This window comes from Lupinus angustifolius, chromosome LG12 (assembly GCF_001865875.1).
Source record: "Lupinus angustifolius cultivar Tanjil chromosome LG12, LupAngTanjil_v1.0, whole genome shotgun sequence".
Lineage (NCBI taxonomy): Eukaryota > Viridiplantae > Streptophyta > Magnoliopsida > Fabales > Fabaceae > Lupinus > Lupinus angustifolius.
The window spans coordinates 16,343,826-16,415,914 of NC_032020.1; the positions used below are offsets into that span (position 1 = coordinate 16,343,826).

Sequence of the window (72,089 nt, forward strand, 5' to 3'; positions counted from 1 at the left end):
GATCCTTCTCAGATGGAAACATTCTTCAGGAAAGTTCTACCCCTATGTCAGCCCCAAATGCCAGGCATGATAATTTTCCTAACTCAGGTTTGCCCGACCGATCAGAAGAAGGAAGCAAGGTTTTTAGCGAGTCGTCTCCTGAAATATCTACTACTGAGAGTGATGTATCATTTTCAAGGTTCGCATTCTATTAATGCTGGGTTAAATATTGCTGTTTTGAAGACTACTGGATAGATTGTCAAAATTGCCATTTTATACATTTTCTAGATTTTTTACTGTATTTAATGTGTTAGTCTTAATCGCCTTATTCTAGAAGATTTTTATGCCTAAGCATAGCAGACCATTCTGTGTGAGAACTTTTGTAAAAGAACTAAATGGTTAATATTCTTATTTTCTGGAAGATTGGAAAAGTGATTCTATTTGAGAGTCTTCTCTTTTCTTCATACTCTTACTGTGTTTGTATATTAAAATGCCCAATTACAAATAATCATAATTTCTAATTTGCAATAAAATTTGTGTCAATGGGCTCATACTGTGCTGGTGCAAGTTAGAAACTTATTACATGATGACATGCTCTGCCATTTGCTGCTTCATTTTGTCCATCTAGTCCATAAGGGAATGATGTGCAATTCTTTGTTTATGTAGGTACACTCCCTCAATGCCTCGGAGACAGCTTTTCGGAGACATGCGAAGAGTTGAAAGTGATCATATTTACTATTCTGAGCATGGTGATTCGTTCAGCTGCTCCAATTTTGTTGACCTCGATTGGCTATCATCTTCAGGGAATTCATGTGAAGAAGAAGCATACGAGAGGTAATTAATTCTTTGTAATGAAGAAAATGTACAAATGCTTAGCATGAATATTTTGTTGGACCATTTTTTCCAGAAAGATGCATAGGCAACAAGACAGGGTAGAGATGAGAAAGTGGGGGACATTTCCTTGCTTCTTTCTCGTGATGTATTTTTTACCAAAGAAAAATGTGTTTATTTTAGTGGTCTGTTTATACTAATGCAGGTCAACAATTACCAACTCTCCAATTCCTGGGCTTTCTTCAGAAAATATTACCAGTGGAGTAACAGTAGGAGAAACAACCGCCTCCTCTAGTGATTTGGGTGGCTCAAGCCGAAAGGTACCACCCTTCTTACATAGCATACATTTGCAACTGCCTAATTCTTAGAGTCGTTGTTCCTACGATGTAATACATCGAATCATATGATGATCTGTACTTGTCTATATTCACTAGATGCAATACATGTACATTTGTTGCATGAAGTTGAAGTTATTTGTTCAAGTAGAACAATAGCTAACAGTTTAGGCTGTGTGCTTGGTCTAGTAAGATTAGGTTTTACTGTGAGATGATTAAGGATGGAGTATTTTGTGCATGTCACAGCAACAATCTGTTACCATCCATTTGAACTGCATTAGTTTCATATCTGTTCAAAATTTCAGTCCTTCCATAATTTAAACGTCCTTGACTTTCTAAATTATTTGGAGCACATTTGGGTAAACAAATTATTAAGCTCTTATTCAATAAGATTTTTTTTAATAACCTAAAAATAGCTTATATGAACGATCTGTAAGCCAAATAAATCTCTATATGCTCTTCTAAATGCTCCCTTGGTCTCATGTTATTATGTCATACTAATTCCATGCAACATTCTCAGGGAAGGGAGCGAACTGAACCAGACTTATCCTACGGTGATACACGGTCGTCCGATGTTCCAGAGGAATTTCCAGATACTTTTGTAGAATGGGTGAATTATGGGCAGACACTTTGCCATTGATCATTTCCTTTGCACTAATATATGATCCACCTTTTGTATAATTTGACTTGGCTTTGGTCTAAACTCTAAAGATGCTGATTAGAACAGACTAGAGAGAGCTTATGATAAAGAAGCCGGCAGAGGAAAGAAACATGCATTGGGTAGGAGCAACCATGCAGTATCAATTCTGTGGTGAAAAACTCAATAAATTAGAGAAGGGTATATAACAAACGGTTGTATAATTGTTCTGTTTTCTATCATTGTTTCTTTTCTTTTCTTCAAATCTGGAGCTCACTGTTTTCATTCTTTTTCCCCCACTAGTTCATGATAGTAGGTGCACTTGTAAATATTGTTACCTTTGCTTGTGGGAGCTCCACTTTTAGAATTGCAGATAATTGATTCTTTTAAGTAACTTTGCTTATTTTAATGTACAACTTTTCACATTTTTGTGGTAATGAAGTGCACCATTATATGATCATGCTGAGAATTTCTTTAACTATTGATATATGTAATTGATTGTTTCTATTTAAAATCCAACAATCCATAGTTGTTAGTATAGAATGTATTGGATTTAATATGTATACACTGAATTTTAAGAATGTATTGGATTTATTATGTATACACTGACAGTGTAAGTGTTTTTTACACTGTCAGAAATCTCCACCGTTCATATGTTAGTTAGTATTGACTTTTAAACAAAATTATTACAAATGGTAGATGATGTGCTGACAATGTAATTTTTTTTACACTAACAGTGCATAGATTTTAAACTCTAGTTATTTTAGGTACTGCGCAATTAAAGGTTTTGGAATATGCCAAATTTTTATTATAAGGTGCTCTTGCTTTGGGTATGAAAAGTTGTCTTGATGAAAGAAGTATAATATAAGCAAGTGTATTCAGCTACTTGATGCTTGAATTTGATTCATTGGCTTATTTAAGATGTGATGAATTTTTCATCTATCTAATTTCTATCTGAATTGTTTTTGGTTTCGTGAACTAAATATTTATCATTTTCATATTATGATAAAATAAAAAAATATAAATGGACTATGATTTTGTGTAAAGAATTTACAGCCTCCCAATAATCCAATTTTTTTTGTATTAGTATTGAACCATCCACATCCACACAAGTGAAAGTTTCTCTAATGGCAAGTACATTTCTTCTTTCCTCCTTCCACTTTAACCTACGCATATTAAATAAATTTCAACACAACACTCCAACTAAATATGTTCTTGTAAGAGTTCATACAACTATTCACCTCAATTATATGCACAATAAAGATGAGCAACCATTTATTCAACAAATTAGTAACCCGAGAGTAAAGGGAGTACATCTGTTGTCCACAATATGTGTCACTCCATGCGCCAATGATTATGACTGGTTGAAAAAACGTATTTAAATTAAATTTTTAATAATTAATCATTTTTCTGACCAATAGAAGCAGCGACACATAGAGTGGTACATTGTTTTGGGTAGCAGATGTCTACCTAGAGTACAGCAAAATGATTCTCAAACATGAATGCAAAACATGAGTACATTACAAAATCAGACCACTAATTCTCAAATTGAAGCATCTAAAGGGAAGGAGAACTGCAATATGTTGATGCAGCCAATGTCAAATTCATTTATATCTCATCTTCTGGAAACAAAAAACATTCCTCCAAATGTAAAATCAGCTAAGAATAGGGAAGATGCGAGTAATGTGCTCCAATGGTACACTATCTGCAATGTTTTTCTTTGAATTTGGGTCATTAAATTCATTTCTAGGAAGGGCAATAAGTTGACCCCTTCCTTGGCTGCCCTTTTCAATCGCCCAGCCAGAAGTGGCTACTTGGTGTTCGAGGAATTTGTCCAAGGATAAACCTTCTCTGTTTATAGCCTGTGAGTTTCATGCAGAATAAATGGTCTCATTGGAAAGTAATAGAAGAAAGCAAATAAACTTACCATCTGAGAATCATACAAGTGGATGAAAAACATAAAGACAAACAATTTCCATATAACCCCTCCACGAAGCTGCCTCAATAACCACTTAACCTCTAAAGAATGAACGGATGATTATAGCCATGAACATGGAAGTGTTGTATTATTAAATGTTTGTGTTACACTGTCACGTGAAACATGAATTCAACTAGCATATTAGAAAAATGATGTGCTGGACATTGTGCTAGTGGTAGAAGCTACTAGCTGCAGATGAAAGTATTTCCAGTAATAAATGAACCAATGATTCAAATGGGCAAAAATAAAAGTGTACCTCAGCAAGCACAGTTCTAGGAACCTTTTGATAAGTCAAGGAAAGGACATGAATTGCATAGCTTTGAATTGCCTGCTCAAATCCTGCAATTGATTTCTAATTAAGTTAGTATATAAGCATTCATTAACGAAGTTCAATCAGTGACAACAATAAGAATAAACAGCTACATTAAGATAAGTGAAAATCTCCCCTTGTTTCCAGGTAAAGCATTCTGCAAAATTTATCCTGCACATGGAAACGGGGCCTCCAATTGGCACAACCCAGTTTACCACGTACAACATGGTTATAAGGAGCAACAAAGTGTTCAAATTTAAAATTTATGATTCTATTTGATACATTCTTCAAAGCTCACCGGTGTGTAACAACAGTGAATAATCTTTCCATCAATTGTAATGAAAAAATTACCAGGCACAGCTTCAACAATGTGACGATTTTTTGCTGCTTCATCCCAGAACTGGTGAAACCTTCCAGTCTGAAGAAGAGACATGGATTAATTTATAATTTCAAACAAGCACTTCATCCATGTACAACTGAAGCTTGATGCATACCTCCAAATAGTGAGACAGAACAATCAGTGTCTTGAATTGCTCCTCCATTTGCTAAGATACGTGACAAACCGAAATTAATACCAAACAACACTAAAATGTAACAGATTTTAATAATAAGCGAATGAGCCCATCACTGATACCAGCTAGGCAAATTCAAATACGAGTTTCCTAAAAATAGGATGAAAACTGGAATTCCATGAATAATTAAGTTGGCGAAGTTCGTGAAATTTAAGAATGAAGATAACCTTCTACAACTGTTTATCCAAATCCAAACACATTTGACATGAGTGACTCAATTATTCGAGCATCTAGTTATGTGCGTGCGAGATCAAGAAGAATTGCTACAAATAAAAGAACAATAGTTTTACTTGAGGGAATCATACCACACGTTCTGGAATCAAAAAGAGACACAGGCTGAAGTCTGGAGCAGGCATTGCCATGAGAGCCTGTTCAGACAGAAAACTACATATTTTGAGCATGCACTGACATTCACTATACCGCGACATAATAAGTTCAGCCGGAAAAAACTACTTCACCATACCTTAATCAATATGCGGGCAACAATCTGAGAACTCATTTTCTCAGGTTCAAACTGCATTAATAACAAATAACCAAAACTATTAACTCCTAACCTATCAATCACTTATGAGTTGCATTGAGCCATTAATCATAAACAAAAGTACCTGGTAGAGGCGAAGGAGACAGAGATTTGCATCCAAACTGTATATTTGTGATGAAACCTGGTAAACAAATGGAGAATAATAATAATAATAATAATGATAATTATAATAATAGAAGGTTTGAGATATAAAGATAGGAAATGAATGAAAAAGAGACCTGGTCGTTAACATGATTTTCGAGATCAGGAAGAATATCAGGATTATAACGATTAAGGCCTACAAGCTGTTCCACTGTGTAACCTACTTGCTCCTCTTCTATTTCTCTTCCCATCTTTCTTTCTCTATCTGTTACTGCAACCAATGATTTTCACTCAAAACCCTATAGCTACGCTTAAATTAGGGAAAACGTAATTAAAAAATAAATTCAAATTAAAGGAGCTTAATTTTCATTCATTATTACTACACTTTTTGTTTATCCATATACAGCATTAGGACAGCTTAAACGTGAAAATTGGGCTAATATATTTAATAAGTCATAGTATAAAAAACTTAGAGTTATTAGTGAATTTTTATCCTTCAAAGTCTCATCACTCAATTCTTTAAAGAAATTTATGATTGTATTAGTCCCTTATGTCATTTTAAGAGTATTTTGTCACTAGTTCTTTAAATAAATATGTCATCATACTGTACCCTAAAAAATTAAAACTAACTTGATGGCAAATTTAATATCTAACAAACTAATTTGGTAACAAAATTTTCAGCAACAATAAGTGAATGACACCATGATCTTTGGAGGCCTTGAGTTGATGATACTGAATATAATGACAAGTTAGATACGTGCATGTCTTGATTAAAGTTTAATAATCCTTATTTGACCTTAAGCTTAAGAGTCGTCATTTTTTTAAGTTACTAGTCAATTTACATAAATCATTTTTAGTATATAACCTATAACAATATGGTGAAGTTCATGAGTAAGTATTTTTATATCTCATTTGTACTCTTCTTCACACATAACTTACACTCTACCTTTTTAGAAGAAAAAAGGAGGAATAACATAAGAAATTGAATCATTGTTTTGATAATCATGAATTTATTTCTTCAATGATAATTGTATCATTGATATAAGAACAATGTTGTTGTGTAGTTTATACCTAAATACTTAAATATAATTCCAAATTTTCAGTTACTGACTGCATTGCATTCTAACTTTCTTATTATTTTTTCCCAAAAAGAAGCTTCACTAAAAACAAAATTAAAAAAGGTTGATTTGTATTGAAAAAAATCTCTTCATTGAACAGTGTTTCTGTTTCGTTCTTAACCGTAGACAATACCACTTTCTTAAAAAGGCATGCAAAGAACTGACAGAATTATGCGGTTTTCTTTATCTATGAAATAGCTACTTTTTGTCCATAACAATGCAACATGCATACGAGGTACAACTAAAATATGCATTTGATAAACTATAAATTCTAGTAATGACCATAAATGAGGTACAACTAAATTATCAGTTCACAAATTCAAAAGATTGGATATAAAGTTCCAGCCACCCCATGTTTTCTTGTTAGAAGGGCTTGCAAAGTTTAACTCAAACATGTCCTTGCTATTTTCATCAGATCCACAGAAATCAATTAGCTTTGCTACTATATCTGCGCTTTCTTGTACATGTTGCATGTTATAAGGGTCAGTCCACAATTTATTCACAAGCTGCAGCCTCCTTTGTTTTCCCACCGGAGGAACTTCCCATTTTGCATATAGCAGTTCCCTCTCCTCTGCCGAAAGTTTATAACTCACCCTCTTACCTAGGTGCTCTCTTTCTTGCTTCAGAGCTTTGATACTGTATTTGACAATCAACAAATTAAAAACAAAGGTTAATATCATTCTCTGTTCATAGTACAAAAGTTGCAATTCCTATGTTATTTTCTAGCAAGATAAGCCATTCATTCCACTTTAAAGTAATATCAAAAGACCATACCTTGCTGAAACAGAGCTTGCAGGCTCATCACCTAGAAGTGCTGGACTAGCATTTCCAAGCTCTGCTAGGTGCTGTTCCAACCATGTCAATCTTCTAAGTTCAACTTCCATATACATCTGATCAGAAGGGTCTCCCCTTAGCAAAAGATAAAATTGTGTACGATGCACCAGAGAAATGTGACATAAATGCCATAACATGATAATTTGCTTTCTCTGCTGTTCAAACATTATGTGCCAAGATAAGGGAGAACGATCAACAATATCTGTTTCTTCATTTACAGACTTATTTGCTTCAAGCTCCAAAACCTAAACTTGTACAGGGGTAAGTATCAACATTAATTTCTCATTAATAAAAAAATTAGATGGTGTACTATGACATCAGAAATAACTAGAGATATCACTAAGAACTGATTCCATATTTGTTATAACTTATAAGCTGCACCATAATAAACATAACTCAACAACTCAAGAGGGTTGCATCCTATAAATGGAAAGGAACCTACAAAGAATGCATGATAACACATAGGTTTAGGGCAACACATACCTTTATAGGATGACGAAAAAGAAATGGCACTATAAGATATATAAATAGAGAAAATCAATGAAATGTTACCTGACAAACCAGAAGCTGCTTCTGGTAATGCAGTTTGGCCACTAGTTCTTTTAACTCGGTAATATAAACTCTGAAGCTCCGAATGTTCTCCTCGGCAGCATTTTTGAACATTTTCTGGATCTTCTTCACATTCACTGACTTTGATCTCCCTGTTGATGGGCTTCCTCCCCGTGTTAAAATAGAATTACAACTTTGTTCATCATTTCTCGAAGTATCTTTATGTAAGCTTTCAGATGCATCACTGCCAGAGAAGGCATTATTGTTTTTAGGAGGTACCCTGTTCTCAATTTCATGCTCCATTGCTTTACAAGAAGAGGAAAGCGGGGAGCATGGTGCACGTATTATATGTTGCATGTTGGGGCTGTTGCTTAAGGTGAAAGGAAGAATCTTTTTCCTTTTCAGATGGGCCTTGCTCTCTGGAGCCTCCTCGGTACTAAAAGCAGAGACTAGCTTGTCTATCGATTTTTGAACGTTCTCCAGCTTTCTTTCCAAAGATGCAATTGTGTTACCTTGACAGTCCAATTGAGTAATTTTTTCCATCAGGTTTACCTTATCTGCAGTCACAATTTCTTCTGCAGTAGAGGTAGCCAGTACCAAGTCTTTTATTTCAGATAGTAGTTTCGACATAGTCTCGGCAGTTTCTTGATTACCAAATTTGTGGGTTGCAAAATCTTTGTGCAAAACTTCTAGTGCTTGATTTGCATTCTCACAGAGCTGGAGCTGCCGGTGCTCAAGCTTCTGAATTTCACTGGCCAATATAGATGGATCAGGAGAAATCAATAAATTCTTCAGCATTACTTGTCTACCAACTGCCGCTCTTCGCACTGGGGTGAGTTTACCAATACTAGTTGATTCATTTTCTTCTGGAAAAGAAAGACATCTGACAACTTGGGCAGAGGGCCCATAATCATTAGATCCCTGCAAAAATTATATAATTTGAGTAAGAAGAAAAATTTAGACGATAATCATTATTTGTTCTCCTTTCATTAGACGATAATCATGATTAGAGGGCCCATAATCATTAGACGATAATCCCAAATACCTTCTGAACTTTATTTGTTCTCCTTTCAAGCTTGAGTTGAGATTGTGCAAGGTCTCTCTGTCGCCTCAGGTCTTCTATATCCCTTTCCATCTGCATATCTGTGTTTATCAGAATTCTATTGACTTGTATGAAACTCAGAAAACAGTTAGCTTTTTCACATGGTTTATAACAGTTTCTTTCACAGATCTCCTTCTCTGCTTGACTAGAAGAGGAAATAGACTGAATTCACTTCTCAGGATTTGTAATCCATTATGGAATGGTAAAGTCAAATAATTTATTTCATAGATAATAATACCTTGTATTTCACAAGCTTTACTTAAATGTTTAAAGTTTTGCAATGAAGAAATCATCTACACATCTTGAGACAAGAGTATGTAAGGACACCAAAGAACATCATTTTAATACCCATCTAGTAGAATAGTACAGCACACTTCACTCATTCTACAGGGAAGTTAAGAGCAGGAAAAGAATTTTGTACCAGCTTAATTTGCAACTCTCTTTCAGCTAGCAATGACTTTAGACATGAAGATGAAGAACGATCAGGGCTTTGTAACTCCCCTTCAAGCCTGGCAACTTCCTTTTGCAATTGTCTAACTAGTGTCTTATCCGGAACAACCTGTTGAAAAACCACCGCAAGCTTATTAAACATCCTCTCTGAATATGATAATTCTATTTTTTTTTGTAAAATATGAAAACAGCTAATAAATGAATTGGCTTTTTGAAACAAAAGAAATTTCACTAATAAGTGATTGTATAAAATAACAGTTCCATCTTAGAATTGCCATTAGAGTGACAGACTATCCTGCAATTAGCCCTTCAATTTTCTTATATGAAAAGACAGGATGTTTTTGATGAAATTTTGCATGCAACACTTTCTTCAATAATTCAAAAACTTCTATTAAACAAATACCATTTGTCACTAGTCAATTAGAGGAATAACCGAATCCAAGAGAACTACAATCTAAAACTTCAATTTAGTATCATAGTTTTCAATAACGTAAGCTACCAAACTTCCACAAGCTTCAATCTAAAAGTGTTTTTTCGTGATAAATAACTATCTGGTAATATAAAAAGGTGGAAGTAGAAAAGTTTTGTACAAATCCATTCTCCAATCAAACAGGTCATATATTTAAGCATTTAGTCATACCATATTCACTCGGGCATTATTAATCACTTCCTTTGCACTTGTAGCAAATGTTAGTGTATTTCTTGTTTGCTCCACATGGCTTAAGGCCGGACTTATAGTACAGATAATTGCTGTTCGAGCATTTCCCCCAAGTGAAGACTGCAATATTCTTGTAAGTTTCGAATCTCTATATGGTATGTGACCACTGCGTTTTCCACCACTGCAAACCAAAGAAACTCCAAAAGTAGAATTAGACTCCTGTGTATTGACAAAAGTACATGGCACTAAAGGTCTTTACTGTTCAATAAAAATCAATGCCAATTTCTATAGTAAACAATTTCTAGTCCTCAAATATTGTCAACTGAATTGAGTTCGATTGTAATGTTACTAGTCATTCAATAGCTTTAGTTCCGAACATAAGAAGCAAGTCTAAAACTTGCACAGAAATAGTTACTTGTGATGTGGACTCTTTGGCACTAGAAATGGTAGCCATACAAAATTGGATATCTTTTTAAATCTAAAATTGTTGGACCTTAGCTTTCTGATGACAGTCGTAAGTGTCAATAAACTTCGGTTTATGTGGTTTCCTTCCTTCAATCTTGCTCCACAAGTATGTGTTTGAGAGATGCGTTCACTTCCCGCAAGATCAACAAAATTCTATGAAGTTATTATACAACAGTCATCAATACAACTAGCTAGTTTTAATTAGTCGTCAAGGATTTTAGCTCAAAATATACAGATGAAAACATACCAAACTGGCTACATAAGATTTTAGATGGCCTGAACTGTCAATAGGGCTGCTCTCTACAGTCTGAAATATTTACATAAAAATAAATAAATACAAATTGAAGAGCAGTAAACATGATCTCTTACTAGAAACCTCCGACTTAACTGGCTAAAGAAGAATTATAGAGACTAGTGAGTTAACAAAGATGAAAAACTGTAATATGTAAGCATTATTTTCTTAAAATAGGAAAATTCAATACTTATTATTAGCTGTAGTTGAGCTTACCAGCCTGATTATTTGATGTGATCTTGAACTTTTATCATTTAAAGCAGTTTCCCCTATTTGCCGTTGAGCTGCAGATACACTATTTATATGAAGGGCAGTAATTTGCAGATGGACTAAATAATCATAGCTTTCCTATTGAGATCAAAGAAAAACAGATGCAGTATTTTTCTACTCTGACATGATTCATAATCAAAGGGAAATATAATTCAGGCATCAGCAATAACGATAGATAGCAATATTATCTGGAAAAAAACATGATGAAACCAAATGTAAAATAGAAAACTTCACCTTATGATTCACAAGAGAAGTTAAATCAGATTTGTAAATTACCTTCACAGATACCAATCAAATGCCTTAGATGTTGACCATCCTTAGCTACTTTTTCATTCAGCTTTTCTACAACAGTCCCTTTCTATATCCAAAGTCAAAATAAACATGAATCAAAGAAATGAATAGAGTCCTTTGATAACTTTCAATAGAAGTTTTACATGTGAACTATACCTCAGGATCATCCAAAAGCCGAAGAGCACCAGATTCACGATTTAGAAGGTCTATGACAGTCTCATTATAGATTTCCAAAGCAGAGATTCTCAAAATAAAAGCCCTTTCTGGTGTCTGTGAGATTGAATTAAACACGGAAGGTTCATAACGCAATCATTTTATAAAGAAACCCTGCGTAACTAAGTTTGGTATGTAGGACTCAAGGTTCAGACTTCAAGGCAACATAAATAGCTATATGTTCATCCACTTTCTCATTCTACAAAGATAACTGATATAAAGTTTGGTATCAACTATCAAGAGTAACTCACATTTTGGATGTACTCGTAGATGTCCCTGATAGCATTTTCAGTGATGCCTCTCATGGTGAATGTCTTACCACTGCTAGTCTGCCCATATGCAAAAATTGTTGCTGCGAGAAAAATAAAAATATTGAATGATTTCAAAAGAAAAGCAAAAAATAGTCCTAAAAGTAAGATTTAGCTTATAATATGTTACCATTAATTCCAGAAAGTGCCGACAAAGCAACATCCTTAGCCCCTTCATCATAGACCTTATGAGCTGAGCATGTAGGAGCAAACACTTTATCTGTGACACAATAAATAATTAAAAATATCATATAAAAGGAAATAGAACTTTAACAATAATTTGTTGGCAATGGATAAGTAACAAAAAAGGCAATTTTTTATTGGAAAACTAAATTAAGTACAGCACTTGAAACCATTACCTAATAAAAACTTACCTTTTTTTATTCCTTATTTGGATGACAAATCTAATTTTATAATTACAAATCCATATCAACAAACATAAAAAACAATAAATGCAAGAACGTATACTACTAACTACGGCATGTCAACTAGGTTATATCTCATTAATTACCATGTGTTACATTTTCAATTTTAAATTCAAATTCATAAATTCGCTTTCATGGAAATTTCAGTTTCCAAAAAAAAAATGAAACAGAAAGCAATACCGAAGGTGTACGGTGTTGGAGGCCTTTCTTGATTTGGATTCTTGAATACAATGGTGTTTCCATCCAAACATTCCCAAGCAATTAGATCATACATGGCTTGTTCTTTAGGGTTCAGTGGCCTCATCCTAACCGTAACTCCAATCTTCTCCTCCCTAACCTTGGAACTACCGCCAGGTGTACACGGCGGATTCCGGTGCATCTTTGACGACGGTGTTGTTGATGAGGCTGCCACCATTGTACTACGCTGTAAATTTTATGAAGATCGGGGACCAATCAGCAATGTCATTTTCCGAAATAAGAAAGAACTCAAAGAAGTGTATAGTAATTAATAAGAAAACTAGTTTCTCCGTTTAAACTGATGCATGGATTTTGGTTTTTGAAGCTCACTACTAAAAGAGATTCAAAAATGAAAATGCGAATAGCGTAATGGAAAAAGAAGGAAATGAATATAATGAGAACCTAGCATGAAGTGAAGATTCTAAAAATGTTGATGATGGAATCGTGTAAAACGACGTAGTTTGGAGGGAAAAGGTAAGATTGAAATTGTTGATGCAATGTGGAGAATATGAGTGATGAGAGAGTGTGGCAGGGTTTAGTAACGGTTACTATGTGAGCGCATCCACACGGGAAATAAACTAATAAAGTGACGATTTAAATTACTGGGTCCCACATACACACACGTCATCAGCATTTTATGGGCTTCGTAACTTATATTGGCCCTATCTATCTATTAACTAAGAGGGGTACTAATAATTATAATCCTCAAAAGAAAAAATTATACTTGATAATTAGAACATCTCCAATTGTTCATTCTTACCATGTTCTTATTAAAGTATGAATATTATTTCCTCATTTTTTTTATGTCACATTCTTATTTATTAAAAATACTTCTTCACAAGAATATTTTTGAAGTTATTTTTATCAAAAAGAAATATGAACAAAAAAAAAAAGAATAGAGAATTTGTATAAGATATGTTGTGGGGTTGGTTGTTAAATCCAAATAATAATTAGAATATTGTTTATCATAAGAAAAATTATATGTTATTCTTAATTTATAAAAATATGTAATAAATTGAAGTAATGTGTTACGCGTAAATAAGAATGAAATTAATATTCTTCATAAAGATGGTTAACTTAAAAAATATAATTTAATCATATTCATTATTCATTATCTTTAAAATATTACACATCTCCTATCATTCCTAATTTCATATCATATGTGGATATATATATATACTTTCACTACATATTCATTGTTAGTTATTTGTAAGATACATTATGGGATTCCTTTTGAAATATTTAGGGTTATGTTAGGACAAAAATAGCTCATAGCTCATATTTGTGAGCTTTTAGGTGATAGTTGTGACTTTATAGTTCATAGTTTTTTCTGTTTCATACGGGTATTTTTTCACCGAAGGCAATCATGTTTATAGTTCATAGTTAAAAGTATGTAATTGTATAAGTAATTTATTACACTAGAGTTATTCAATAAATCTAGTTTTATAATTAATTAAAATTTAAAAATAACTAAAAAGTACTTATATTATTTATTTAGTTATTTATTAATAATTATTAATTGGAGTAATTAAATTCGTAGATAAATTAAAATCAAAATTTTTATTTATTTTATTTATAATTGGATATGCAATATTTTTTTGTTATTTGGTGCTAAGGCAAGAAAAAAACATCAGGTTTTTAGTTGAGAATTACTGATATTTTTTTTTAATTTTAAAGTAGTTTTCTGAAATATAACTTTTCAAACTGTACAAAATTCTTTTTTAAAGGTTACAAGTTCCCTCCTTCTTCTTTTTTTTGTTTATACAAGATTATAATAAATTATCTACTTTAGTTAAAAAGTTAAAAGATACTTAAAAAAAACTACAAAGAGTTGCCAAACAATGCCTTACTATTGGATAAGAACCGGCTATCAACTATTATGGAGGATTGGGAGAAGCTTGGGAAATAATTTATTATTCTTGTGCTGTCAGGAAATTTCCAAACAAGCAAAAGGCTATAAAAGAAACAAAGTTCATTTGTAAAAGAATAATTTTCTCTACTATGTTTTTTTTTATAAAATCTGAACTTAATTGTGTTTGTATAGAAACTGAAGAATAATAGTTTTACTAAATCACAATGAATATTAAATATAATTTACTTTTATTATTAAACTAACAAGCTACCCATGCGAATACACGGAACGGTACTTTTCATTGTATGATTAAAAACATATATATTATATCTATATTGTTTCTTTAAGGCAAGAAACAACTTCAAATTTGTTATTTTGAAATTGATATATCTTTCAAAATTCAATGTCACTCATTGTTCAACCTCACAAATATTAAATATACACAATATCATATTATGGAAAAACTTGATTATATGATTAGAAAGACCAAAAATTACAAATGTATTTAAAAATTGATGAGTTAATAAGTTGAATTTTGGCCCTCATTAGTATCACACATATTAATAGAATCAGAACTATTGTATTCAATTTTATCACATAATATTATGAAATTTACAAATATTTGCTTCAACTTAAGTACTGATTGAATTGAATTATAAATTTTTTTTATTTGGAATTAAACTAAAAAATTCATTTATTTGTTCAATAATTTCAATAGTTGATGCAAGCATTATCCTTGGTTATAAAAATTCTTCATTTTTAGCGATCTTGCAGATCTGGATAAGTACTTTGAAATTTGAACTATGACATCTATTGCATTATCAAAATTAACAAATGTATATGTCATTAGGCAGGGAATGATGTAAATATGAGAATTATAAAGAAAAAATAAATAATATAATTTAACTAATACATCCTAATGATTATATTTTTTGTGTTAGCGATTATGTACAATTACAATATTTATTATAATATTTTCAAACTGTATCATTGTCTTGATTATATGTCTTCATCCATACAATTTTTGTACAATAATATTTTAATGAGAGGGAATGATAGATGACACCATTAATTAAATAGTGGAGTTGTGTTATTAAATTCGGACTAGTCAATGACTCGGTTAGAGTACTGAGTAAATGAATCACTGAATAGACCAATGGATCAATGTTAAACTGGTTGACTCAGTTTACATAAAAAGTTCTAAAAATCATAATATTAGTTAACATTATTTAATAAATCTATATTCAAATTTTAAAAACATTATCATACCTAATTAAATAACCAACAAATAATGTTTCACAATCATAAAATGTCATAAGCAAGTTGAAAAATGTCTTCAAACAACATGTGTATTATGCTTTAATTGCAACAAAAGTGTATATAAGTGTAAAATTTAATTAAACAATGAAATGTTTGTTATAATATAAATTAACAAATGACAAATATAATTATAGATAAATTAAAAATATTTAATTTTTTCTCATATCAAAATAATATCATTTTAGATGTTTTTTAAAATATAATTTTTGATTGACTCGGCTGGTCCAATCGATCCGATCACCCGAGTTACTGATTTTAAGCTTAAACTGTTTGTTGCAAACTGATTAGATAAAAAATTTGAGCCAAAATTTATATATACCACTGGTATGAGCATGGATGTAGAATTACATTACAAACCACAAAAAGAAAAGTTTGGGAGCATATAAACTCAAATTTCAAGAATGGTTTTCAAAATCCAGGGTATGAAACAGTGTGCTCAGAGCCTCAGACACTGTTTGCTAAAAGCATTCATTTTGCACCTTTTTTGTAGTTACTTATTCAGTTCCAATTCACTAATTAATAAAAAAAAATTAAAAAAACGTAGCGTAAGAGACAATCATCTCATCATGAGCTAATAGAACCCGACAAATCATCCTTTGATCTCAGGAGGACCATCTCTGAATTTTATTACTTCACATCTTAATGTTATTTTCATGATTCATTCTTAAATTGCAAAATTGTTTTTTTACAACATGTCATAATTTTTATTTGTTATTAGATTTGTAGATAGATTTTTGAAAATTTATATAGAGGTAGAAAATTGCAAATACGTAATAGATAAGAATAGTTAGATTTATCATAATAGAAGTTTTAGGGGAAATATTGAAGAATAGATTTTCTATAATATTATTTTTTTAAATATGGCGCAAGAAGCTCATTCATCTCACACACGCAATTTATTGATCATATTCATATTCTCGTCATCCTTTTTCCATGTGTGTGGATTGAATTCCATTTATAAACAATGTCTTTTTTCTTGAAGTAGAACATGATATTCTTTTATACAATAACCTTAACAGTAAATTTTACTAGTGATAATAATATTTTGTGCAAGTAAAAATAACATTCTAATGTAGATTGAAAACCTTGATAGTTGATACTAAACCCATAACATCCCAATTTAGACACTTGTGCTAGGAATATCAAGCTGAATGTAAATGTAGTTAATTATCAGTAAACTAAACTGTATCCTTATGCATTCCAACTTTATTCTCTTCTATATATATATATATATAATTAATTGAGGAAGATCATTCAGTTCCCATTCTCTCTTCTTCTCTCAATTCATTTCCTTTTCTTTAAGTTTCTTTCATATTCTCTTCTCTGTTTTTCTACATATTTTTACGGTTTTAATCTACTTGATCAACATTGATTTCCACTTCAACATATTTGAAAAATTAATAAATTGTGCTAGGCATAACATATCTTGAATGAAGCATGAATAAGAATATAAAATTGATTCATTTTCAAGTAAATTAGGAGTTAGTTAAGTTGAGCCATCCAACAATATTCCTAACAAAAGGGAAACTATAATGTAATATTATTTACCGTAATGAGTGATGCTTTGAGTCTAAGAAAAATCAATTTGCACAACCATCAAAGAAATAGCGAAATATATGAGATCTGTGTCCCCATAAAACCATCTAACCCACCCACTGATTTTCTTACTATGGTATTCAACTATTGGGTCTCATTGCAACTTGTTGGTCACATGTTTTACATGATCCAATGAATCATCAAAGAATCTATTTCAGATTTTAAAACAAGCACAAACATGTCTTCTACTTTACTTGAGTGAGTTTAATTATGTATATAAGTATTGCTAACATAAGCTTATGTTCTACTATCAGAGAGATTATGTTTTATTGAAAAAGCTTACAGGGTTGTTTGAATAACTACCAATGAAAGGTGATAGTGCTTAAATAACTTTTTTAAAAGAAAATGTTAAATATATCGTAAAACTAGCTTATGCCTCTAAACTTGTATCTTGTAGCTGCAAAATTATAGTTAATAAATGTAAGCTTGTAGTTTGTATTTGTGAAGGTAGATGGAAGGTTTTACCTGTATAGATATAAAAATATCATTGTTGATTTTAAAAAACTAGTTTGAGAAGTTTTTATTTTTAAGATGACAGTTGTAAATAACATAGTTAAGTAACTTAAATTTTCACTTATAATCTCATACGTTCATTTTGTTAACCTATAGTTAGGAAGAATAATCACAAATACCAAAAAAAGATTAATTCCTTACCCAAAAAAGGTGATAAATACGTTTAGTAATACAAAAAAACAAAGCCCATTGACTTATAGGTAGAGTAGTTGATAATTTTTTTTTTTAAGATAAGATTATTGTAACTTTTAAAAGATATATTCAAAACTGTACCTGGAATAACTTTTCAAAAATCATAAAGCCGTCCATTCTTTAATTTAGTTTTTAACAAATCACCTATTTCAATCCAATAATATGATATTATATCATTTTTAAGTGATTTAATAATAAATAAGAAATTGGTAGTTTCATTTAATAAAATAAAAAGGAGTGAGTCGTCCACCTGAAGCTGCATGTATGGAAGCTGCTACTTCTCAATGACTTCTTTTATTTTCCTCATCCTGTACGTACCGTACGTAATCGATGGTTGAATTTAAAATACACTCATAAATTGTATAATTGGGATGAAATTATGCAAATAAACTTATCATGAAACGAAATATTCGTCAAATGCATTCTTATTTTTATAATAATAATTACACAAAGTAATAAATATTATAATCTGATTAATGATTTTTCTTTAGTATGATGAAATAGAGAAAAAAATCATATTTATATAGTGTTATTATTGAATATTGAAGTCGTGAGAACACGCTTAAGAGATAAATATCATTACAAAATATTTTTTGTTTCGTAAGTAAAGAAAAAAATATTGTGGTTACAAAATTAAGAAGAAAATACAATTAAGAAAATAATATGAGACATATAATGGAAATATGGACATTAGATTATATGGTCTTTCTATAGAAAATAGGTAAGGACAAAATAGAGAATTATAAATTACACCATGGTGGTGGTTACATCATGTTTTGGCTTTATAATAAGTAAAGAAGATATATATATATTAAAAGGTTAAAAACAATTAATTATTTTGATTTAATAAAAATGGACAAATAATTATAATTATGTTTTAGGATGCGGTATATATATAAAATCATTTCAATTAATAGTGATATTAAAAAAAGTAAATGTAGTTAAATAAATACTTTAATTTTTATTAAATTAAAATAAAACTCATTATTCGTTAAATGAATAATGAAAGTTGGTAACAACTCTCTCCCTCAAGTTATTGTCAAAGAGAGGGTTAATATCTTTAGATTCCAAAAGAACATCAACATGTTTTTTTAAACAAACACTTTGTAATACATAATTATTTAACTAAATAATAGCAAAGGAGGAAAATTTTAACTTACTAAAAGACATAAAAAACCTTTTAATTTATTTAAAAAGTTAAATTATACTTGCGATCCAATAGACTTTTATATATGTCAGTATAGGTTACTTTTTATTTTAGGGTTTAGAAATTCTGTTAAAAATTAATTGATTGTTTTTAGTTAGCAAAAATATAAATAATTATAATTATTATTCAAGATGTCATATACGTATTAATCTTCAAAATATATAAAAATAATTAAATTTATTTACATTTGATACAAAAATTGTTAATATTTTCTTTTCTTTTTTTGCTTATAATTGAGACTACAGGAAGTAAAACGTTAAAATTAAATTGCATTTATTATAAAAGTTATCTTAAAACTTGTTATATTAAGATTATTACTAATATTTCTATAAAAAAGACTTAATTAGAACAATTTAAATTATAAGAACTTATAGATCAGGTAAGTATAAGCGAGACCATTAATTTAGCCTTATGTACAAAAATATAGAGCGCCGATTACGATATAAACAAGATAATCTAAACCTTTTCAAAAACCAGAAAAGATAACTTTAAGGGAAAAGTGAAATAATTTAGAAAAAGTATTGATAGTGAAAAAACAAAAGGAATTGGATATATGAATAAGTAAGAAATGGACATAAGGCAGAAGTTCTCATACCTGTGAGGCTGTGATGCTTACCAGTTACCAGGGGAAATACATTTCAGATGATGCATGCGATCCACAAAGTGCTACGTGTCACGTGGTGTCCATGCAAATCACCAAATGTACTACATTATTATTCTAAAAAAACTTGTATAGTTACAATTGAAGATAATATATTTTATAGTTTTTGATGTTATAATTTAAGATTAAATTTAATTAAAATTAAAATATTAATATGTTGTTAAGATCTTATTAGTTGTCTTTACATGATTTCGTCTATACGAAAGGTTTTGTCTTGTTATTCCCTATTTAAACATCTCACTGAACTCACTCTCATATACTACTCTTCCCCTTCGTTAATATCCAATCTTGTTTCTACCTCCATTTTCAATATTATTCTCCTTAATTTATAACGTTGATTGTCCAACATATACATGACATGTCATCATAAAGAATATCCGTAAATTACTAAATTCAATTATTTATAAGATTTCGCTTTTCCGACAAATCTATCATCACCACCGCTCCCATCTTCTTACTCCTCCCGTGATTGGCGACTTACCTTGATCTCTAACAAGTAAGTTATTCCTGCATTCACATTTATCATAACAAATTTGTAGAATTGTTTTTAGGTCCATACAGTTTTTAATAAATTTTGTTGATGGTGGTAACTCTAAATTTTTTAGTAATATCAAGTATCAAGAGTATATATCTTCACATTTTCAGGAGAGACAATTCCTTTCGGGTTTCGTGGTTGTTCCTTCTAACAATTATTATTATAAAAAATTTAATCATCAATATTTTTAGGATCTATCTCATACTACTAGACCAACACTTGTTCTTAGTGCAACTCTCTCTGAATGGTTTGAAATTTTATTTTTTTAATAATTTTCATAACACTTACCTCTATTTTATTTATAAAAAAAAACAAAACCATCGTGAGTTTTGAGGGTCAGTCAACGGTATTGGGTCAAAGAGTGTATGTAGGACACTAGGGCCACAGAAAAACCAAGGCTGCTTAGACAACTGCATTGTTTAATACGATGATGAAATTAATTACAGTAGAAATGGACAGATGAGTTATTAAAAAGAAAATAATTGAGGACTGGACTTAAAATACAAAATTGGAAGAGGTAAGAGGATAAGGAAACAAGTTAAAAACTGTATTGATGAGTCGGAGAGAGAAGGGAAGGGGTTTTATGATGGAGAAATGGGGTTTTATACTGTTAAATGTCTAATATATCTCTAGTAAATATAGTTTATATTTTGAGTGAAATGATAATTAAATTAGATAGATAAATGAATGAAAGATAAATTTGTGGAATGTTTGCATGATTTTTGATAAATTTGAGAACAATAATAGCTTATAACTATTTTTCTTAATTTGTGTAAATAATGTAAAAGTGAATTATAGTTATAAAGATGAAGTGTTTTATTATTTTTTAAATTAATCATTTTTTTAATATTTATAAACTTAATACTCAATTATCTATTATTTTCAACTATGGTTTTATTTATTATAATTCTCTTTTTCACCTTAAAATTATGATAATTTGAAATAATTTATGGTAGGAATAAGTGATGTGATTAATTATGACAAATAATACTAAAATATTTTAGTCATAATATTCTAAATTTTTATATCATTTTTATAATCTTGAATGTAATCTCTATGTAATTAAGAGAGTATATATTTAACCAATTATAAAAATAATGTATATGGTTTTTCTATATTATCCTTAATCATTTCTCTAAAACCCTGGCTAGCAAAACCAAATGTCAAATTCAGCACCAAGTATACTACTACCAAAAATAATACACGAACTTGAATTGGATCTAGGAGGAAGATGTCATAAATCTTTTTTAGTCCTATATGCATCATGATTCACGATTAAAAGGGCTTCCAAATAAATCTTTACGATCATAATAAGTTTTGTTTGCCTTTACTCTTTGTGTATCTTCCCTCCCTCTCATTTGCTCTGTTTCCTCTCTTTGTATACTAATAGAAATCCATGTATAATTAACAATGCAACCTCCAATCTTGGTATTTTCGATATTTGCATGCATGGGGAAACTGTCACCATAGGCATCATCACTGCCACTCTTGACTTATATTAAATTTAGAGCATATTCTTTTTAATGTCTCCCTTATGGCTCTGCAATTCAATCTAATTATTGAGACATCTTGTTTTTTAGTGCTATTTAATTATAATGATATCCACACAATTGTGGTACTATATAGGCACTACTATGTCACTGTACATATAAATAACTTAAAGTACCTAACAAGGGGCATGCCCGGATGTCACTGTACATATAAATAACTTAAAGTACCTAACAAGTGCATGCCCGGATGGATCACTTGTTTCCAACGGTATCTCATTCTCTGTCTCAATTTAATCATATATTAATGCGCAAATAAAATAAAAATTATAAAAGCAAAAAATAATAAAACGGAGCACTTTGATTAGCTTGGAATATAGAGTGAGACAACTTTTAGAACATGTAATCTCCATCGGGCCCATAATTTTTTTTTAATACAAACCAATAACCAAGCGAGGGGTTTAGTAGTAGGTAAAATAACACTAAAAAAGTAGTTGCTTGTGACAAACACCTCAATTCACCCACCATTAACGTAATGCCATCAAAGACAAATGTTTTTCGTAATGTTCACTGGAAAAAAGTATAAATTATATATATTCATTATCCATGATTAATCTTAAGTGAGAAGTACAAACCTAAAATTTATACATGATTAATTAATTCAATAAAATATGATATTATTTTAATTCATTATATATATATATATATAGGTGAGTCAACTTGCATAACAATTACGAATGTTGTTCCGAACTTTATAGTACTCCATCGACTACTTATATTTTATTGGGCAGAAAAATATAAAACATGAATTAAATATATATGATCTAAATATTCTCTAACCAATAAGAATAAACTGATATATGAGTAATATACGAAGCGATACATAAATTGAGGATTTAAGATTCTTTTGAGTACCAGAGAGACAACTACATGACAAAGAATATGAAAAAACATAAGGATATGACACTTTTATCTTTTAAAAATAATTATATAACACCTTTATCCTTCAATGTAAGTGTAAAACAAGAACTTGTTTCTCAAATATTATAGAGAATCCTAATTATAAACTCAAATACAAGATGTGCTTTAAGCTCTCCTTATATGAAGATAACATCTTCTATCCTAATATGTGTATTACTCAATATACTTATTTATTGTTATTATAAAAAATGTAAAGTTAATATATATAATTTTTTTACTTTTTTAACCAATAAAAAGTACGAAGTACATGGAGCGATATAAATATTACAATATCATATATGACTCCCTTACACTCGCATACCTTTCTGCACACCATTTCATAAAAAAAAAACCATATATAGTTGGAAAGTTGATCTAAAAAGATTATTTTTAGTACTATAAATAATATAATATACCAAAAGAAATACGGATATGACATTATTGACATGTCATGTATCATGCATGTATTTGCTAAAAAGAAATACACCATGCATTTACAAAACAACCCTCGGTGGGGGCAAGAAAGAAAAAAGAACAAGAGTTTTTTGACCTTTGGGGACTCTAGTAGATTAATCATATTTTTCTATTGATAATGATAATTAAATACTAATATTAATTACTATGAGAAAAAGAAGTATACAGTGTAAGAGTTTTTACATTATCACTACATCATCTATCATTTATTTTTAATTATTATTATTAAATTTTAAAAAACATCTAAATAAAAAATGAATGATATATTAATCGTATATAATATTTACATTGTCAAATCCAGATATATTAACATCAATTAGTATACAGTGTGTCTGAAATTCCGATTCTGCTTGGGTTTCAAGTCTATAAATTGAGTGATATAGCACCTCATTTATTCATCCACTCTTCTTTTCTCTTTACCCCATTTACTATTTTGCGTTTATTCTGTTTCCAGAGGTATCCTTTTTTCTCTTTCTTTCTTATGTTGAGTTGTCTCTCTTGTCTTTTTTTCTCAAGTTCTGATATCTTTTTTCTCTTTTGTTTCTAACGTTTCATGTTTCCTTGTTCTGTTCACCACCTTTTCTGCATGTCCATTGTTTTGTGACCATTAGATTCATCTCACTCTATGGCTTGATCATAAGGGTCTCTGCTACTTTTTTCTCACATGATACTTGCATGTTAGAAAAACAAAAGATGATAACTTCTTAGTTCTAAAAACTTCCCTTGAACTGAGAACTTGTTTGTTAGTTTGTCATTATTAAATTCTTATTTTTGAACCAAAACTATGCTCAGTATCTAACTAGTTGTTTTATGATGGTTAAGCTTGGAATGGAATAATTGATTTGTTTTTTTATTTCTGAGGGAAAGAGATAAAGCATTTTGTTTCTGCTTGCTCTTGCAGTTATAGTCAATACAATAATTAAAAGAAAGTTGGAATAAAGAAAAAGCATCTTCATATTATTCTCCTGCACTATTCAAGGTTGAAATCTTAGTTGAGCAAAGGTTGAATATAAAATATGCAATTAATATTTCTATAGGACATGTGGTTGGTGATAGTGGTGGAGTAGGCCTTGACTATTGGTTGAAAATTGAAATCCTATCAAGTTTTATTAAATTCGTTGAAGTTTTCTATATATTTTCACTTGTTTTGGTTAATGATTTTGTAATGAACTATGATCATAATGATTATTGATTAACATTCTATTCTGTATAATCTTGATCTGATTATTGAACTGATCTGTTGTTGCAGTTTAAGGTTTTTCTGAGTGACAATGGCTACTGATCGTTTGACTCGAGTTCACAGTCTCCGCGAAAGGATTGATGAAACCCTCACTACTAGCAGGAATGAAATTCTGGCCCTTCTCTCAAGGTACCTTATCAAAATCAATTTTTTTTATAACCCTTTTGATCAAAGTCTGTAGTTTTGTTGAAGCATGTATTCTAACACTGATGATGTTATGGTTTAAAAAGAATTGAAGGCAAGGGTAAGGGACTCCTGCAACACCATGAAATCATTGCTGAGTTTGAAGAAATCGCTGAGGAGAACAGACAGAAGCTAAGTGATGGTCCCTTTGGTGAAGTTCTGAGATCAACACAGGTACCTTTCTCTCTGAGTTTATAAGCATGGAAAATGTTATCTCACAACTTTTTTTTTATCACATCAGTGGTGTGAGCAAAACTAGTGTGAAAATATTATTACTTGTTGCGTGATTTTGTTGATTTATTTGTGTGTTTTTGATACACTATAGGAAGCTATAGTTTTATCACCATGGGTTGCTTTGGCTGTTCGTCCTAGGCCTGGTGTTTGGGAGTACCTGAAAGTAAATGTGCATGCTCTTGTTGTTGAGGAGTTGCAAGCTGCCGAGTACCTGAAATTCAAGGAGGAACTTGTTGAAGGAAGGTAATTAATTAAGGCTTTTGAGCTTTTGAGCCTTTGAGTTTAATGGTACATGTTTTCGTTACTACGGATTAAAATAATTTCTCTCACTCTTAATGCAGTTCCAATGGTAACTTTGTGCTTGAATTGGACTTTGAACCGTTTAATGCATCTTTTCCTCGGCCAACTCTGAACAAATCAATTGGAAATGGTGTGCAATTCCTCAACCGCCACCTTTCTGCCAAACTCTTCCATGACAAGGAGAGCTTGCACCCTCTTCTGGAATTCCTCAGATCCCACAGTTACAACGGAAAGGTACATACATATTTTCTCCCGTTAATTTGAATATTTGAGCAAGACCGTAACAAGACTGATGTTATCAGGCATAAATTCAACCCGCCTTTGGTACCCTTATTTAGTGGCAACAATTAACAATAATTGCTTGTGAAGGCATTTTGTTCAACAGTTTAATGACTTTGATTGTCCACATTCATGTTTGTACTTCATAACATGTCTAATAATCAGATCTATAATACAAATCTAATGCTATGTGTATTTAAGGGTGGATGCATTTTTAATAGCAGGAATGGTAGTTATTCCTTTACATATAGTTTTAGTACTGATTTTATGTGTATTTTTTATTTTCTGACAAAGATTTGTTACATGTGCAGACATTGATGTTGAATGACAGAATTCAGACTCCAGATTCTCTTCAAAATGTGCTCCGGAAAGCTGAAGAGTATCTTGGCACACTTGCTCCTGAAACACCCTACTCAGAATTTGAATTCAAATTCCAGGAGATTGGTTTGGAGAGAGGGTGGGGAGACACAGTCGAGCGTGTCCTTGAGATGATCCAACTTCTATTGGATCTTCTCGAGGCACCTGACCCTTGCACACTTGAGACATTCCTTGGAAGAATCCCTATGGTATTCAATGTTGTTATCCTTTCTCCCCATGGTTACTTTGCCCAAGATAATGTCTTAGGATACCCGGACACTGGTGGCCAGGTTAGTTGAGATTAAATGCTCCTTGTGTATTATTCTCATTCTATTGTATGATTGTATCTATCAAGGAGTTAGTAATTTAGATGCTTTCCTTGTTTCTGAAATCCAGGTTGTTTACATCTTGGATCAAGTTCGTGCTTTGGAGAATGAGATGCTGAAACGCATTAAGCAACAAGGCTTGGATATCGTCCCTCGCATTCTCATTGTAAGTCCTTGTGTATTTTTATGAAGAGTAAGCCTATTTCTGTGTATAGTGTTTGGATATTTCTCTAATTGTTGTTGATTGTGGATGCTGTTAAATGCAGATCACCCGTCTTCTCCCTGAGGCAGTAGGAACTACTTGTGGCCAACGTCTTGAGAAGGTATATGATACTGAACATTGCCACATTCTTCGAGTTCCCTTTAGAACTGAGAAGGGAATTGTACGCAAATGGATCTCCAGATTTGAAGTCTGGCCCTACCTAGAAACTTACACTGAGGTAAAATTTTGACTCATAATTGGTACATGCTTCGACCATTTTCTTGTTTTCTCATGAATTTAACATCTAAGCTAACTATTTCTTGTCATTAGGATGTTGCCCATGAACTTGCCAAGGAGTTGCAAGGCAAGCCGGATCTGATTGTTGGGAACTATAGTGATGGAAACATTGTTGCCTCTTTGTTGGCACATAAATTAGGTGTCACTCAGGTTTGTCTACATAGACGCTTGCTATCTAGTTGAAGTTGTAACCTCTTATTGACTATATGTTGGATCTCAGAGGCCTAAGTTTCTTTTTCCTCTATGATTGTAGTGTACCATTGCTCATGCACTTGAGAAGACCAAATATCCTGAATCTGACATTTACTGGAAGAAATTTGACGAGAAATATCACTTCTCCTCCCAATTCACAGCTGATCTTTTTGCAATGAACCACACAGACTTCATTATCACTAGTACCTTCCAAGAGATTGCTGGAAAGTTAGTTATCCCTTCATTTTTAACTATTTTTGTTTGTTCTTTTGCACAATTTCATTCATTGGTTATAGATAACTAAAATTATTCTATCTCCTAACTTCTACAGCAAGGATACCGTTGGACAGTATGAGAGTCACACTGCCTTCACCCTTCCTGGACTCTACCGTGTTGTACATGGTATCGATGTTTTTGATCCAAAGTTCAATATTGTATCTCCTGGAGCTGACCAGACCATTTACTTCCCATACACTGAAACTAGCCGTCGGTTGACATCCTTCCACCCCGAGATTGAAGAGCTTCTTTACAGCTCAGTCGAGAATGAAGAGCACATGTTAGTTTCTCTCCTCATTTCTGCAAAACTGTTATCCCTTACGTTGGCATAGAAACATTTATCTAATCTAGTGTCATTGTATCAGATGTGTATTGAAGGACCGCAACAAGCCTATTATCTTCACCATGGCAAGGTTGGACCGTGTGAAGAACATTACAGGACTTGTGGAGTGGTATGGTAAGAATGCTCGCCTGCGTGAGTTGGTGAACCTTGTTGTCGTGGCCGGAGACAGGAGGAAGGAGTCCAAGGACCTGGAAGAGAAAGCTGAGATGAAGAAGATGTATGGCCTCATTGAGACATACAAGTTGAATGGACAATTCAGATGGATTTCATCTCAGATGAATAGAGTAAGGAATGGAGAGCTTTACCGTGTGATCTGTGACACAAAGGGTGCTTTTGTGCAGCCTGCTGTGTATGAAGCTTTTGGTCTGACTGTTGTTGAAGCCATGACTTGTGGTTTGCCAACTTTTGCTACATGCAATGGTGGTCCTGCTGAGATCATTGTGCATGGAAAATCTGGATACCACATTGACCCTTATCATGGTGACCGTGCTGCTGATCTTCTTGTTGAATTCTTTGAGAAGTCTAAGGCAGATCCATCTCACTGGGACAAAATCTCCCATGGAGGCCTGCGCCGTATTGAAGAGAAGTAAGTACATCGTGCAGACAGAATAGGATGGAATTTCTCTGTCAAAATTTACCAAATACAGAACAGAACATAGTTTTTATTCCATCCTATTCTTGCATGTCTACTAAATGCTACTATTGTTGTGTCTTGCCCAAGTTGATTGTTTTAATTAGTTTGTATGTATTTTGATTGAGCTTTTCTTTTTTCCTTTGGCTTCAAAGGTATACATGGCAAATCTACTCTGAGAGGCTTCTGACACTCACCGGTGTCTACGGCTTCTGGAAACATGTGTCTAACCTTGACCACCGTGAAAGCCGCCGCTACCTTGAGATGTTCTATGCTCTCAAGTACCGCAAATTGGTATACTTCTCCCACCACCCTCTTCAATCTGACCTTTTAAGTATTTCATGCAAGGACAAAATTAGATATTGTTGTGTTTATGATGTTCTTTTAAGTACATAACACAAATTGTTACATAAGTTTTGTCCAATCAAGTTTTTCTTTTTCTTTCTTGGTGTGCCAATTAATGCTATAGATAAAAAAAGATTTGTTGTGCAATGACTCATATCTCTAGATAACAGCAATACAAGTTATGGGTCCCCTTCAAATATATTTTAACTGACTAATGTATTTTTGTGATTCTTGTAATATCAGGCTGAGTCTGTGCCCCTTGCTGTGGAGGAGTAAACCAAGGCTTGAAGAGTATATAAAGAAATGGAGGATCCGGCATTTTCCTGTTTTCATTGTCTGTTGAGTTTCATAAATAATGTCAATGATTTTGATTTTGTGATTAGGCTTTGGATAAAAGAAAAAAACTAGTATTTTTCTTTTCCTTTTCCTTTTGCATGATTGGAGTTTGGGTAAGTATACCCTCATCAATTCTATTTGAAGTTGTGCCTTCTTTACTTGATTGATGTCTACATTCCTCTTCAACTTTATCTTATCATTTGCTTTACCTTTTTATTCTTTATCCTTAAAATAAACTAAACAATGAAGCACTAGTAGAGTAATCTATTACAATTTCATATGTGATACTTATCACTATCATTAGAAAAAGGAGAGAAAGAGAGAGAAAAGGGTGAAAATTGACGTTAGAATTCAGTTCTCATTATTAGATTGCAATTTGGGCATAATACTATTCATTAAAAAAAAATGGACATATATACTTGTGTTGTCTCATGAATATGTTACACATGTATATAGTCTTCGACATTTCCTTAGCTATTTGTCCTTAACCTCATCCTTATGCCCTAATATTTGAGATTTAATATGTATACATTAATAATGTATGTGTTTTCTATACTGTTATCAAATTATTCATCATTGATTTATTAATTATCATTTATTATCAAACAAAAGTAATATAAATCAATATAAATCAATGGTAGATAATGTATTGACAGTTTAAAAAACTTTACACTGTCGGTACATGTTTTAAACTCTAATATTGGACGCATATATAGTATATTTCTCTACTTTTTTTTAAATTAATATCTACATACAATCTATATATAAGGTTGGAAATAAACAAGACAATAACATCACCAATTTTATTATTCTTCAAAAAAGGAAATGATGTCCTCCTCTCATGTTCATTAAACCGAAGGGTACGACAATCTAGAATTTGTAAGAAAGGCCCAATTTCCATATCCCATGTTGGGCGCTTCTTTCGAATCATGTTCTTCAACTTATTGGTCTACGAAAATGAGCTCTCGCAAGTCCTGCCACACTTGCAATAAGGGTATAAAATGTGAGTAATGATATATTATCTTTAAATTTAACTTATAAATCTTTCATGGAAAAAATATATACATTTACACGGTAGAATTTTTTTATACTATTAATACATCATCTACTATTCATATATCATTGACTTTTTAATATAAATGGATGGTTGATAGTAAACTCATCTTACATTTACAAAAATGTAATATTAACACTTGTAGATTAATGATGAGTTAGAAAGTACACTCTTATATATTCAGCAAGTAGAATATCATGCTAGTAGAAAGTTTTTTTTGTACTATCAAATATATCATCTCATATTATAGGTAAGAGACTAATCATTCTTTAATATGTAATTATCATTCTAATAAGTGTTAATCCCAGAAATCATACTATTGACTTTTGATCATTATAAAAGTCTAACGAAGTTAGAGGTCTTTAACAACCTCGTAACCCATTTAAAAAAAGGAAAATGTTCTATGCTACAGAGCATCTTTTGAGTACTCTAAATGAGACTATCCAACCAACTTATACTTTGAATTTAGAGTTATAATTATACAAATTAATTCTTTGCATATATAAGTTTTGGAAAATGGATTGGATACTATAGTATTGAACTATATTTCCAATTTTATGTGTCAAACAGGTTTTGTTTGGCAAATATTTATCTCAAATATTTAAAAAAGTTGTCGACAATCAAAGTCCTCTAAAGTCTAAACTAAAGCATAGAGAGAGAGATTATAGAAGGATTTTTTTAGTTTTGTCTTGGTACAAGGAACTTAAACATAGAGTATGGATTTTTTTTTTTAATTAAGCTTATTAAGATCTTAAACCTATGAATGATTACTGAAATGATAATGAGGAATCCAAAGAAAGTATAATCTGAACAATCTCTGATATACTCTATATATAAATTACAATCCATTATTGGGTTCCCACATCCCACTCAGTATATGAAGATGAAACTATCCAGAATTTATTAACATATAGTCACCTCCAAAATACATATAATCCGGTTTTTAATTAATAATGCTAAATAAATGCAATCAATCAGCATGTTGTAGAAACACTATGATCTCACGTAACATCAAGCACATGGGAGAGATATTGCTATATAATCCAACAGTGATTTTAATATCTTATACAGAATCATATTTTCTTTCTGAAACATCCACCTGATTCTGTCACTTACAAGGAGAAAACCTTCATTGCCATAAAATCCAAGTTGTCCCTCTTAAGAAGAAATTATTGTAAGTCGACCAATCCTCCAATAAGCATTTTGAGGAAAAAATGTATGCGATAACAATTTATGAGTTTTATATATTATTATTTTATTATCCAACATTTATATTTGGTCATTATTAATTCTTTAAAAAATAACTTTATTGAATGGTGAATAATATAATATATGTATATAAATCTTTACACTAATAGAGCATAAATATTAATATTACATGTTGAATTTATAAATTAAAATTATTATGGATATTTGTTAAATTATTGGTTGATTTATAATCAAGATTGTTAGTATCCAACCACGCAATAATTCTAACCTAACTAATTCTCACTTTTAAGTATCTAATTACATGTGTCTAAATAATAATGTTGTGTAGGTGTTTTATGTTGTACATTATTATGAGTAGTTGTACATTATTATACTAATTTAGGATTAATGATAAGGAGAATATTTAAATTTCCTTAATTGAATCATTTTTGGATGGAGATCACATGTTTCAATTTAGTGGTCATAATCTTATTTTACCCAGTTATATATAGACATGTCGATTTGATGTATGTTTTTTAAAATTAAATTAAAATAAATCGCTATTTTTTATTTATTAGCAAATACTCATTGATTCGAGAATAGAATGAGAAGAACTTCAAGGGTTTGTTTGGAAGATGGATTTTGGAGGGGAAAGAAGTGAAATGAAAGGCTTGAGAGTCATCTCACAAGTGTATTTCATGGCTCTCAAGTCTTTCATTTTTCCTTCCTTCCCCTCTAAAATTCAACTCTCAAACAAGCCATTGAAATTCTTCTCCTTCTATTCTCGAATCAATGATCTCGCTCCCCTACTTTGACAAATGTACAATTCTTAGTTTTGATTGGCAAATTAAAATGGCCACATAACTCAAGAAAATTCAAGTATATTAATAGTTTAAATTATCTTAATCTTCACTTAGAACTTAGTCATAAGATGACAAGACTCTGATCGGCGATTGATGCTTTTTTTAATAGTTACTTTCATGATTAAGGATAAGCTCTGACGTTATATCATATTAAAAAATGATATATGTTTATTCTTAGTACATACACGTATGATATAATATGACATTATACTGTGATTAATTCATGCGTGCCACAATAAGTCCAAATACACCTATGTTCAAAAAAGTATGGTCGCAATTTATGTTTCAGGTTCATAGAATACCGATTGCATTTTTTTTGTTGCGAAATTCACATGGCAATGCATTTGCCATGAATATGGGTGCCATGATTTCTTTAATCATATGAATGTATGAGCCTATGATGGTTCAACCATATGGGACATGCTGAGTTCATGTGTTGCTCACATGGCTCTGCCCCAGAACACCTTGTGTCTCTTTCAAACGTTGTTATAGCCTATAGGCTAGTTCATGTAGAAAGGTTTTGCGGGCAGTAACGTATTTACCCTTAATTGTCTTAGTTTTTTAGGAAAATAAACTACTAATTTCAAACCACTTCCGTTAATTATATTAATAAACAGTCTAACTATGAATAGCCATTTAGAAATGTTGGACAAAATAACTAGGAATATTCACAAGTTACATTAAATTTCGATTAATCCAGAAAAAGTTAAGAATACTCAAAATTAAGGAGACGAATTTCTACCAACCTTTACTCCCTAATTTTTAACAATAAATGAGTTGAACTCTTATTTAACTATATGTCGATCTAAACACAAAATTTTGATTTATTCAGGCCCAAGAGACCTCTAAAACACCACAACCATTTGGTCTTTTACATTTCAGTTTCCACCCCTTGCCAATTTTACCAACATTTTAAGAATAGAGGAGAAAACAAACCCTACTAAATAAGTTAGTTGCTTTCCATCTATACCATCTAAATATTAGTATAAATATTTATACACATATAGTATATTATCTATTTGTATTGTTTTTATTCACAAATAATGATTAAAAACGAATAACAAATTATTCAATAACAGTATAAATAATTATTACTCGGTTAGTGTAAATATCTTTTTATGAATAGATATTAATGGTATTCTTCTGATTTTTAAATGGTCCATATACATTGGATGGGCAACATACTTTCAGATTTTTAAATGCCTTACCTACCGAATATTTTAATTGTGAATGTTATTTTGTTGCAATGCTTTTTTTATTTTGTTCAACAACTTAAAAAATGTGCTGACTTTGGTATTCTTCTGATTTAAAGCGATAGTTGTTAGCACTGATTGGTTGGCGCCCGTTCTGAAGAGAGCCATTGATTCTCTTTGGAAATATTATGGAAATATTACTAAGTGAAGTCCAATTAATTAACACACAACACTTATTTTCAATTAGAGTAGATAATAGTGCAGACAAAGATTTTAGTTATCTTCACAATATACACAATAGAGTTGAGCTCCTCTCCATTAATAATAAATATAATAGTGCGGTTTTTCTTTTTAATTTTAAGGATAAAATTACCTTATCATATTTGATGTAAAAATACAAGTTATTACATATAATTTTTTCTTTGTTTTTTGATATCATTTCCCTAGAGTCCTATTAGAAATCAATAATAGTGTAAAATTGTCTTGTGCCACTTGATATAAGAATACAAGTGTTATTGCATATAAGTCATTCCACCCACTTAGTTAGAATAAAATTATCTTCAATTTTCATTAATAGAGAAACAAATATACATTTGTCTATTTATTTTTAACTAATTTTTTTAGTATATTTTGTGTGTGATAAAAGTATAACTTTATTATAATTGAAGGAATATATATATATATATATTATTGAAAGATATATTCCCCTTCATATTTTGAAGACAAAAAAATTTAAAATTAAGTTCACATTTTGTTCGGTTGATAGTATTTGATGTTTATAGATAAGGAATTAATCTTTTTATATCTCTTCTAACTCCAAATTCCAAACAAACAAATGACATTTTGTCAATTCAAAAAATAAAAAATAAAGAAAATGATTATTATTGTAAGGATTGCCTTATCCATTTGACCATTTGACCCCTCTGTATATTATATATATAGGAGGAACCTTCACTCCCTCTTGTTATTCATTGACTTAAATCTCTTTCCCTCTTTCTCATTTACATCACTTTGACATGGCAAAAGTTGGGAAGCTAATGAAGCTTAAGTCAGTTCTCAAGAAATGGAACTCATTCGGAAACAACAAACACAACACCGTTACCACCGTTCCCATCTCAGACCTCCACCCTGTCTACGTCGGTAAATCCCGCCGCCTCTACCGTCTCACCTCCGACGTCGTCGACCACCCTCTCTTCCGTGAACTCGTGGAGAGATCACGTGACGAACAACAACAACAACAAGAGCACGATAACATCAATGTGGCATGTGAGGTTGTTCTCTTCGAACACTTGCTATGGATGCTTCACAATGCTGATCCTCAACCTGAGTCTCTTGATGAACTCGTTGATTTCTACGCTTGTTGATGCTACCCCACCACCATTGGACAGTTATTGCTACAATAGTTTTTTTTGTAATAACGATTTTCACGTGGTTTGCAGAAACCTTTAACCTTGTAATATTTTTTTAAAATTATATATATACACACATTATTAATACTTCTCAAATTCTGTTTATGATTGAAATTTAGGTAGTACTTCAGTAGCAATAACTAAGGTTAATCAGAGGAGAAAGAGTGGTTCACCATTAATCTTTAATGTGCTTGTGGATAAAGCTTGGCTTTATATTAATCATATAATATAGACATATAGTACTGTCTAACAGTCTAAGCATAATGACAATCAATGTGAATAGGATACTGCCAAAACTTTTTTTGTCCAAGCTAAGGAACATAAATTTGCAGTGAAACTATGAAACCTTCATGGAACTTCTGTATCAGTTTTGGACCTAACCGCGACTAGATAGTCTCTAACTACCGGTCAATCTCATTGTTACTAGGATATTGAAAGAATAGAAAGTCACATAGATATTAAACCAAAAATCTTAAGATAATGTAAGACTTCATATTTAAATTTATCCAACAATCAAATTCCCAAATGTGAACGTTTTATTATATTGAGAACATTATTGCAATTGGTATATGGTTTACAAGGTCTAATTTTGCTAAGAAAATGGAAATTAACAACACTCTCGTCAATTGTAATTGCTACCCTTCCTTGAGCTAAGACTGGGACAAGGATCTTTTGTCCCAAAGTAATCATGTCCTCATATACTTAGCCAATCAAACTATATAGAACAATATAAAAATATTAATTTATATTATTATAACATTTCATTTAATTAAGTTAAATTTTTTAATTGGATGGGGGACACCGAGTGGGAAGGGAATGGGAAAGGTGATCCCCATTCCTAAGACTTGTATATGCGGACGGAGATCCTCTGTCCCACACCCTATCTTCAAACCCTGTCCCGTTCCAATCAACTTTGAACAAGTAATATAAAAATGTATTATTTGTATATGCCACGAAGGTGTAGAAATTGATTGGTTGAGGCCATGATGAGGTGGGGGCTCAGACATATTGTATTCCCTAGTTATATCACCTATAGTTATTTTAGGATATGTTTATGAGTTATTTATTGAAAAACAATGGACGGAAGAGAAATATTTCAAAACAATGAAATACATTTATAAAATCACTCTAAGCTTTTTTGCCCCCTACAAGGTAACATGCATACTAAAAACAAGCCAACAAGTATTTTGTACTGAGTTGCTGGTCTAATTTGTGATGGAGTTTGCAATTACTTTTTCAAAGTCACGTAAATGGCCCACTATTAAATATAGTATATAGTAGAGTTCTGATATCTAAATGTATTTAATTTTATAATGAGAATAATATATCGAGATAACTTATCTTCTCTGGTCAGTAAAAATGTGACATGTGTGTTATTTTGTTTATTTTTAAAAATAATTTTATAGAAAATGAAACACGACACATGTATAAAACATAGCAAACCTGCAGCCAGAGGAACCTACAAAAGAAGTTCATTTATATTCAGCAATGAAGTCAACCTCTTTTAAGGGCGCAGGCACCAGAAGGCAAATCTTATGCATAGAGATAATAAAAGGGGTCTCTAACGAAAGAGACTCCTCTCCAATAATTGAGAAAAACTGCAATTCCCCCTCTCCATTAGCCTGACCAGTCTCTAACATTGTTAAATGCTTAAAATATGGACGAGACATATGCTATCTGCGAGCGATACACAATTTTTCTGAACACTAATGATTAGGTAGTTAGAAATGTCTTTGTTTATCCTTATATACTCGCACACTCCTCATAGGATTTTATTGGTTAGTATTATTGGAGTTTAATTTGAGGATTAAGTGGATGACAAGTAACTAGTTTAGTACACACTACACACGTATTAGTATCTTTAAGCTGTGTGAAACGCGTTACCTAGTTGCCATTGCCACCCTATAACAGCAATATTTGAGGTATGTGGCATTACTATATCCGACAAAAAAAGAGGATTCAGAAGAGATAGGTTGTGTTTTAAGTTATTGGAAACATTAGTTACGTTTGTACTCCCATTAATTAAAAAAATTGTGCCATTTTGTTTTGGTTCTCTAATGGTACATTGCTATACAACACTAGTTGGTAACAATCTTTCTTTGTCGATCTTAAAAGGTTGGGGCTTGAACTTTGGTACTTTGAACATAAAAAAGTTGAGCAGCTTGCCAGCTATTGTATATTTTCATGTCTTGAAAGTTTAGAAGTAACAACCTACCTCCCATCATTAGAATACTCTAAAGCGAAAAGGAACAAAATATTCAAAAGAAGGGGAAAAATAGTTTAGTGAAATGATTCCTGAAGTGGGGTCAGGTGAATGAATATGGTACATAAAAACAGTTTCTACAGCAATAAAAATAATCACTTTCCTACCAATCAAAACTTCAGTGTTGTTCCATAGGTAAAACAAAATATGAGATAGTTTATCAATAAAATTATAATATATCATATATGTAACGAACTAACAATTACATATCATATCTCCCATTCTTTTCCTTTACACCAAAGAAGAGGTGAAATTGTAATGTAGCCTTATCAGTAATTTTTATTTGATTTATAAATTGAATGCTTATATTAATGGAGGAATGTTGGTTGTGCTATCTCTCAAGATGTGATACAAATATCAGGACTACATGTCTACATTTTTTGTGCTACAGAATGTTTCACAACTCTATCACATATCCTAAAACCATTTTGGTAATAAGCTAAGCTCTTATGAGAAAATAATGCTAGCCTACCCACCGTTATGGTTGGAACAGGAATCCTCTACATTAATGGAGAGAGGCAAGTACTTGCTTTTACTTGTATTTTTAACGGCAATTTGATGGATAGTCCCAAAAGGTTAGAAGCTTCTGACAATTTATATTATTTTAGTTCACACTCTCTTCACATATCTAAGTCATAACAATAATGATTGTCATTAAGAGTTGAGTTCTTGAGTTATTGCAATAACATGGTTATGCAAATTGCTCTGTTTCTGAGTTGAGAATGCACATAAATCATAAAGGTTGACAAAAGAAAAGGACAAAGCTGGTTCATAATCAACTAATAAGATATTGTTTGCATTATATTCATGTTGGTACCTCTGCAGCATGTGCACTTATGAGATACAGAGAATGATGGGTGCTTTATTTTCGGGACATCAATGACACGTTAGCCATTTTCACTAAAATAATAAAGCATATAATCTGAATGGAGCTGGGACAGCTAAAACGGGATTTCATTGAAGATTATTATTCCACAAGGCCACATGATGACCAAAGTTAATTATATTTTCTTTCAAAATGAGAAAAGAAGCAACTTTACCAAACACACTTTACCTAATTTTCAAATCAAGTCTTGTGCAAAATTAATGTGATTTGTTGTGTGTAAATAGTATTGAAGAAGCCAGCACCTCACAATGAACCACATAAGGTGAAGTGGTCAACCAAGCCTTAATCAGAAAAATGATATGCTTGAGATTTGAGAATCACCTTACTAGTAGTCACTTCTAATAATAAAAAAGAAACACTCAGTTTTTCACATCCCTGAGTGGAGAATGGTTCATTAAACACTGTTCCATTTGAATAGGGTAACAAATTTTAGTTAGCAAAAGTACATGAATTTGGGGAGAATTGGATGCAGTTCTTATACCAATCCAAAGCAGAGAGTACATAGAGGTTTAACAACAGCTCAATTAGCCAATTGTTGCAAAGAACCAGTAAATCAGAAATCTTTCTAACTGGGGTAGTCTATCATTCTTCACACAAGTAATCAAAACAACAAAAAATGGAAGTAAGACCCCTCCCCTCCTTTTACACTTGAAACCAGCACTGATGCACTATGATCTGCACCTCTACAATGACCACAGTAATTACTTACTTTTATATGGCTCCTGTATTTCCAGCTGCAAATCAACCAAGAGTTTAAAGCTTAGTGAAACAGGAAAAGAACAAATAACAATGATGACTAATGAGCAGAATCATAATGGATAAAATATGGAATAAACAATTTAGATCTGTTCAAAAGCTAAATGAACATTAAATGCTATGATTGCTTAGGATGATATTGGCATTTAATTGAATTAGAAGGTCTTGATTGTGAAATTGAGCTTGAATGAATGGACATCACTTCCAGTCTCAATGACTCAATCTCTCTATCCAGAGAAATGTTCTTCTTTCATCTCCTAAGACCACACATATAGCTTTCTAAAAGGACAAAAACCAATAAATAAATCATGTGGTTCTTTAGGTGTCTTGGCTTATGCTAACATTATTGGTGAAGATAACCATTAGCTATGTTAGTAAATGTAATTGAAATATATTGCAAGGATTCCACTGAATCTATCTGAAATGAAAGGTAAATATTGTAATTAACTTACTGGTGTCATCATGATCCTCCTTCTGATTGTTCTCCATGCAATTCAGAAGGTATTTGAACGTCTCAATCTCACATGGGATTGTTAATCCCCCACATTGGTCAAACCCAAACTCCTCTGCAGCCTTTTCCAGCAACACTTTGAACAGAGAGTGGCTAAGGTAGCTGGTGGGAATGATGAACCTCCGATGCTCTGGCCCGACATAGACTGCCAAGTATCCTTTGGGAACATCATGTGGCGCTTCAGGGCTGTAGCAGTTTTCCTCATCCGAGTCACAATACACAAGATTTGTTAGCCTTTTGTTAATCATTGGCGATATGCCCCCATGATTCACATGAGAGTGGTCATCGAATTCTTTTGAGCCCACAGTGGTAGTTTGCCATTTCTGAAACATTTCCTTTAGCCTCGCAATTTGCCCAAGTGCCTTCAATTTCGAGCCTCCGGCATCTTCCATTGGTTAACTTTCAACACAATAGCAAGAAGTATCCTAGTAACAATTTGCCCAAATTCAACACAAGACTGTCAAATTATGCACCAATTGTTCTATAAACTTGTTCTTAAGCATATATGATATCATCTTTCGGTTTTTCCACTAACTGAAACGAACTATATATGAAACATAATCCACATCTCTCTGAACATCACATCTCCGCAACTAACTGAAACGAATCCAACCAGTATTTAAAAAGTTATTAGGTTTCTAACAATTCAAATTATGTATCAACTTATTTATCTGAATTTTGAAATCAAGTGATGATGTGATGTTCTTCAAAATTGGAAGCTATAGATCCTGTCCTATACCTAAAGAAAAATAAAGACTATAAAGATTCAAGACACTTAATCTATAATTGCATGGAAGATGAAAAGGTTAACCAATTACTGAAACTTAAAAACATCTATAATGATTCGTGATGTTGAAAATGTTGAGATGAAAAGAAAATGAAACCTGATAGAGAAAGAAGATTGTGTTAGCTGCGAAAAGGAAGAAGGAATGGCATGGAGGAATTGAGATACAAGAAATGTAGTTGTGGTTTAACGATAACAGAATGAAATCTTCAGAACTCGTGATAAATGTTTGGGTGCAAAGATTTAGAGGGAAATACAGTAGTTGTTGTTCTGTTTCTGTTTTTCAGTTTTCGTCTACCAAACATCCCAACCGTTTTTATACAGCAACCATGTTCCTGTCCTTTTCACTTCCACGGACCAACCTCGACTCAGTTTTTATTCCAAATTCTAAATTATATAATAAACTACTTTTTTTTTAATAATTTTGAAAATTTCTGTGAATTTTAGATAAGAAAAATAGGTGCCGTGAATAAACTCGAGTAATAGAGTTGCGATAGGTTAAGAAAAATAAAAGTGTCCCCTCGTCTAAAATTCGATAAAGATCTAATCTACTATTCATATGTGTTGTTTGTTTTATAAAAAAAAATTTGGAAAAATGATTTTCGGGGCTTGAATATGAAGATTTACCTATAAATCTGTCAAAGACTAATATAAATTGTATGTATTTTTACTTATAGAAAATATGTATATACCGATAGTTTTTACATTGTTGTTGTATTATTTATCATTCAGTTTCAAAAAGTAATTTAAATGACTGTGTATATTTTTTCATTGTCAGCGCATAAATATTACACATTTTTTCTTATGAGAACTTATATCTCCCGACTAGTAAAAATATAACATATGTACTATTTTGTTTAGTTTTATAAATATTTTTGCAGAAAATAATTAAATAAGACATATGTCTTGATTTTAGTGAATAAAAAAAATAATTTTATCCTTGTAGCCGAAGATACTTTATTCCATTTACTTATATGCTGATACCTTTTAATATATGAACTTAGTGAAAAACCCTATATTTATACTCTTCAAAATAGTTTAAATGTCTTAGCCACATATATCATTGCCTAAAATTATTTGGGAAATTCTAGGTGCATCTATTCTTTATTGGAATATACATCCACCAAATCTTTTCGATGACTCGTTGGAAAGTTCGAATGACTTGTCCAAATGACTTATTGGGTGTCAAACTTTGTAGAATTTCCCAATTATTTTAGACCGTATTTATAAAAACAAAGCATGTTTGATAAGTTTGACTGAAATTAATATTTACGTAAAATATAATTATTCAGTTTGAAACCAGCCAAAAGTCCGAGACTAATGAATAAACAATGGGCTGTTTTGTTGCTTCGATCCTTTTACTTTGTCTAATATCCATTTGTTGTTTGCTTAGTCCAATCGGTTTGTATATTCATCTTCAATGTTCCTCTATTATTATAATATTTTTTTGCACATTCGAGTAAGCATGATTAACTATTAATAATTCATTTACATGCAAATGACAATGAGTTGACAAGTCACCTTTCTACATTAAAGCAAGAAGTTGTATTAAAATAAAAAAGCGAGAGGCATGGAGGGGTTATGGTGCAAATAATAATGATGATAATATTCGTGGCTCTCCTATCTTCATTTGCATTACGCAACATTAGGCGTTGCTTTAACAATTAATTAATAGGACGGTGCCATATGAATATATGATTATGATAAGTTAGGATTGAGAATGAAAACATAATAAAAGTTGTCCAGATTGATTGAATTGTAAGGTACCGTGCATGTATCTCTTCTAGTAACTTGAAATGTTTGAGATATACTATTAACTCTCATATTCTCTACTACAAGAGCAAAGGATGAAAGTCAAGCTTATCTATTACATTCAATATTCTTGTTATAAATGTTTGGCACGTAGTATTCAAGATTCTTGTTGTAAATGTTTATCTTATGTTCGTAAAGGTGTCTCATTCTTTATCCTAAACCAATCGGATATTATTACAAAAATAAAAATAAAATATAACATTTTTTTATATTATTTATTAAAATCGAATTGATCTAGAATTTTTATCCTTCACTATGGAACTAGGGGCATGTATAACAGTTGCATTAAGATATTAAGTAAAAAAATTATTCCAAATCAAAACATTCCACCTAAGGACACCAATTACTCATAAGTAGGTCAATTATAGAAATTGCTTTAGTGTTATGTTCTATTTTAGGATAAGTGATTGGGCCACTTACAAATGTGTCAGAATGATTGGGCTTTAGAGATGTATGGGTCTCCGAAGTCTGACGGTGGTTCTGAAAGGAAGAAGTTAGATTGTTTCTGCTGTCTTGTTGGAAATGGGCCTAGCGTCAAGCATATATTCTCGGTTCAACTTCAATACGAACTATTTTTTTCGGGTACTCCATTTGTTCGATTGAAAAAATAGTAACATTTGAGCCTCAATTGTTGCATAAGGTTATAGTTACTTAGAGATATCTTTGATTCCATATCCCATTTCAGATGGCAAGATACCTAACAACTTTCGTTAAGACAGATGGTGATATTACTGCATGCATAGTGCATCGTGTGTGTATGATTAATCTGTTAACCAATTGAATGGTAGAATATTCTTAGAGAAACTATAACTTATATTTTTAACTATTTTTTTATAACTAGTAATATCATATCGCTGGATGGCTAAAGACTTAATTACTTTCTATGGTGTGTAATTATTTTTCTCAATAAATTTCATTATCGATCGTATCATTAATATTTTATACCTATTTGATTCCTAGATTCTTTGATGCTATTCTACCGTTATCATCACATTTGATCAATTAGTTTCTAACATACTTTCTAGTGCAATGAATTAGTTTATATGACTCGACCTTAATTCTTTTACTATTCAATGGACTTATCAGCTCTGGATCGATATTTTAACTTTCAGCTAAGAGGGTGGTAGAGTTTAAAATCTATATATTGATGTAAAGTTTTGTATATTGTTAGTACATCATCCACTATTGATTAATTTAATATGTATATATTGACAGTGTAAGGGTTTTTACACTTTCAACAACTCATTCACCGTTGATTTTTTAATCATCATGGACTTACAAACAAAAGTAATATAAATCAATGGTAGATGATGTGTTGATAGTGTAGATGATATGTTGATAGTGTAAAAAACTTTACATTATCAGTGTATAAATTTTAAACTTTTTTGTTTGAGAGTTAATGTCAATTAATAAATCAATGATGAATAATTTGTTGACAGTGTAAAAATACATACACTATCATCGTATACATATTAAATCAATGTGCCAAACGGATCCATTGAATATTATATAACAATAAGATTTAATATGTGTGTACTGAATGTTTTTTATACTATCAAGAAATTATTCAACATTCATATGTTAATCAATATTGATTTTTAAACAAAAACAATATAAATTAATGATAAATAATATAACGATAATATAAAAAATCTTACAATATATTTTAAAGTGATAACAATATTGTTGTTTAGTAGATTCAAAAAAAATGGTTAAAACGAAATCTAACACTTTTTAATAAGTTGAATAATACATTTTGAAGATAAAAATTAGTTTAATCTCAACAACAAAAAATCCTACTATTACATCATTTTCCACCTACTTTTATTGCATTAAACAAAAGTTATGTCTCCATATCTTATCAATTGGAATTATAATAATTTCTCTTATACAAAAAAATCATTTTTATAATTTAATATTTATGTATTTCAATGTAAAAAAATTATACTGTTAATGTATTATTTTTATTTAAAACTAATGGATAATAAAATTAATGATTTTTTTTTATTTCTATATGCACTTCAAACAATAATTTTTGAAGTTACTATATATTGATTGTGAAATGTTAACTTACACACCCTAGCGTGGAACATGCCATTATTATTGTTATTTTATCATAAAAAATATAGAAAAAAATGTATACACCCTATGAGCTTTGTATATTAATATTATATCATTCATTATTTATATTTAATTAATATTTTAAAAATAACAATCCAAATAAAAAATATAATGATATATATAAATCTTTATACTAATACTAGACAAAACTTATTTTATTTTATATTTTGATTAATTTAGTTAGCATGATTTGTAGAATGGTTTTTTTATGCTAGTGATTGTGATATTTTTGACTGAAGAGGTACAGTTACAAATATGCCATGTACCTTGGCATCTTAGGTGCTGATTCTGAGCATCTTAATTAAGATCCCATTCAATTCCCTTCTCCATAAAACCCTTCAACACCACAACCACAAATATCATTCCTATTTTTCTCACATTATTCAATTACTATAGAAATGAATGCCTCTATGGATTCTCCTTTTGAGGCTCTACTTTTCAACTACTCCACCTTCAATTTCCTCACCCTCTTCATCAACAACTTATGGACATGGCTCGCCGCCGCCACCTTCTGGAAATTCTCTTCCACCAAACCCGAATTCCTACAACTTCCTCATTCTCCGGTTTTCGACCAACCCGACCCGATTCCTGAGGTGTTGGAGTCTGACGCCGTTACTACTGAACCAGCGTGTGTTCCGTCATCGATGGTTGCTAACGTTTGCGATGACGTTGACGGAGTTAGGAAGGGGAAGGTTACCATTTATTTTGAGGATGATGTGGAGTGTGATAACGGAGAAGTGTTAAATGTGGTGGGGAAGTGGGAAGAGGGAGACGGCGTTAGATATAATGGGTGTGAATCGGAGTGGTGGGAAAATTGGGAAAGGTTGTTGAAATTGAAAGTAGGAGAGAACGAGAATGGATGGTACACGTGGCAGGATTTAACTGATATTAACGGCAATGTTGTTAGATTATGGGATAGTGGTGAGTTTAGATTTGGTGCCTTTACTCAAGAATCAAGAAGCAGGTCATGTTCAAGCTGTGTACATTTATGGAATTAATATCAATTAGATTGTTACATGTTAGATACCATTTAGATTTCGTAATATTATGTAATATATGTTAATTTTGTTGGAAAGTAAGTTTTATATGGACTAACTCATTGTCTCGGGAATAGTTTAAACATTGCTAACTTCTTTTCGGCTGTCATGAGTTAAAAGGTGCACTTTAGTTATGAGTCAAATGCAACTCATCATCTGGTCAGCAAACTTATATGAAGGGGATGTGTTGGAAAGTAAGTCTCACATCACCTACATCATTATTTAATAAATAATTTAAATATATGTTGAATTACTCCTTTAGTTGACAATTGATTTTGAGATAAAATCTTCACAAATTTGGCATTTTGGGTTTGGATGGTCATCATTTTTCATGCTTTTGAATCTCCATGGATGTTTGGATGATTTATCCTATGTATTTTTCCTCTAGCGCATCATAATGGATGAATTATTAGATGGCTAATTGTACTAACTAAATCCTTGCATTTAAAATTTGTTTGAAATCAACCATAGAAATCTGATTGGAACATTAGTTCTATATCATATAATAATTTCTTAAAGCAATAATTGTAGTGTATTAAATTATAATCATTCATGCAAGTTCTCTCAACCATACCCGAGTTAATTCCAATGTTAAGAAAATGAAGTTTTAAGTGGGCCAAAAGGTAACTACCCTAAGAGTTAGCTGGTTGTGATGTGCAATAAAGCTGCGATGTAACAATATCTATCAATGATTGTAATACTCATACTCTGACCAGTATTGTTGATAATTGGTAGCCACACTTTTGAGTTGCACTGTCAAGTGGAAAGTGCTAAATTCCCATATGTTAACAATAATGCTAAAAACATGGCAGATGGTTTATCAGGTTTATTACTCGACCTATAACATATTAGTTCAGGTTAATTTCTTTTTTTTATAAACAGATTCTATGACATCTAAAAGGTCTATTAAATCTAAAAAACTGATATATTTAATTATATTATATAAAAATATTGAAATTATACTATTTAATATAAGTAATATTATCATATATGTAATTTTAATATAAATATAAATACAAAAATATATTTTAATTATGAAATTATACTATTTTTCACACAAGATTTTGGCAAATATAATCCACTGTGAAGTCAAGTCCAAAGTAAGTAAGAGTGAACACTTCTTAATTTTATTAGAGCTGATTACATTGAAATTTAAATTAATTACATTGAGATCAAAAGATTACATTTAGAAGTGTAGTTTATGTAGGTGAGAAATGATTTATGTAATCTACTAATTCTGATGGGATGTGATGATAATTTATTCGTTTGTGTACGTTGTCATCTACCAGGTGAAGTTTACTGATAGAATGGGATTCCAGCTTTGCGGTTGTGGTATAACTGTATGGGTTTTAGTAATATTCCCAATTATTTGAGAATATGCCAATATTGTACTACAATCACTCTTTAACTTCATATTACGCTATCTTAGTTTTAGATAAGACTCATCAAAGTAACCCCACCACCCATAAACCTGGCTGTTATGTTTTTTTAATGTTTGTGGCGCACCTGAAACTGTTTCAGATTCATTTGCCAAATTTCTATTATCAGCGTATTGAAAATTAAGTACAACTTCATTTTTTAAAGTGGAACTCTTCTTCATCCGCTATGAAAAAAATTATAAACTAAAATGTGCATAAACAATTTATTGACATTTTAAATTAACTATTTTACTGGCTCTTCCAGGTCTAAAGTATTGTTATTAATTGTTACATTATCTGAGAAAACGAAACTGCTCCGAAAGTTCGTGTGCACGAGATTCGTATATGCGGTTCAAAATTTCAAATACAATTTTGTGGTTATATACGTAGTGCAGCCACAGATCCCAGTCCCCGAAAATTTTCTTTGTTACAATAAAGTGAATGATCAGAACAGAGTTGGAATTAAATCACTGATTCATAATAAGATGGAAAAAATATATTATTAAGCAGACTAAGCTTAATGAAATGTGTTTTATTTCATTTTTAAAAATTAAAATTAAATATAACAAGTCCTTTAAGGTTTCAGTTGTGAAGTATGCAATCACAATAAGATTGTTTGCTTTTATCACTTAAATTGTGAAGTCAAAACTTAGTTTGTAAGAGAGGGAAAAAAACTATATCTATCATCTTTTTAGTTTCGCATATGTATCATTCGCACCGAAGTCAATCCTATCCGAGCCGAAAACATTCACAGGTACGTAAGTTTAATTTTTCATTCACAAGATTCAGACCCAAAACCTTACTTAAGATGAATCAAATATGTATCACTTGAATTTAATAAAATAACTAGTGCCTTCAATAGCACACAGTTTTTGTCTTCTCATTTTCTTATTTGGACTCCACATTTTATGATAAAAATGATCATAATGTTCTTGTGTAATAAATATTTTTTATAAATAAGAATCTTACGTTAACGAATGAAAATAAAGATAGAATGTTGCTATTTCAATAAGAATGGTGAAAGAATAGGTGATTGGAAAAGGTGTGAAGACTCCTTATTACTAGAGGCTGCGCTGCCTTTATATATCAACCACACATGTTTGGGCGAGATATCACATCTGGCTCCTGGTTTATCCTAAGGTAAACATCGTTTTGTGGCTAAATATACCTTTTATATCAAGTTATCACACATATTAAAAAAGTGAAAATGACATATAATAAGTGTATGAGTTTTTCATTCGGTCACTCATTTATTTTTAATTATGTTTAACTTTTTAGTAAAAAAAAGTAATTGAAATTAATGATGAATGATGTATTAATTGTGCATAATTCTTTACACTGTCAGTACATCAATATTACACTCATTAAAAAATATAGAGTGAATTATACTGAACCTCTGAGTTTTAATGAAATTACACAAATCACTCAGACTTTTTTAAAACATACACAAACCATTCATAGTGATACTATACATTACACTAACTCCCGTGTAAGAGATATATGTGTAATTTCTCAAACAAAAAATAGTGACGAGTGCAATTAAGTCAAACAAAATATAATATATTGTGGAGACGAATCCAAATAGTATAAACTTGATCTATATTCATTACAAACTGCATCAATAATTCTAAGGAGATATTTAAATTACTATCATACTATATTGTAACTAACCAAAATAAAGAATAAATATCGAATATTTTCTATTTGGATTTATCTTCACAATATACTGTATTTTGTTTGACTTAATTACACTTGTCACCATTTTTCATTTAATAAATTACAATTATTTATCTTACAGGGGTAGTTAGTGTAATGTATATATATAATTATATGTGATTTATGTAGGTTTTAAAAAGGTCTTGGTAATTTGTGTAGGTTTTAAAATGGTTTGAGTTAGTGACGGGTCATTATAGGGGCAGGTGGGGGCTCTTGCCCCCCTGAATTTTTACATACTGGAATATATTTTTTTGTCCCACAAAAAGTGTCAATCCTTATGCTACTTGAAAAATAATTAACTATTAAACTTTTAAATTATAAAATATTTTTTAGTCAATCGAAACAAGTAACACACAGAGTAATACATTTTTTTGGAAAAACACATACACTCCATTTATCTAAGTCCAAACAACATTTTTATGAAGATACTCATTTGAGCTCACATATTTCTTTAATTTGTAGTTTGATAAATAAATATAGTTCAATTTGTGTGTCCTTCAAAAATTATACATAACTGATCTAATTCTTTTACATACGTAAATGATAATGTTGTTTATAATAGTATGATTTCATTTGAATTCGAAACCATTTTACACATAACGAAAGAGATTGTGTATGAATTTTTTTGTTACTATCAATGGTATCTCTTACCTTCTGGGTAAGTAACTAATCTCTTTTGAAGTTTATGATTGTTCCTCCTAGGGCCTTACACCACTAGACTAACGTCTTGTTGATAGATTATATATCTATTGATAATATATATTATAAGAATTCATTTAATATTGATAATATATGTATTTTTGTCCAACAATTATATGTTATTGATTTTAATGAGCAAGAAAATATTAGTTTGAGATGTCAATTTCAATATTTTAGTCTTGATGTTGTTAGTCATTCGAGTTTGAAAAACTCTCAACTATATATTATTAGTCATATCTTGTTTTATCAAATTATTCATTTTATCTTAACTATTATGGTTGAGCTAACATAAATAATTAAATATCATTTTCAAGAATATAAACAACCAAACAAAATTAGGTAGGAAGATAAAAGATGAATTTATTATACACAACATAGTGATTAATATTGGAAAGGAAATAATTGAAAATTTTTGCCCCTCCTAAAATTTATATCAAGATCCGCCACTGGTTTGAGTGATTTGTATAATTTTACTAAAACTCATAGGTATTAGTTTAATTTACTCAAAAATATATAACAATAAGTATATATTAATATTTCCAACCACATACTCTACATAAAAATAAAAAACCTTTCAACCACACAGCATTTCACACGAATAAAAACACTCTTTTAATATATAAAAAAACCTACTGGAACGTATATTATATTAGCTCTTTTAATAAAAACACGCATTTGGGAGATAGAAATACTACCCACTAGCATGACCCAAGTTGACCCACTTAGGGTTTGTCCAACACTCACTCTAAATGTTCATCAATTTTTTTTTTTGAATATGAATTTAATCCTAGACCCAAGGTTAACTCAATTTCAAATATTACATATAAAATGATATATATAAATATTTTTTCTATATCACTTATTATATATGTATATATAATTTACATATAAAATGATATATATAAATATTTTTTAATCATTTATATATATGTATACAATGAAAATATTATAAAAACAATGATATATAGAATGATATATACATTGTGACAATAAATCACTTATATAATATTTTCCTAAATAACTATAAAAAACAATTGAAAAATATAACTAAAAGGATGAAATTATTAATAGATAGAGACAATGATATAATAGTTTCCTAAATAACTAGGAAAAACAATTAAGAAATTCAATTAAAACGATGAAATTATATTAATAGATATGTTGTTGAAATAAAATACATTATTTACTTTGGGACAAAAATATGTCATTATTTTATACATAACTGAATAGATGCATACAAACATGAGTCATAGGTGACAATGAGTCAAGTCATAAATATTATTTGATTGTAAATATTATCGAATCTAATTTTTAATCTCAAACCTAACTTATAAATCAAGATGAATCCAACCATGTATGGGTTCAATCATGATCGTCACAGACCAAGTGAAATGGTAGGTCTTACTCACCTATAAGAAATTTAGATATTTGTTTTTTATTACAACTTTGACATAGTTTTTTTTTTTTTTTTTTCGAAAATTTAGTTATTATGTCCACTCACTCTACGCATTTTATGCATCTTAGGTTTCTCCATGTTGCATTTGACTTAAGTCATCCAAGTTGACGTTTCACTGTCGGCAATTACGTACATTTTAAACAAAAGTCTAATTTATTAGTACCGAAATTTTCTCAAAATGTTGGTAAAAGTTTACAATTTTTTAATCGCAAATTATGGTTATAATAATAAATAAAGAATAAAGAGGGTTGCAAAAGAAACCAAATAATGAAAATTATTACAGGATTATAACATTAAAAAGAAAATAACGGAAATATTTGCATTCCAAATGTTTATATCCTCACTCCACTTAATATTTTTGACACACTCTAAATTTAACCTTATTTATATCTTTAAATTATATATTTTTATTATTTATTTTGATTCCTAAGATAGATATGTCTATCTAAATTGTTTTTTCACACGCCACTATTACTCAGACTTTGTTTCAATGTGAATAATTGCTTTTGCTTCTCGTCCTTTATAAGATTCATTGTTTAAAACTTTAAAATTTAAATGTTCCACGTGAACATATTGATGCATGTGCAGACAGATGTTATTGTTGAGGACATAGTGGTCGGTATTATTTATTAAAAATAGTGTCATGGTTAAGTGTGATATTTGCTTTAATTAAAGCATGGCTTAGAGTATAAAAGTGGAGAATCTGAACTTATATTTGTTTAAACTATAGTTTAGATTAAGACTATTGGAAAACAATGTTGTGAACTGATATTTATTTTCCATAATATTAGTACGTAGCTATAAATTTGACTAATAATTTTTCCAGTACATAATTATTTAAAAAAATGCAACTGGAATTGCACTGAATTCACTACGACAAGAATTTTAGTCATTTTATCGTAAAATCGTAAATATATAAGAAGCAATTATTCATGTTATTCACCATGACAATGGAATTCACGACTTCCAAAATATGGCGTAAAATTAACAGTCATGAGTACCTTCAAGAAGGTATATATGCATGAGAAAATATATTAAATAGAGACAAGTATTTTGGGAATAATAAGAGTAAATAAAAAATTTAAAGAGGTAAGTAAGGGTAACTTTGGACTTTGGAGAGTGTCATAAAATTTGAACAAGTGAGAGTGAAAATGAACATATTAGAGTTTGAGTGTCAATAGCCTATCAAAAGATAAACCATATATAAAAATATCAACTTTTGATTTTTTCCTTGTATTGGGTTAGCACCCCTTGTGCTGATTTTAATACATTTTGCTTAATAAAAAAAAAGATAAATCATATAACACTAGTATTTAACAATATTCTCCCACAAAGCTAGTGTTAACAACATTTTCTCACAAATCCTGTTATAAGGCAATATTTTTTTCATTTTTTCTAAACTAAAAGTATCCTACAACAACATAAGGCAAGCCCATTCAAGCCAAGTAGGATCACGATAAGCATACCAAATGCAAATTACAATCTAAATAACTCTAACTTTAAACCTCTAATTAAGTTAAAATATCTCCGCCAACTAATTGATCCACTTGATTGCACAATTTTTTAAATAGTCCTTTTCAAATAAATAACTTGATTCTAACGTGTTTTAAAGTCAAATGTGTTTTCTCCCCCAAACCGTTTATTATTAAGAAATGAAGTATGAACCAAGCGTTAAAAAGTGTAAGTACAGGTATACACATATAAATTAATGGAAAATGTTATGTCAAGTTATCAGACACCAAAACTCTTACACCCAACACAACCTTGAATGATGCAAGTTGCAATTAATATCTATCTATGGACAATCCCACTGTTATTTTACTATTAGCATATAATATCTATTATTCATATCTTAATTATTATTTTTCAAACAAAAAAATTTTAAACTGTAATTGAAATATATTAAATAAATAAAGATCTGTTATCCCAAATTGTATTTCAAACAATGTCAAAGATTAATAATATTGAAACTAGGAGTGAGCAAGACTCGGCCCTACCCGCTCACCTGGCACAGCCGGATCATGATTGAGTCCGAATAGGGTCGGGTCTGATCGAGTTTAGGGCCGAGTTCGGGTTCCAAAATAGAGTCAGTCAATATTTAGAGTCGGGTGGGACCAAGCATGACTTGGACCGTCCCGTCTTAGGTCACTCATCATCTTTGTATGTATTTCTACTCAGATGTGTATAGAGTAATGATACCTTTTTGGTCGAAAATATTTATTTTCTAATTTTTCCATAATATATACATGATTAATAATATATATACATATATAATTTTATATAGCAAACTACATATCCATAATAATAAATAATAATGAGAAGTCTTTAACTAAAATGAGTATGCATTATATTTAATCGGGTCTAAGATCGGATCGGGTTTAAAGGCTGACCCGATCGCTCTTTAGAGTTGGGTTAGATTCGGATCTAAGGCTGAGTTCGGATTCAAAAAAGTGACATGACCAATATTTAGGGTCGAGTAAGAACAAGTCTTAACTCGTACCAACCCGACTCATGCTCACCCCTAATTGAAACAAATATAGAAAAAGGAATAAGTATTTAATTTAGATATCTTATTTTCATTATTCACGTATTTTAAAATAAGATATGCTTCTCTATATAATAAACTTCTTTACATTCTTACCATACTTTACTAAAAAATCACAACTAGTTTGCTCCTAGTACGCCATTTGACTTGCCACATGTTGGCAATGCATCTTGATTTGGATCCAAAATCAGCAATTATTTATTCACTCATAATAGCGAAGAGCAACAATTACCCTATAAAAGCATGCACTTCTAAACCTATACCACCCAACGCCACTCACCTTCTCTTCAAAACTTCAACCACGTACCTCTCCCTCTATAACCATACTCTACACTCTATAATAATAATAACAACATACCACTCTCATTCTCTCATTATATAGCAGAAAAATGCAAACCCATCACACTCTCACACTGTTTTCTTTCTTCCTCTTGTTCCTATCACTCTCAGAAGCAAGAACACTACCACCACAAGATCTTCTCCATTCATCATGCACTCATTCCAGATACCCCACCCTCTGCCTCCAAACCCTCTCCACCTTCACAGGACCCACCAAAACCACTCTAAACCTGGCTCAAGCCGCAATCCAAGTAAGCCTCACCCACGCACGCGCCCTCTCCTCTTACCTCAACACCCTACACCCACAACCACCATCAAACAAGAGGAACCAAGTTGCACTAAGTGACTGCGCTAAACAGATATCTGACTCGGTTGATGAGTTGAGCAAGACTCTGAACGAGTTACAGCATCTTCACATGGGAACTTTTCAGTGGCAGATGAGTAACGCTGAGACATGGGCTAGCACCGCCTTGACCAACGGTGATATCTGCCTTAACGGTTTCAACGACGGCGGAGATAGGAAGATGATGGTGGAGGTGAAGCGGAGGGTCAATGATGTAGCCATGCTCACTAGCAATGCGCTATACTTCATTGATCGCGTTGGTCAAACTAGAAGTGGAAAGCCTCATGTTAATCCCTAAATCGAATCCTGTCCGTCTGTTATACGTGATGGACGGACAGGATTTTTTTGTGTTTTGAGAATATTTATGAAGTCAAGATCTGTTTATGGTGCAAGTTTTTCTATTATTATTGTTTTTACTACAAAGGAAGATGTACAATATACTTTGTATGATTCTAGTATGATGGCTTAATTATATTTGCTTATCTAATTGCATACTCAAAGAAAATGTAATAGTAATGATTTTTCATGCACCCTTAGCTTGCATCAATAAATGAATACTAGTAATCATCTTTTATTATTGTTTGTGATTTTTCTACCATGTTACTAACTAATGTTAATTTTGTTCCTTATATATATAATTATATATATAAGAAAAGAAAAATTATGTTTGTGTGAATAACAAGAATTAATATGAACAATTAAATTTTATTTGAATAATTGAAATTAAAAAAAATGATGATGTGACCAATAACAACTTTTAATCATAATATTTTATATATGGTTGTAAGGTCTAAACATATTGTTATTATAGTTTTTATATGAAAAATGTTTTTACTTAAATAATTGAGTGTATATATAAATAAATAAGTGTTTTCAAAATTTGTCACTATAACTTGTTATTTTTTAATTTAGTCATTAACTTTTTCATCCCAAAATTTGGATGGGAAATGATGACATGATCTAACGCTAAGTTATGTGTGGCAATAAGGACCAACATTAAAAAAATCGTAATTTAAAAGGAACGGGAAGAAATCTTAATTTAAAGGGAATAAAAGTAAAATTATCATTTTATAAATGAAAAAAACTTGACCAATCGTCCACTTTGTATGCATTATTTTTCCTGCTATCAGAACCACAAACTTCTCTAAAGTGAAATTGGAAAGGGATCCTCTCTAGTACTGAAGAGTACTAGAATGATGACATGTGACAAAAAAATTTAACAATTATAATTAATGTTTTTTGCTATTAAAAATAAATAAAAACTTTTTAAAAAAATTTCATCATCATATTCCAGTACTGGTTTTTTCAGTATTGGAGAGGAGTTGAACTCAGTGATTTCATCTCCATGATCCATACAATTATATCTCCAACACTATTGGGCTCATTAGAATTCACAATCACCATCCACCAACCGTCACGTCCTTAAACAAACAACTTCATATCAGGAGGTAACCTAATTGGGAAAGAAGGAAACTATTTTATGTTTCAAGATTTTTCCATGAATTATTTATATAAAAAATACACGATTTTGGTTTTAATAGAAATAGGATTTTTTTAGATCGCTGGTAGATTTCTATTAGGAATTTTCTGAGTAGGAATGCTACATGTGTGGCTTTAATGATGTCACGTGAGATCTACAAATTTAAGTTTATATGTTAACTAAAAAATTCCAATAAAAATTGTAACATGGTAGACTGTATAAACCAGTAAAAATATAACAAAAGTCAGCTCAAAACCTATATAATAGTCTTTGATCATATCTTTGTACGCCAATTAAAAAGAGGTATACACTAATATTATAAGAAACTTTTATATCATTATTACATATTCATTATTCATTTGTAATTATTATTAACTTTTAAATAAATGTATTACAACTTAATAATAAATAATACACTAATTATATATAAATCGTTATAATACTAGTACATAGAAATTATACTCATAAAACAAAAGACTTCATCTTCCTTAAAGTGGTTTGTTTAAGGGTTACATCAAAGTGGGTCAATGCAACTCTAACCATCCATGACAGAATAAGATTTTATGTGATGGGTAGACTCTCACTATCTCTGAATACCAGACAACATCAATAATGTTCTGATTCTATTAAGTATTAACAATGTTTCTCAGCACTAACTGTTCCAACCAAATAATCCAATCAATACATAATTTTTAACCACCAAAAGTGTATGAATTGTATTTGCCTGGCTATACTCAACAACTGCAAGATAAACACACTGCTTCACAATGGAGCAGGAAAAAAGAGTCTTCATAACCGTGGCCCTAGCTTAAGGAATCTAAAGATAGAAAATTGCTATTGAAAATTACACCAAAAAAAACAAATTCAAGACAAACTTTTAATCTCTGATTCATTAATTACTGCCACATTATCCATAAAAATAAACTTTCTTTCTCTAGCTTAACTTCTCTAAAAATGATACGAATGTATGTAACACCATATGAAATCTATTACTTATATGGGGCAAATATGATTGAAGAATTGTGACCTCCAAAACCAAATGAATTAGATATGGCAACTTTGATGTCTAGTCTCTCTTTGGTTGGACCCACCAGCACGTTCACATCCTGAATTTTGTTCAAATAACCAAATTACATAATTTTCAACCATATAGAATATAGATGATATCACGACACACTTTTAAACAGAGCCAAAAATGTTTGCAAAAGGAACATACCACTCCTTTGTCCGGATTTTCAAGATTGATATTGGGATGAACCCAACCTGTCCTAATTGCCTACATAAAGAAAAACCAAGCTCAAATTTTTATTCGTAAAATATTCGAAATTAAAAAAAATTGAAGTTAACAAGTAATGCATTAGTTTTCACCTGTACTGTTGCTACAGCCTCCACCCCACCAGATGCTCCTAGTAGATGGCCAGTCATAGATTTTGTAGAATTGATTCTTAGCTGTATAGACAAGAGATCTCGGGTAAGCATGACAATATGATAAGCAACAACATTTATTTAAACAATTTAAGCCATGTAATGTTGTACTATGAGAATAATAGTAGTAGTAACAACAAATGTTTACATTGGGGTTTTGACCAAAACAATGCATCAGGGCCTGATACTCTTTCAGATCTCCAGCTGGTGTAGATGTGGCATGTGCATTTATGTAATTCACATCCTCTTTCGATACTCCAGACTGAGCTAAGGCTCTTTCAAGGCATAGTATAACACCAGCCCCTGTTTGAGATGAGATAAGACACATAAGTGCAAGATTAAGCTAGGAATGCTCTGCATAGACTTACATAGCATCACTCACTAAGTGTACTAAAGAAAGAGCGCAATAATTAAAAAGCTATTTCAATGGAAAATGGCAGGGGAATAGTAAATATCTTTCACTATTCTGAAATTCACATCATGACAGTTGAATTACATACAATCCGTAGCTTTTACGGTGATAAAATGATAGGGAGTATGCAATGTGTCAATCATGCTTGGAAATTGTATTAGAGAGGAACAATCTAAGCTACAAATGATGAATCTGAATACGAAAAAAAGGATTCCACATATTTCTGTAAAAAATGACCAGACAAACAGAAACACGCTTTATTTTCTTTCAAAAATATACTAAGAAGAATTTAGACATGACAGCCCCGGCACATTCACTGACAAATATAGCTATTTTCAATCAACTTTATATTAACTTGGATTTTATCATTCAGAGATTAACAGAAAAGTTTTTATAAAGTCATTCCAAATAGAAAAGGTTGCATCCATTGGGAGAAAACAAGCTGAAGGTTACACTCATCCCACTTCGCCTTACTCCCGATCTAGAATATTACATGCACAAATAGAAGAAGCACTAGCATCTCCAGAATCCATATGAACACAGTGTCGAACCATGGCATTTATCCATAAAAGTAGACTAAAAATATGCTGATTTAAGCTGTTGTGGTATTATTATAAAGTAAAATAAATTTTCAATAGGAAAGCAATTAAATATCAACCAGGAAAAAAATGTCATAAATATATAATATAAATGCATTTGATATGAACACATCCACTTGGTCTTATTCCATCCTTCTCTCCTGAGATTCTAAGCAAGGGTAAATTACTTTCAAAACCAGATCGTGATCATTAAGATTATATGAGTAAAAGGGGCTTTAAAGGTTTAACATTTTACCATCAGGATGTGGCTCGGTTATATGATATGCATCAGAAGTGAAGCTTCCACCAAGGAATTCTGCATATATTTTTGCACCTCTTTTCTGCAATGCCAAAATTTGGACGACTCTGCTTTACTTGAGGTATATTGTCAAAAGCAGTAAATGATTTTCACATTGTGATGATATTAATGTGAAATATAAATTTGGGCAAATAGAGAAATAATAAGTGGCACACAGTGGTAATGACAACAATAAGAATGAAGAACAATCCTAGAACAAGATGGAACAGACATATCAAGCACCTTAATACTGCTAGAAAGAACTGAAGAGTGGTGAAAATGCATTAAATTATGTGCATAAGTGTGCAGTAATTAAAGGACAGGATGTATTTTATTCTCAAATTATTAGATCAAATTAGAAGTACCTTAGCATGTTCCAGATCTTCTAAAAGTAAAACTCCAGCCCCTTCCCCCATAACAAATCCATCACGATCCTGTAATATAATAAATGCAACCCGATGATCAGCAACACAAGCGCAGGACAAGATGAACAAAAGGGCGATATACAAAACAAAGTTGCAAGCATGCAATTTTTAAGTATTTTTGACAATTTAGACCGAAGCATCCATTACTTTGTCTAAGTTCAAGTTTCATGATTATCAAACTAAGTTGTTCTGTTGGATGCCTAGACATGAAAGATTCAACAAACATTTTTCTTGCATTGCTGAGTTGGTGTAATGAACCTTAAATAACATTACAAAGGTTTTAGTAAAATATGCTCTCCACGTGACTAGAAAAGACTAGGCATGCTCACCCAATTTCAATAAAACTATGAATATATATTGTTAGAAAACAAATAATAAATAATCAGCAAAGAAATTGGAAAAACAAAAAAGCAACATCATTTTTTTACAGTATCCCAGGGGCGTGAAGCTTTGGTAGGATCAGCGTTCCTCTTTGAGAGTGCCTTGCAAGCCACAAAGCCTCCCAATCCTGCAATTAATTATTGTATTGATATCAGTATGGCACGGTACTTCACGCAAGCCAAAAGAAATCAGTAATGAGAGGATACCAGATGGGACAATAGCAGCATCTGAGCCACCACAAAGCATCATATCCTGCAAGTAAATTTCATATTTATTGAATTTGTTAACACCTTTTTATAAAATGATGACAGTGTCATTAAACTATCTTTTTTGACAAAAAAGAAAATTGGAAAACATGAGCAATCAACTATGTCGAGAGCAAGTATAAAACAATATACTTACAGCTTCACCTCCAATGATATGGTTTGCAGCACTCAGTATAGAGAAGTTACTTGTAGCACAAGCTGTAGCAATAGAATAATTAGGGCCCATCCATCCCTGAATTTGACAAAAGAAATCACTCGTTATATGGACAGGACAAAAAAAGTCAAGACAAAAATCAAGACACCTAAATATGGTGTCTGTAGTATGCTACAAAGTCTATTTAAACATACCAGATCGACCGCAAGCATGGCAGAACCTGTATTTATTGTTGTAAATGGAACACAAAAAGGATTCATCTTCCTATGTGAGATTTGTAAAGCTGCAACAGAATCACTGAACATCTGTTCGATACAAAAAAGAAACAAAATGCTGTGTAAATCAATGCCAAAAGATTGCATAAAATGATAAATTTTAGGGTCCATTCGGGATTGTGTTTGACAGTAAATTCAATCCACAAGACCAAACAACTCTCTATATATGCTATGATGCTAGTAGATATAAAACTAAACTACTGAATGTGACAAAACAGAAGTTTATACTATTATCCAGTATTGAACCTCTACATGAAAGAGGATAAATCTTACCTTCATGCCACCCATTCCTGAGCCAATCAAAACTCCACATTTCTCTTTATTTAACTCATTCATTACATCTTCAGTAACTCCAGCATCAGCCAAGGCTTTCTTGCCGGCTGTTATCAGATAGAGCATATATTTATCTATTCTCCTTGAAGATTTTGGTGCTACCCAGCCTTCGGTTGATAAAGACTTGATCTCACCCGCAATCCTCTGGAGACATAGAATACTGAGAACAAAAACTACAGCAGGCAACAACTGAAAATACAAGTTGAATTGCATACAACATACCGTTGGAAATTCGGAACAATCAAAAGACTCAATCTCGGTTATACCACTAACACCATTGAGTAAATTGTTGTAGAAGACATCTGGTTCATGACCAAGCGGTGTAACTACACCTAAACCTGTCACAACTACTCGCCTTTGTTTTTTGATAGGTTCTTTTGTTGACGTGACTTCTTGGGCAGGTTGCGAAGCTACAGCCCTTGTTTTACCTTGAAATTTTGCAATTCCAAGGCCTATGTCAGAATCTATAAGATGAAGTATGAATTTACAGGACATGAATCATGTTCATAAGTTGGCATCATTCTACATCAGCACAGCTTTGGAGATCAAAATTTCAGGCAAGTGTCTATTATCATTTCAAGAAAGTAATTGCAGAAGCCTTGCAACAGAGTAATGCCTTTAACTTAAAAGAATAGCAGTACATATCAGTTTTTTAAAATTTCAATTATAATCCTAAGAGTGCACATTAATGTTGAGCAGGGAATACAAACATGGGCCAAAGACATTCATGGTTCAAGTAAACTAGATAATACTATAAAATATAACAACAAAGTTGCTAGGAAACCTTGTCACATGTCACCAGTCTCAAACTCCAATTCATTGTTTAGGATAAAAACAATCAAGATCACTGAACCAGATCTTACCAAGCAACTACATTCATGACATAGCTATTATTATAAACCTTTCCAGAGTAAAAATGAAGAGAAAACACGCTTGTGGTGCAGTTTTTTTCTGCTAGAACATTATTTATTTTGCATTCATAATAAATAAATAACATATTCCTCCTACCCTCACGTGATTGGTGTTTCAACATACCACCAATATGATAAAGTCAAATACATAACATCTTACACATCTAAGAACAAAAAACAAATACAAGAGGGGCAAAGAGAATCCCACACGTGAGGCGATATTTCCAATATTAGCATCAGGATTCAAACGAGTTATTATTTCTGCAAGGAAAAAAATTGCACACCAAAGCTTTATCTTTTTTAAACTATTTCTCTTTATACATGAGTGTAAATTTCCATGAAATTGCAATAGAAAACAATAAAGTGAAGATTATAACTTATCAATAATTAATGAAAAAATTAGAACGATGATTACTAGGAGGGTAGAATATTCTGGTATATCTAGTCAAATCATACACGGGTACTATCACCAAGTAATTAATTCATGACATTGAAGCAATAGAGCAAGTAAAACGAAACAACCCTCTAAATCAGATTACATTCAAGCAAGTGAAGCAACTGAATAACCCTTAACAATAAAAATAAGAAAATAAAAACAAAGCAAAAGACAAATATCCAAACTAAGAGCATAATAAACTTTATCTGCGCATAAAAAAAGCATCTTTTATTATTATCACAATAAAATAAGTCCCCAAAATTCATGATCAACTAGATAATTGGAAAATAAAAAATAAACCCATTGAAGGGTAAAGAGTAAAATTTCAGTAATGAGCATAAAAAATGAAAAGTATCGAAAATTACCAGAATGAGAAATTCCATTGAGACGCCTTTGTTTGCGATTGAAAATGGGATTTTTGGATCGAAAAGAAGAAAGAGTGTTGTTAGAATTATAGTAATGGTTGCATGGGTGAAAGGAATTGATGAAAGGAGGATTGGTGGATCCATATAGAGAAGATGGTTTAGAAGAAGAAGAGGGAAATGGGAGAAAAGACATGCAAGAAGGGAGAATACATGTACATAAGGTAGCCATGAGAATATAGAGAGAAAGGAAAGTAATGAGTGAAGAGATTAATAAAAAGAAAGAGATAGATGAAACATGAGTGAAGAATAAAGAAAAGAATGAATAGAGAAACAAATTTCAAAAATTGGATCTCCTTTACTCTTGTTTAAAACACAGAAGTTGTTCCAACTCCTGGTTTTCTGCAATCTGAGTGAGAGTCGTTTCTCACTCACTGTTGCCTCTGCCCCCTCTAATTTTATTCACTCACAGACACAATACACTTAAACCAATTTTAATTTAACGTCTAATATATTCAAGGACTTATATTCTATTAGATAAATATTTAAAATAGTTTTATCTAATACAAATAATTAAAATAAACCAACGGGCGTTGGTTCAAGTAGTACATGCTTGATTCCCCTTAAGCAAGAACCCGGGTTCGAATCTTGTGGATGGAAAAAATGCTCGTTGGGTGAGTTAGCCTCATTTACCTGTGTATGTGCCCGGCTCGGACAGGACTGCCTCCAGTGCGAGGATACCTGTGGGAAACCAAAAAAAAATAATTAAAATAATAAAGTATAAATATTAATATGTAATATAATTAAATAAGTTTATATCTTATATTTCATAATTCTGACATGTTAATATAATTAAATACATATTTCTTTAAAATTATATTCCGTCTTGTTTAATGGGGAAAATAGATCTAACATGTTATGGGCAAGTTAATAAGCATCTATGTGCCCATAGGCTAATATGTTTCCACCCAAATAAAATGTTATGAATGTTTGCATTGTTTGATAGGAGGAAGTTTTCTTACATGCCAATTTCTTATTTGGTACCTTTAATAATTATTATGACAGTTGAAAGTAATATTTGGAAGTTTAAAATAGTTATTAATAATACAAAAAGATAAATTTAAAATATAAAAATATATATTATGGTGGTAGTTATTTATTGTTTTACCTTTATTAATAGTATAGAAGTATAGATATAGATTTTACGAGAATAATATTATATAAAAATAAGTCTAAGATATTTCATAAGAAGCAAATAAGACAAAAACAATAATGAAACTTTGAGATAATCACAGTCTTAGAAATGTGTTAAAAATATTGCTTGACCATCTTAATTAAATAAATTATTTCCTCTTATCAAATATAAGTTATCTCATATAATTATTAAAATTATGAGATGCATCATATTTAATATTTTTCTACTATAATATTTATAAAAACTAAAAATAATAATATTCATGTTATAATTTTAGTAGCTGAGTAAAATAAATGATATGTTATTTGCTTAAATTATATACCTTTTGTCCCATCATAAGATGGTAAAAAAGTAAAGTTTATACTAAACATAATATATTTTTACTTTTTATGTCACTTTGTAATGAAATTTGTTGGTTGATGATTTAAAGAAATTAGTATACTGACCAATTATCATTTATTTGTCAAGCGAAACATTTGACTTTGTCGTTAAACTTCACATGAGATAAAAAGTTGTAGTTTTAAACAGATTAAAGAAGATGAAAACATTATTAAATTTATATTGTATATAGTTTATTAAAATTGTCATTCATTAACTAAACAGTATTTCTTACTCAAGTCAAATCATTTTAATAAGTAAAGGTGTTTTAGTAACAAATTTGGTTATTATATATGAAATTTTAACAAATTTATATATAAAAATATAACTAAAAAATCCAAAAGGGTCTAAAAATAATTAACTCAGACTAAAATTTTATAAATAGTATTCTCTTCCTTCCACTTTAATTGACATTTATTAAGGTAATATTGTGTAATGACACCCCTCCTAATCCTTATTATTATGTATAAGTAACTACTTATAAGGTTTTGATCAACATCCTTGTAAGGTATGATATTTTTTAATTTTTATGAAGAATTTTTATTATATACCCTTATTAGATGGTTTAGCTCTTTATTTTGTCATATAGACAGTTCATACATAGACGAATTAAATTAAAAGTTCCTTATCTTTAAGACTACCAATGAGTATTATATTTAAATTTGGATGAATCATTCACTCGGTCAGAGTAATAAATCAATGGTCGAATTAATGAGTCACCGGTTGGATCAATTAATTCAGTTTATATTATATTAGCTCACGTTATGTAATAATTTTATATTCTAAATTTAAGAATACTATACTACATGTATACTCAGTTAAATAATCGATATAAATTTTGTTACTACAACAAATTGTCACAAGTTAAAAATATAATTAAATAACATAAAATTTACATTTTAAATCCATATACTAATTTAAAATTTAATAAATAGGCAACATTTTATTACAATATAAGCTTCTAAATAACAAACATAATTATAAATAAATAAAGAGTATTAGTTTTTACCCATCTCAAAATAAGATCATTTTAGCATTTTTTTAAATAAAAATTAATTGAATTTGTCTAGTCACAAAGTTTATATTTAATTTGGTTGAGTTGAACTAATTTACATCAACTTTGGTATAATCAATGGCATGAGATGGTCAACTGATCAATGTCATATTTTTAATTGGATTGACAGATATGAATCGAGTTTAATAATTAATGTTAAAATATTGATTTAGGATAAAAGATGGTATTGAAGTATTATTTTTAAAAATATTGAGAAAGATAACTAAGTTAATTATTATAGGTTCTTATATTTTAGCTGAAAGATATTATAATAAACCCATACAAGCACAAAAAAGAAGATTGAAAATCTCATCTCATAAATTCAAAACATAGAATTTGGTATTAGTTTTGTTTTTGTGAAGTTTGTTTTGGTATTTTTCCGTCAACAAGTTTTCTTTAAAATTATATAAATGAGTTTAACTTTTAATGTAGGTTAAGGAAAACAAATTGTTATAATAATAATTTTAACATTTCTTATGAGCGAGTGGCCAAAATGCCAAAACCGTAAAATCACTATAAACGAGTTTATCTGGAATGGTTGGAGGAACGATGAACCCAATGTCCCTTTCCAAATTACACATTCTATACATGTACGGTAAAATATGACTTACTAGTTCTTCTTTCTAAGGTCAATGATTTTTGCAACTAACCTATTACCAATACTCCCTTTATTGGTTGATCGGATGGCACTTCCTCCAATTAACTTTACTCTATCACCTAATTTTCTACCATCATATTATTAACAATGGGTTATATTTTTTATAAGTATATTATTTATGTATTGTTAAAAAAATATAAAAATTTATATATTCATTATTAATTTTATTTTTCAAAATTTTGATAATAATTAAATATAAACAGTGAATAAATAATAATAGTATATAAGACTCATATATTGTGATTATATACATCATTTTCTCTTTTTTTGGAATAATTATTGCCGTTTTTTAAATAGTTAACTTTATGTGTGAGACTTTTTAATTGTATATTTTAATATATGAATGTTTGCAAATAGTATAGTCAAATAACAATTATATTTAAAATTTGGCCTAATTCATCAAAGTTAATCTCACATGTGGCATTTTTTTCCAACCCGTTATTTAGATATAAACAAAATAAATTAAACTTGAAATAAAAATTAAACTCGTTAAATAAACAACTCTTAGTTGAACTTGAGTCAAATATAATTATATTCGTTAGGTTGAAAAGATGACACAATTATATATATATATATAGAAAACAATTATTTGTATATATTAGATAAATGATTATCATTCGAATTGAAGAATTGAACTAATCGATTTAATTAGTTGTATTGTATAGTTCACAAACTCTTGACGAACCATACAAGTTCGAGCTGACGAGTTGAATAAAATAGTTCACGAACTTCAATCAAACCAAATTTGATATGCTCATTTCGAACTTAAATTAGTTTCGAGCAACTCCGTATTGAGTTGAATTATGATTAGATGTTAATATAATTTATGATTTATGTTGTATTAATGGAATAATATTTTATAAATTCAATTCATTTGAATAGGTTATCTCCATAATAAAAAAATATTATGGTATTTTTCTTGTTGGTATTTAAATATAAATTTAATACATCAATTCACATTAGCTATTGCATTTATATTTTAAATAAAAACAAAAGATTGAATCAAGTGAAACCGCAATAATTTTTGGGGTGAATTAGATTGAATCTAAATAATAAAAGTAATTAACAGTCAGTAATTTGACTCCCGCACTTATCTCATGTGATGTTTCCTCAATATTATATATACTGTTGGAACATTTCATGGCAAATATAAAGCTTATCTAATGCATGCACAAGGCACATGAGAGAGTACATTGTTTGCTATTTCCTTTTTATAGAATATTGTTCCTTGTAAACTGAAAATACACATGCTCCTTGTGAACTAAAAATGCAACGAGTAACAATGGATTTAACACAAAAAAGAATAAATAGGGTTTAATGGCAAGTCAGAATAGGTATGCCAAACTTTGATTTATTGTCAATTAAACAAAGAAGCTTATAATTGTGCCTGCATCCAGGGACTGAGATCACTTGTCTTAAATGGTGTTTTATTTTATGTCTTAAGTCAATCAAAATGTGACTTTTTGTTATTCTTTATTTTTAGAATTTTCTTTTATTCATGTGTCAAAATGTGATAAGTTTGAGATATGGAATAAGACACGATTGGAGACTGGTGATCCTTATCCCCACATCCAGACCCAAAAATGTCTATGAAAAGAACATGCAACTACCAAGTCCACCCAAAAACCTTTGTCTCAACCAATTTTTAAGTTGTTACAAAGTTCATTTAAAATGTTGAACTTGTGTTCTTTTTGTGCTAGAAAGTGAACCCTGTCTTAGAGGCAGAGATTGCATTTGGTACGGGTAGTCCCAACTATGTAGTATTAATTAAATTGTTAAATTCTATTGGGGCATTTGGAGGAATGCCTCTTAATGCTGCAACATCTATTGGGGTGTCGAAATCAATTTTGTAGGTTAGAATTTTCCTGGTACAGTTAATGTTGATATTTTAAAAGATAGTAGGTAGCCTTCTTAAAAATTGTTTTGCATAAAGGCTTGATTTTTACACCATTATAAATATATTTTATGGTTCTCAAATATTATTTTTCTCTTTTTCATACTTCAAAATTGAACTCGTAAATAGACTCTAAATAAATGAGTTCTCTCATCTTCTTTATGTTTTGCCCCTCTCACCTAATTATTATCGTAGAAAAACTAATTATTCATACATGGTTAAGCAGTTAAGAGACTTCAATATGCCTCTATAACCATGCTAACAGCATTGTTGTTGCTTCATCGTTTTAATAAATCCTCTCTTTGGTAATTAGGTGAATTAATAAGAAAGTAATTAGAAGGATGTATTTATTTATTTGCTAAATATATACAATTTAATGAACACCAACTTTTGTCTGAATGATTAACAATGAACATAGTTTTCGCATAAAATATTTTTTTATCTGACCAAGTGACTATTTCCCGGTCTTCCCCTATGCTTATGTAAAAGGATTTTTAATGTATGTCATAAGATACATTTTATTTTATTCCAAAATCATAAAAAGACACGGATAAAATAAATGCATGAAAAAAATAATTTTTATCATAGATTTATCTTTCTAGAATTTAAAAAACGATGAGATATTCACTTACTTCTAAGTTTAAAAAACTTACTTCCATCATAATCCTCAATTCTAGAAAAATTTAATGATTTAAAATTTAATAATTTAAATTAGTAAGTATACTCATTCTTCAAAAACACTATGAAAAAATCTTAATAAAAGCATTAGGTAGCAAATATAGGATGAACCAAAGTCTCTGAAACCATTAATTGATTAGACCTGCAAATCTGACCATCAACTAACTGCAGTCTCCAAAATCATTAATAGCATTTGCGCCCCCTCCCCCATCCCTATCATTTGACCTAACTTCCGAGTTTAGATTAGAATGAGATAATTTGCCATATGAAGTTATGTTTAATGTTCAATATTCACTCATTTGTATTATTTATAATGACTAGTCATATCATCAATTTATGTCAACACAAAAAATCTTTTAATGTAGTGAAATCAATAAATAAGACGATTGTGTTTTCATTTGTTACAAAAGAATAGTACACACAAGCAGTAGAAAAAATATGACGAAAAGTCACTCCTTGATTAGAGTAAAAATGATAAGAAGGCCTAAAAGTGAGATACTTTAATTTTTTTGTACTATAGAAACAATGTTCTCTCCTGTTTAGATAAAGAATTAATTATTTTTAGGATATATGGTTGTTCTCCTTATAATTAGTTATTCTTTTAATAAGTGTTACTCACATTAATTAAACATTTGATCTTTTGGTTATTTTTAAGATCTAGTGAAGTATTATACTATAACACTAATATATTGTGTAAATCAAGAAAATATTTTTTTGGGTTATGTTTGTGTAAAATCTTACCTTATTTATCATCAAATCAACACTATTGATAAAATTGACATCGTGTAAGGAAGTGTTTGTCCGAGGGTATATATTTATATTCTTATGAATCATATTCTCTGAATACTTATTAGAAATGACATTCCTAAATATATGATAAGGATCTTTTTATTAAATGCGAGACAAATACATGACTTTACATGTATTTTTAATGACAAAAATGTTATTTCATTGTACATAAAATGATTAAAATGTTATATCATGTTATTGTTTTCTTTGTTTTTTGTAGTACTTGCCTATCCATTAATATAGATGATCCCTACTCCCAAGTTATATGTTTCATTAACATTTTTTATTCTTGGAAATCAATTTTAACATTGGTTGGAATAATTTGAAAGCTTGGTTGTTTATAATGTATAACCAGGAGAACATAACATAACTCCCAAGTTACCCTTATAAAGAACATTATTTGCCTATCAGTTTCTTATTAAAATTGTTGAAAATTATGATACCAAAAAATAATATTTACCTTTTTAAATCGTAGAAATGTTCCAACACAACATACAAAATTGAGAAACAAGGGAAAAAAGTGTAAACGGCTATTAAGATTTATATGAAAATGTTTATCTATACTACTTATAAAGAAAAAACCCAAAATAACCACCAACATGGTGTAATTTGTAGTTTTCCCTATTTTACCCTCACTATTTTCTAATTGTTACAAAAAAATCATATATAACTTAATGTTCTTCTTCACCTAATATATTATATGCTCATATTATTTGGTTAATTATTTTTTATTCTTACATTGTGAATATTCACCACACAAATAAATTCAACACAAAATATTATATTTAACATACAAGTAATATGAATGATAATTTAGTTTCCCCGTGCTGACTAGAAGTAGAAACTCTTGATATTAACGTGGCTTAAATTCGAGTTCAAGTTAGTCACTCTAAGCAAGATCGACGAGATAATTTATTTCTCCACATTTTTTCTCTCTGGTTTATTAAAATATTGATTACATCACGTGCTAAGACAGCTGGCTTAGTTTAGTGCTAGCCAATTACTAGGGATGAGGATCTGCGGTCTCCAACCATTGTACCTAACCATTTATAATGAAACAAAAATTGATAAAATTATGAATATTTTTTAATTGACATATCATAATATGATTAGTTTGAGATAGATTTTGAGACAACAAATCATTATATAATTACTAGATTGATATGGTCCCCTATCTCATTAATTTTTGTTCCTCTTGTAAACGATATTATCAATTTTTTTAAGATAATGTGATCCAATATTGCATGAACGAGTTTTGCCGTGTTTGTCTTCTGTATCAGTCAAATATTTTGTACTTCTAGTGTGAGGAAAAAACTAGACACATTATTTATTATGTGAAATTTAAATATTGAATACTTAATTATGTAATATTTTAACAATAAATTTTAAATAAAAGATGAGAACATAATAACTTTTTTCTCTATACTCACTTATATTATTTATTAAAAACTTGAGTCTAATACATTTTTACAAAGTACTAATAATAAGTGTTAAATAGTCTCATATTTTTACTTCATGTCAGATTTTTATTTCAATTATACACCGACTATCTAATAATATAAAATAATTATCATTCCAACCAACATAATACTGAATGAAGAATTTATATATTAATAATAATTGATGAAACACTAAACTTTCAAAAGAATACAAATAATAACATAATTATGACATTATAAATAAAATTAGTTGTATGACTAAAAAATGATGTGTGAATCCACTATTAATTATGGGTCAGGTGGTGCGAAGTTGAAGTAAATCCATACGAGCAGGCCTGTGGATAATTGAACCCATCCTAAATATGTTATCACACACTGGTCAATGAGATCAGCAGTAGTTACTATTTACTCCGAGAACATATATGTTGTTCCACAAATTATATAACTTTATGTGTTATTGTTTGTGATTGGTTGAAAAAATATATTTAATTTAAAAATTTAATAATCAAATATTTTTTTACCAATCAAAAACAATATTATAAGTGATATACTTTTATGGAATTGATGATACTCACCCTTTTACGCCCATTTTGCACTTCCTTTTTGGAATGCAGCATATAATTAATTCACGTGCTTTTGTGATATCAAAGAAAGTACTCCGACATACATTGGACTTGGGTTTTCCGGATCGCGAGATCTTCATATAGTCACATTAAAATCTGTAGCTAAATCTTATGAAGCTTGGGTGGGGGCTTAAGCGGAAAGAGAAACGCTCTGGGTTCACGTGTTTTACATCCAATCGCATGAAGCCATGTATCTTTTATGTACTAATAAGTTAGTGACTCAAGAAAACGAGAACCTTGGAAATGCTTATCTGCAGATTTAACCTTACATATCTTGAAAATGAGGAAAACTTTGTTTCATGTACCTGTCTAAAAATAAAAAAGTGGATAATTATTTTCTGTATATATTTTAATATTATTTGATGGGCTCAAATTAACGATCAACATATTCTTTCAATATATTTTCGATACGATGAACACAATGTTTTTGTTATGATCGAAATGAAAACTTTCCATTGTGGTCATGATCATGGACGGTTCTTTACTCTGTAGTTTAGTGCGTGGTTTTTCTTTTTTCTTAATGGTACGTTTTTTGTTTGTGATTTTTTATATTGAAAATGGTGCGCTCTCTAGTGCAAGGTTTATAAGTGATGTGCATCGTTCAAAACTTCAAATAAAACTAATTCAAATTTAAATAAACAATTCAAAAAAATTCATATACCAACCCCAATTGAGTCAAATCAAATTTATGAACCAACGAGCGTTGGTTCAAATGATACATGTTTGATTCCCCTTAATTGAGGTCTTGGGTTCGAGTCTAGTGGGTGGAAAAATGCCCACTAGGAGAGTTAGTCTCACATACCTGTGGATATTTTCAGCATGGACACATGAATTGCCTTTAGTGCGAAGATATCTATAGGAAAGAAAAAAAATCAAATTTATGTCTGCACTAAAAATGCATAAACTATTGGGTGGATCTGATCTCTCATTTGGGTTTGTAACTAATGGGCCGTTACATAAATAGCTACATCACAAATCTGCACAAATATAACGTTTATAGACTGAGTTTTATATTTGAACTACAAAATAGTAGTTTCAAATTCCATACATGCGTTTAAAAAAACACATTCGGAAGTAAGATTATGAATGTATTGCCATGTACATATATGCAAGACCACACTCATGTGCAATGGGAGCAGCTTACGCCCCAATAAGTTTAGAATCATATGGAAAGGCCAAACGAGACCCAATAAGTTTAAATCTTACATTCATGTATTATTTATAAAATTTAAACTTATTGGGTCTCTTTTGGTAATACATTCATGAATATAAGATCTAAATTTATTGGGTCTCTTTTGGTTTTCACTATATCTATGTTCCATTAAAAAAATTGATTGGAAATTATTAAATCTTACATTCATGTATTATTTATAAAATTTACATCCATGTCTAGCAGTAACTTCAAATACTTTCTCAAGATGAACAGCCATGTCCCCCAAAAAAGAACAAAAGAGTAAAGGATACCTTAATATACCAAAACAATTCATAATCACGGTGATGTTGGTGTTCATAGTCATAAGTCCAAGTTATGTGGATTTATCATCTCACGTGGGTTGTCAAGTGGGCCAATAATCTGGGTCTGAATTTTAAGCCCATCAAATGGTTCACTTTTTGTCCACCCTAAGTGAAAAATCCCCAACCAGTTCCCTCCATTTCTGTTCCACTTTTCGTATGTAACTCATAGTCTCTCTACTAGGAGGTAGATAGAGACACTGAGACATTGGTCTAAACTATTGAATATATCATGAGAAGTTAATTGGGATTATTTTACTAAATTAATGAATATATTCAAACTTACACATTATAAGATTTACTAATGAGTGAAGTTGAGATTATTTGGGGAGCTCATATGCTAAGTTTCACTCGTATTATCTTAATGATGTTTTAAATATAACTAACTTTTCATTCACGTGTTTCTCATGATTGCTAATGACTCAGATTGTTTTCCATCGAAAGTAGAAAATACTTGCTACTAACCCATGTCCCTTTTATATAACCACCTTTAAAATTTTACCTACAACAAGTGAATTTGTTATAAAAATAAACTCAACAATTTGAATGGAAAGAAAAAATAATTTAGTTTCTCAAATAAATGATAGTTTTGGTAAATTACATAGAATTATTAATAAATTTGTAATCATGATTTTATCAACCTTAATCTACAAGAAATTACTCAAATGGGTCATGATGGTAGTAGTATACGTAAACATCGTCAAAGGAATGCTATTAGAAACATTAGTTGTCTTTTAACATTATAATGGCATAAAACTATTTAATCCGAAAGGAAAGCCAGAGATAGTGATTGACCTTATACCAAAAGGAAAAAAAAACATTATGTATGGCTCTTGTATTAGATGTAGTCCTAGAAGTGTTATCACTATCAATTGAATGCTAATACACGGTAGTAGACTAGTAGTCTCCATAATTAAGCATATTTC

General features: G+C 30.6%; 9 protein-coding genes across 15 annotated transcripts in view; 5 read left to right on the top strand and 4 right to left on the bottom strand.

Annotated features, from left to right (window-relative positions):
• LOC109362302 (phosphoinositide phosphatase SAC3-like) overlaps positions 1-2,242 on the top strand; it is a 10,027-nt gene extending 7,785 nt beyond the window's left edge. For all 3 annotated transcript variants that reach the window (XM_019608005.1, XM_019608004.1, XM_019608006.1), the window contains exons 13-16: positions 1-178; positions 646-813; positions 1,016-1,130; positions 1,666-2,242. The exon at positions 1-178 is cut by the window's left edge. In XM_019608005.1, coding sequence (XP_019463550.1) covers positions 1-178; positions 646-813; positions 1,016-1,130; positions 1,666-1,785 — 581 coding nt within the window. In that variant the 3' untranslated portion in view covers positions 1,786-2,242. The remainder of the gene's footprint in view (positions 179-645; positions 814-1,015; positions 1,131-1,665) is intronic.
• LOC109361667 (eukaryotic translation initiation factor 3 subunit K-like) lies at positions 3,257-5,544 on the bottom strand. Its single transcript, XM_019607186.1, has 8 exons — positions 5,402-5,544; positions 5,248-5,304; positions 5,106-5,156; positions 4,948-5,010; positions 4,565-4,615; positions 4,422-4,488; positions 4,017-4,099; positions 3,257-3,644 (listed from the first exon to the last, which is right to left on the bottom strand). The coding sequence occupies exons 1-8, from the start codon at positions 5,513-5,515 to the stop codon at positions 3,438-3,440; spliced, it is 693 nt and encodes a 230-aa protein (XP_019462731.1). The 5' UTR covers positions 5,516-5,544; the 3' UTR covers positions 3,257-3,437.
• LOC109362875 (kinesin-like protein NACK2) lies at positions 6,612-13,018 on the bottom strand. Its single transcript, XM_019608942.1, has 15 exons — positions 12,879-13,018; positions 12,420-12,663; positions 11,945-12,034; positions 11,758-11,858; positions 11,450-11,563; positions 11,279-11,360; positions 10,949-11,016; positions 10,688-10,747; positions 10,469-10,593; positions 9,958-10,156; positions 9,289-9,426; positions 8,811-8,900; positions 7,769-8,686; positions 7,157-7,461; positions 6,612-7,018 (listed from the first exon to the last, which is right to left on the bottom strand). Exons 2-15 carry the CDS (start codon positions 12,652-12,654, stop codon positions 6,694-6,696), a joined length of 2,850 nt encoding a protein of 949 aa, XP_019464487.1. The 5' UTR covers positions 12,655-12,663; positions 12,879-13,018; the 3' UTR covers positions 6,612-6,693.
• On the top strand, positions 23,600-28,977 carry LOC109362433 (sucrose synthase). 2 transcript variants are annotated; one of them, XM_019608228.1, is made up of 15 exons: positions 23,644-23,729; positions 24,175-24,252; positions 24,523-24,642; positions 24,744-24,870; positions 25,022-25,173; positions 25,272-25,464; positions 25,821-26,156; positions 26,263-26,358; positions 26,459-26,632; positions 26,725-26,841; positions 26,945-27,111; positions 27,215-27,439; positions 27,525-28,088; positions 28,289-28,427; positions 28,722-28,977. In XM_019608228.1, the coding sequence occupies exons 3-15, from the start codon at positions 24,545-24,547 to the stop codon at positions 28,752-28,754; spliced, it is 2,421 nt and encodes an 806-aa protein (XP_019463773.1). In that variant the 5' UTR covers positions 23,644-23,729; positions 24,175-24,252; positions 24,523-24,544; the 3' UTR covers positions 28,755-28,977. The 2 variants fall into 2 exon arrangements, with proteins under 2 accessions (XP_019463772.1, XP_019463773.1); XM_019608227.1 differs by lacking the exon at positions 24,175-24,252 and having other exon boundaries at positions 23,600-23,729.
• LOC109362096 (auxin-responsive protein SAUR50-like) lies at positions 34,101-34,487 on the top strand. The gene has a single exon (XM_019607664.1). The coding sequence runs from the start codon at positions 34,129-34,131 to the stop codon at positions 34,474-34,476; it is 348 nt and encodes a 115-aa protein (XP_019463209.1). The 5' UTR covers positions 34,101-34,128; the 3' UTR covers positions 34,477-34,487.
• Positions 38,061-40,009, bottom strand: LOC109361725. Of its 2 annotated transcripts, none has more exons than XM_019607264.1 (3): positions 39,822-40,009; positions 38,879-39,362; positions 38,061-38,404 (listed from the first exon to the last, which is right to left on the bottom strand). In XM_019607264.1, the coding sequence occupies exons 2-3, from the start codon at positions 39,327-39,329 to the stop codon at positions 38,382-38,384; spliced, it is 474 nt and encodes a 157-aa protein (XP_019462809.1). In that variant the 5' UTR covers positions 39,330-39,362; positions 39,822-40,009; the 3' UTR covers positions 38,061-38,381. The 2 variants fall into 2 exon arrangements, with proteins under 2 accessions (XP_019462809.1, XP_019462808.1); XM_019607263.1 differs by having other exon boundaries at positions 38,879-39,534.
• LOC109361717 lies at positions 43,934-44,702 on the top strand. The gene has a single exon (XM_019607249.1). It carries the CDS (start codon positions 44,053-44,055, stop codon positions 44,650-44,652), a length of 600 nt encoding a protein of 199 aa, XP_019462794.1. The 5' UTR covers positions 43,934-44,052; the 3' UTR covers positions 44,653-44,702.
• LOC109362806 (21 kDa protein-like) lies at positions 52,802-53,599 on the top strand. The gene has a single exon (XM_019608830.1). The coding sequence runs from the start codon at positions 52,915-52,917 to the stop codon at positions 53,503-53,505; it is 591 nt and encodes a 196-aa protein (XP_019464375.1). The 5' UTR covers positions 52,802-52,914; the 3' UTR covers positions 53,506-53,599.
• Positions 55,336-61,309, bottom strand: LOC109362805 (3-oxoacyl-[acyl-carrier-protein] synthase II, chloroplastic-like). 3 transcript variants are annotated; one of them, XM_019608829.1, is made up of 13 exons: positions 60,947-61,309; positions 59,457-59,662; positions 59,175-59,378; positions 58,821-58,931; positions 58,609-58,704; positions 58,413-58,458; positions 58,254-58,333; positions 57,766-57,834; positions 57,359-57,443; positions 56,261-56,415; positions 56,056-56,136; positions 55,904-55,963; positions 55,336-55,793 (listed from the first exon to the last, which is right to left on the bottom strand). In XM_019608829.1, exons 1-13 carry the CDS (start codon positions 61,173-61,175, stop codon positions 55,677-55,679), a joined length of 1,539 nt encoding a protein of 512 aa, XP_019464374.1. In that variant the 5' UTR covers positions 61,176-61,309; the 3' UTR covers positions 55,336-55,676. The 3 variants fall into 3 exon arrangements, with proteins under 3 accessions (XP_019464374.1, XP_019464373.1, XP_019464372.1); XM_019608828.1 differs by having other exon boundaries at positions 59,457-59,686; XM_019608827.1 differs by having other exon boundaries at positions 59,457-59,698.

Bases quoted from the DNA above. Each gene is read 5' to 3' on its own strand.
- LOC109361667 (XM_019607186.1), bottom strand. From the start codon at position 5,515: ATGGGAAGAGAAATAGAAGAGGAGCAAGTAGGTTACACAGTGGAACAG. The intron at 4,616-4,947 runs GTATGATTCCCT...CACGTATCTTAG, and splicing joins TTTTGATTCCAGAACGTGTG to CAAATGGAGGAGCAATTCAA. The intron at 3,645-4,016 runs GTACACTTTTAT...TGAAACTCACAG, and splicing joins CTAGAACTGTGCTTGCTGAG to GCTATAAACAGAGAAGGTTT.
- LOC109362875 (XM_019608942.1), bottom strand. From the start codon at position 12,654: ATGGTGGCAGCCTCATCAACAACACCGTCGTCAAAGATGCACCGGAAT. The intron at 11,859-11,944 runs GTAACATATTAT...TTTTTCTCGCAG, and splicing joins GGCACTTTCTGGAATTAATG to CAACAATTTTTGCATATGGG. The intron at 10,748-10,948 runs GTAAGCTCAACT...TAAATATTTCAG, and splicing joins CACATCAAATAATCAGGCTG to ACTGTAGAGAGCAGCCCTAT.
- LOC109362433 (XM_019608227.1), top strand. From the start codon at position 24,545: ATGGCTACTGATCGTTTGACTCGAGTTCACAGTCTCCGCGAAAGGATT. The intron at 24,643-24,743 runs GTACCTTATCAA...TGGTTTAAAAAG, and splicing joins ATTCTGGCCCTTCTCTCAAG to AATTGAAGGCAAGGGTAAGG. The intron at 24,871-25,021 runs GTACCTTTCTCT...GATACACTATAG, and splicing joins AAGTTCTGAGATCAACACAG to GAAGCTATAGTTTTATCACC.
- LOC109362096 (XM_019607664.1), top strand. From the start codon at position 34,129: ATGGCAAAAGTTGGGAAGCTAATGAAGCTTAAGTCAGTTCTCAAGAAA.
- LOC109361725 (XM_019607264.1), bottom strand. From the start codon at position 39,329: ATGGAAGATGCCGGAGGCTCGAAATTGAAGGCACTTGGGCAAATTGCG. The intron at 38,405-38,878 runs GTAAGTTAATTA...GTTGATTTGCAG, and splicing joins GGAGGATCATGATGACACCA to CTGGAAATACAGGAGCCATA.
- LOC109361717 (XM_019607249.1), top strand. From the start codon at position 44,053: ATGAATGCCTCTATGGATTCTCCTTTTGAGGCTCTACTTTTCAACTAC.
- LOC109362806 (XM_019608830.1), top strand. From the start codon at position 52,915: ATGCAAACCCATCACACTCTCACACTGTTTTCTTTCTTCCTCTTGTTC.
- LOC109362805 (XM_019608827.1), bottom strand. From the start codon at position 61,175: ATGGCTACCTTATGTACATGTATTCTCCCTTCTTGCATGTCTTTTCTC. The intron at 58,932-59,174 runs GTAAGATTTATC...TGTATCGAACAG, and splicing joins CAGGAATGGGTGGCATGAAG to ATGTTCAGTGATTCTGTTGC. The intron at 58,334-58,412 runs GTATCCTCTCAT...AATTAATTGCAG, and splicing joins TGCTGCTATTGTCCCATCTG to GATTGGGAGGCTTTGTGGCT.